Source organism: Cheilinus undulatus, linkage group 3 (assembly GCF_018320785.1).
Source record: "Cheilinus undulatus linkage group 3, ASM1832078v1, whole genome shotgun sequence".
In the NCBI taxonomy this organism is placed as follows: domain Eukaryota; kingdom Metazoa; phylum Chordata; class Actinopteri; order Labriformes; family Labridae; genus Cheilinus; species Cheilinus undulatus.
Genome location: NC_054867.1, coordinates 28,784,275 through 28,848,037, shown reverse-complemented (window position 1 = coordinate 28,848,037; position 63,763 = coordinate 28,784,275). Strand labels below are relative to the sequence as shown.

Here is a 63,763-nt window from a genome sequence, read left to right as displayed (position 1 = left end):
TACATAGCTCATGTTGCTAAAGCTAACTTAGCTGCATTGGTTTACATAGTAATGTTAACTGTGTCGCTAGCACAGCTATGTTAGCTTTGGCTAACAATGCTAAAGTGAGCCACCATTCACAAATCTACTTCTAAAACATATCTTTACATAATTCACCCCAGCTTTAGATGTCTCACTTTTTCTTCTGTTTTATTAATGGAATGTTTCTTAGGCTTTAATGTTTGCAATGTGATAATGCCATGGATGTAGCCAACCAGGCTTTGTTTATTAATAAAGTTGAAATTTAAAAAATGGAAATATGTATACTGGCAAATTATGGCACTTTTGTCCGGACAGAGACGGCTTCTTAGAGCTTCTCAGATTAACGGTCTGTGAGAGGGGATGTATGAGATCAGCGGTCAGGTAAGCTGCATGTGTGAATGCAAACAGACATGCCCCACCCCCTAACTTTAAAGGAATGCTGCATGTTTGGACATGTTACCTTTATTTAATTGACATTGGTGTCTTCTGTGTGTATGTTGTTTTATAAATATACCATAGGTTTCTACAATTTGGAGAAATGTTAAAAAGTAGATTCACCCTTTGGCTGCCGTTGATGTGCATTGTATTCTGGGTAGTGATTCTGTCTGCATTGTTCCTCTTCCCACATCATTTGGTATGCACTCTCCTTAATCATCAATACATTACAGTTACTTCCTCCTAAGAATCCTCTTTACTAAAATTACTGTTAGTTTGAAAATCATAAAGGGCTTAAGGTTAAAGCTCCATAGGAAGAAGAACAATGCAGCCACATGACAACATTAGCCTTCCATCTAGTGAAGAGGGCAATGCATATAATGAAGCTGCTTTGTATTCATTTCTACTTGCCAGTGCATGATTTTCACTATTTACTGTGATAATATCCAATTATATATAGCATTGATGTAAACAAAAGCAAGGAAAAACTTCACAGTGTCAGGGACATCTGGGAACATCTGGATATAACAGCTAAGATGATTTCAGGGGGAAGCTGTCCTAAAATTTGTGAGAAATTTTCATGAAAAATCCTTAAAGGATTGGAACATGTATGTGTGAGTTCAGGCTGGCTGTCTCCTTCTCTCTCTGGACTGGTCAGTGCTGCTGAAGCCATGCTGAGCCCAGGCTTTGACATATGTCTAGGATTTCTAGAGGTTCTGCCGTCTTTGATGCTACAGCGGACAGACATAGACACAACAACCCCGCCCCCGCCCCCCCCACCCCACCCCCACCCCCCCCACTCCTACCCTCTCCACCTCTGCCACCAGGCATGCTGTCAGACAGAACACAGAGAGAGAAGAAGCAATAACCTGCACCACAGAGGCTACAGTAAGTGCATTATCACTCCAATAAACATTTTAATTCAGCATTGATCTGGAAACGTGGAAGCAAAGTGTTTACATTCTCCAGCTGGTGAAGAATATAAAGCCACAGGGAAAAATGGATCTGATGTTTTATTGATGCCTAAAGGGGAAATGTCTCTCCAGGGATGAAACAGGGAGGTCACAGGGGTGCTGTATTTTATTGGCTACAGAATAGACACATCCTTCGACCCTCTTTCGGTTTAGTTTTAACATATTCACAGTACATTTTTACACATTTAAATGCTAAAGGGAGGATAATTATCAGAGGATATTATTATTTTAAAAAGGATAATTGTTAATTATTCTTCTGTGCAAAACTGCTCAAGCTCTGTCAAGTTTCACTGGGATCAGGTGTAGACAATCTTTCTCAGCCACATTCTTTGTTGGATTGAGGTCTGGGCTTTGACTCGACTACTCCAGCACATTCACGTTTCTGTCTTTAAACAATTTCTCTGGCGTTCCCTGTGTGCTTTGGTAAATTGTTTTGCTGGAAAATAAATCTTCTCCCAAGCCATAGTTCTCTTTCAGACTGAATATGATTGTCCTCCAGGATTTTCCTGTTTTTTGCTGCATTCATTTGACCCTCTATCTGTAAAAGCCTTCCAGGGCTGGCTGAAGAGAGAAGCATCCCCACAGCATGATGCTGGCATCACCGGGCTTCACAGTTGAGATGGTATGTTTGTGGTGATGTGCAGTGTTTGGTGTCTGACAAACATAGTGTCTTGTCTGATGGCCGAAAAGCACCATTTTGGTCTCATCCACTTGACCATGGATGCTCAATGTTTTTGAATTTTTTTGTTGTATTCATCCCCTGACTTATACTTCTCAATAATCATTCTGAGTTGCTTGGAGTGTTCTTTTGTCTTAATGGTGTAATAGTAGCCAGGAATACTGATTAACCAGTGACTGGACGTCCAGACACAGGTGTGTTTATACCACAATCGCTTGAAACACATTCATTGCACTCAGGTGATCCTTATTTCACTAATCTTGAGAAAAATAGCATCAATTGGCTTGACCTCTGTTGAATTCGGTCAGTCACTATAAAGGAGATGAATATTAATGCAATCACTTACTTTACATTACATATTTTTTACATTGACATTTTGTAGAAATGTGTTTTCAGTCAAGAAGTTTTGGGGGGGGGGGGGTTTGTCTGAAAAGCCAAGAGATACTGACCATATATATTTACAATTTTATATATTTAATTATATTTATCAGGCAAATCCAGATGTCCTGAGGTATTTCCAGCTTAGCTACATTAAGGCTTAACAGAAAACTTTCCACATCACAGAGGAAACACACAATTTAAGATCACTTGAGGGCTTCTTTTCCAGTCTAGGCACTTTGTCATGACATTTAAAACCATAAAAATATATCCTGCGTAGAGAAGGAGAGATATAAGAGTCTCAGTACTCTGTAACATGTTGCATTTAGAGTTTCTGGACTGGAAAATCTTGTACTCTACAGTGCTGCTGTTGCTCTTTAACCCTCAGCTGGAGCAAGTTCATGTGCCTTGTCTCTGCACTGCTGAAAGGCATCCTGGGAAATATAGGAAATCAGTAAACAGATAGGGTAATGGAGTGCATGAGGCAGATACACTTTCATCAGTGTTTACATGTATATTTCCTTGCACACATGTCTGTTTGGGAGCTTTTCTGTCCACATTATGTGTTTTAATTTGCTTTCTAGGATTGTGAGTGCACATTTGCTGTATTTTTCCTTGGCTGAGTGACACAGGCATATGGTATGTGGGTGTTTGGCAGATGCTGCTAATCACTGGCTAGCTTTGCATTTGTATGTGACTGTTTTCACAAGAGATTCACATTGGTAGCAAGGGCAATTCACCGTGTTTGCCGTGTTGGTCGGTAAAAGAAAAAAGAGGCAGCTGAAGGCGCACAGGGGGGCCCCTGTGTCCTGTAAAGTGTGTGGCGCAGTGAGAGAGAAAAGGTGGGCTGCAGAAAAAAAATCTGGTAATGGAGGGCGGAGGGTGTGAAGTGGTTTAGATGGGAGCGACAACTGTTCAGGAAAAAACTGCTAAAATCTTTAGATCATGAGGTGTTGGGAGCAATCTGTGAAAGATCACACAAGTCATTATGCTCCACTGTTTCTCCTTCAAGAACAAGCATCAGCAGCCTCAAGTTTCTTTGTTCCACACACGAAGCAACAGATCGATGCTCTGCAGTGGGTCAGACTGGGCCAAGTTGGTTAAAGATCACAATATTTAGCTTTGAAATGAATAGTTTGACATTTAGGTGCATTGGAGAGAAGGAGAGACCTGGATTTTTTAGTTAATGTCAAAAAGCATGAAATGTTTCTTGTTGAAAGTTAAATAAACAACAGTCACTTCACCATCTGTTCATTAGCACACATGGAAATACAGGTTAAAAGGTTCTAGGAACATTAGAAAATTAAACAAGTTTCATGTTAAATATTTTATTTCTAGTTTTCATCCCTTTGAGAACACAAATGTGTGAAGTCCTAATTGAGGGTTTTAGCACATCTTCCTCCATGGGGATTACCTGCTCAGTAAACAGCTGACATCAGCTTCCTCCTCAGGGAGCCAAGGTGTTCACACCTTCATCTGAATCTCCCCCTGCACACTTTATCTCACAAATTCATTTTGCACAGTAATTTACACCACTCTCAGGAACAACCCTCTGTGAGCCAGTGTGAGTGCTGCAGTGACAGGGACCTCATATTTATGTGCTCCCAAGGTCACAAATTTAACAGCCAGTGACCTTGATCCCTGCCCACAACTCAAAGTGACAGAGTGCTCGTACAGTAACCACAGCAGGTAGTGGGTAGGATGCACCTCACAAGGAGATGGTTCATCCTGGAGCTAAAATATGGCTACGAGCCTCATGAATCTGCCCTTAAACCAGCAGCGATGAAGTCGACACATTGAAATTTAGAGCCTGGCACTCACTGTGAAGCAGAGACACATGCCTGCTCCTCGGGGGGGGGGGCAGAATTTACCAAGGAAAGCCTGAATCCAGACGTTTTCCTTTGAGTTACATCAGGTGAAGGGTGTAAGAATTTGCTTTCAGGGGAAGGATGAAGTAATTGGGAAATCTCGTTGAATGACTACAGAGGAGGTGTTCACCCTTGAGGAATCCGAGGTCGTCCTTGTGAAAGACTACCCATCCCGCCCCCCACCCAGTCCTCCTCCCGCATCCCTGTCTCCTCCCCCTTCCTACAAAAATCCCTCTCCACCCCCCCCTTCCCCCCCTGCTCCTCCTGCAGATCACCGTATTGGTCGCTGGGATGGAGCGACTGCGCTCCGGCGAGCGGTGAGCGCATAATCATGCGTTTGGTCTTTCCGGGTGTGGGATGCTGTGTAAGTCCTCTGCATACAAGTGGACAGGTGTAACGCGCCGTGTTGAGTGTGGGGATTAAAAACAAGAGAGAAAACGCCCAAACACTGTGATATTATCTCCTGCTTTTTAACCTCTGCTACTGCTGCTGCTCTGGCTCTGCAGCCGTGGAGGGCTTTCCCCCCTCCCGCTGTAATATTTATGACAAAACGGAGGCAAATTATTCTGGTCACGTTTCTGGCTGACAGCCGGCTGTCCTGGAGAGCGCTGGAGTGAATCCGGGTCCAGTGTTGGAGGTATAGCGCAGCGCACCGACACCTGCAGTAGGATGTAAAGGGAATTCCCACTTACTCAACTGGTAAGTTTAACTCTTCAATTAAGCACTTTTCATCTCTTATATCAAGAAATGTTCGTTATCACTGTTGAATGTGTCTTTACAAATGAAACAGTTGTGCGCATCATCCGTTTCCATTGATTTGAAAGCGATCTTGGATCTGAAATGGATGGTCTGGTGCAAAATTATACATATGTTTGGCAGGACTGTCCTAACCTGTTTTGTTACAGCGACAAAACAAATCACCCGCATGTCAGACCAGGACTTATAAGGGTCCAGAAAACATCCTCCGGACTCATGATTTCGCTGCCTTGTTTGCGTTTTTGGAAAGGCTCTATGCGTTTGTGGCAAAATCCTGACCATTTAGAAATCTTAAATCAGTGCCTTTAAACTCAAACAGGGAGGAAAATGACACCCACATACGCTGTTGAGGAGACGCATCTTTATAGTGACTTGTTTTGATGTGTCCAGGCTCATAGTAATCTTCATCCTCCAAGACTCCCATGCATCTCCCAGGGACCCACACTGATTGTTGATGCGCTTCAGTCACATGGATGCGCCACGCTTGACACGCAGGTGGCCCGTCTGGTTGTTTTTAAGCAATACTCCACTCAACAACTCATGTTGAGAAGTCTAATGTTATAATCAGATACAGTTATTCCACGCAGCACGTGAGCAGTCAGACCTGAACTGGCATAACCCCATGAGAGCAGGATTTCAAAGGATTGTTTATCAGGGCTGCTCTGCATTTATTTACCTTCATTAGAAAGACTGGGAAAACAGCCAGGAGTGGAAAATTATGTATTTTTTTAGAGGGTGACAGGACATTTGCATTTTCTCTGCCTGTCTTTTGCAGTTATGTAAATCTCAAATCTGAGATGTGTTTGGTTCATCAGCGTGGTAATGTGTTTACAAAGCTCTCCTTCTCCTTCAGTGCTTAGGTTAAGGGTTTGGATATCCATACGCGGACTTGTTTGTGATCCATTCCTGTCATGACAAGTGTGACAAAACACTTTCGATCCCTGCTTTCTTGTTATTGCAGCTTTTAGGAACATGTTTGGTGGAGGGTGATACGGTGGCACCTATAATGTGCACAACTGTTTTTATCACATTAATGAAAAGACTGAGATTTTTTGTAACCTAGACAAACTGGATGACTAGGATCAGCAAAGCTGTTCTTAAAGTTTTTAAACACTCCTGTAATGCAGACAGTATTCTTTACTTTTCTTACATAACCTTCATCCTCCCTCATCACTGTTTTCATTGCATACTAACTCATATTCAAGTGTATAACCATCTTTTTCCAGTTTCTCACACTGTCTTAATTTTACAGTAATTAGCAATAAGTATGTATTTGTATTGTTATGTAATTTCAGCATATCTTCAATGGACATAATGCATATTCTTCAAAGCTCTTGTGAGAAGTTTTTAGCAGGTTATGAAACAGGCTGATGCCTCTCTATGAACTAAAAATGCAGACATTAGCAAAAAGACGGATTATTTCTGTCTAGTAGAAGTTTTTATGTAAGCCTCCTCATGTGTCTGATAGAGTGGCCAACAGTACTGATGTCGGCTAAAGTCACATTTAAAAGCAAATTGTGACATGGGTGCTGGTTTAGCTCAGCTAGTAGAGAAGGGGCTCACAGACGCTACGGTCTTCAGTACACAGATTGCAGGTTCAAATCCTGATTGCTAGCACTGTTTGCAGCAACCTGCGTAGCTGAAATATGAAGCCACTGCAGAAGTGCAAAAAAACTGCAGTTCCTTGTGTGTCCACTAGAGGCTGGCTGCAGAAGCACTGGAAGTCGCATCAAAAAATCAATTTTAAAATGCTTCCTTTTATATGAGCAACAAACATGTTAACAACCTGGTTCAAACAAGATAACAGTCTGAATAGTTGACACCGTAGTAGGCGCGCACAAAATGGGGGTGAATGGAGCTAGCCATTCTAAAGAGCATAACTGATATAACTACATGTCGACATGTTGTAGGTGTTTGTCAGAAAGCTTAATGAGTATTTTCCAAAAGTGTATGCGACTGATGTTCGTATAAAAATATCGATGATGCCTCCTAGTGTCCAACACAAGTAAAGCAGGGCTGAATCATCTGATTTAGCAAAGAATTTGGATTTGCATGACCCACTTGGAATTTGATATCTTGGTCTACAACTCCAGACCCTCCCACAGTGAGAGCAGAGCTACAAGCAGAATCCTCAACTTTGGTGGATTTCTTTTCCTTTGCATCTTAAATCATCATGACAACAGCAGGAATGACTTTCTAATGCCCCCTAGCCCCGCTTTAAGAAAGGAAATAAACAAACAGGAAATATTCCTATCCACAGACCTCCAGCTAACACGGATGGCATGTGAGACTAGTATGCAAGACAAAGTAAACTCCAGATTTTTGTGACAGTCCTTCCTGACTTGACACTTACAGTGTGAGCACTCAGTTTGTGAGCGACCATCAGAGAAGCGATTTGGTCGCACAGTGTGAGCTGACATTCTGCCACGACTGTCATAGAGTCCCCTTGAAATCACACAGTGGATGCCCTGCTTAGGTGAACATTTTTAAAGATGGATAGAGACCTGTTAAAACAACCTGTAGCCACTGGAAGAGTATAAGTTTGTCAGTTTTTTGTCCATGCACCAACTTGGAATTTCTTTTAGGGTCAGACAAAAGCAGCACTAATATTGCATAACTAGAAATAAGTGAAGGGGCTGGCCTCTCTGGAGCTGTTACTGGCAGAGGTGTTGGAAAAAATATTTTAGTAAAAAGATGTATGAACCCAATGAGCTAATGCTAACTTGTTTAGCCATTCAAATGTTTATATGTACGTTAGCCAACATGTTTATTTAATCCAATCATGCCTTCCAACCTTTCGTTTAAATGTCTAAATATAAACTTCAAACTTTCAAGATGATATGAAAGCACATAATATCGACTGACAAATCATGCTATATTTCATATCAAAGTGTAAGTCTGACAATCTAATGGTGCTTTCACATCAGGGGCCTGATACGGATCTGAGTACACTTAAGCCTGAAGTCTGTTTCATTTGCGTCAGTGTGAGTGCAAATATACCTCCGGTGGTGTTCTCAGGCATGATCCAAGTGTATCCTGGCACAGTACGAATGAGAAGTGAATTCAGTCGCATCCTGATATGGGATAGAGAATTATGATGTTAGCGTGAAGCAAAAGTTTTTTCCCCTGCCGCAGTAATTCACAATTTTTCTTTATTGAGAGAAATGGAAAAATGTTGGAAATCGAAATCACATGAACAAATGGTCTGTTATGTTTCACCTTACGGATGACCACAAGTTGGAGTCAGTGAGTAGAATTGCAAAGGAAATACGTAGCGTGGGCCCATTTAATCCTCTAAACTACACATAAAGTAGATGTGTTAATACAAAGAGGGACATAGCTGGATTCTTTAAAAAGGATTTTAAAAAACATCCACGGTGGCAGAATGGGCAACTTTGCTGCTGGCTTGATGGTGAATATCTTGATTCCCAAAGGAATAAAGGGACTTCTCCACTGACTGACTTGCCTCCATAACCAAACAAGGGAGTATACAGGCCGCAGCTTTACCTCACTGTTGGGCACTGAAAGTCAGGTGTAGTTGGATGTGCTGGGAGAAGTCTTTATTTAGAATAACATCTAAAATCCTGTTAAATTGATATTCTGTCAATTCACTTTAAAATACAGATTTTTTTAATCTTAGAGGGTTTTTTGCAGCAGCTCAAAAGGATTTCAGACTATTAAAATAGACAACAAACTTCACACCAGATGTTCACACAGATATGTCCTATGACCAGTTCATAGTTTATTAAAGAACAGTGAGGACACATTCAATCAGTGATGAGCAGACAAGCATGAAAATGTATGTTGGATCTGCCTTCAGAAGCAGCATCAATCTGTTGACAGAAGCTGCAGTCCTCACTAGTAAACTGAGTGATCAGACCCCTCTGATTCCTTAAAGTTGAAAATAGGGAGTAAAGGTGTGTACTAGCAGTAAACTCACACCTGTTTTGAGGTGTGTTGCTCTGCAGGAAGTCTTGGTAACATGTTACAGCTTACTAAAGTGAACTGATCAAAAAATAAAATGTAGTGATTTTCTAAATCTTAATTTCCCATTAAAAAGGAAGAAAAAACAAAACAAAACAAATATGAGTTTAAATTTTCTAAAGGCTGATGGTCTGAATTGTGCATGATTTTAGGGGTGCTGCAGCACCTTCATCACTCTGACTCCTCATGGCTTTGGTTGTTACCAGGTTGATCTAAAGTTAGTTTGAGGGAGTGTTTTCAATATGGCGGCTGCCTCAGTAATCATTCAGGCTTTGTCCAATATTTTCTACTGTCGTTGGTCTTCCCTCACTATCTCTACCCATGGTTCCCTTCTTCAGTCTTGTCAAAATAAAGGCAAAATGATGTAAAAATAATCAGAAAAAAACCACATCAGTTTTGTGATAACATACGTGATAACCTTTATAGCTCTTTAACATAGTAATAATCTAACACTGAACCAGGCAAAGGCACAATGATATCAATACAAAATGGGCTCTTAAAGTCCCTGTAAAGTGAAATCCAAGCTTTGTGTCTTAACACAATTACATGATATGTTAGAGTAAGGTTGCTGTAAACATGTGAAAACTCTGAGACCTGCGTGTGCCGTAATTTTTGATTTGGACTGTTAGAAAGTTGCTCACCACTCTCCTGGCTTGGTTTTATTTGAGGGAAAATATATGAGCCCATTACATCACCAGTCTTGATTGGTAAACACCCTTCACCCAGAGCGTAAAATCTACAGTATGTTTCATGGCTGATCATGATCTCGACCTTTTTTTTTTGTTTTTGTTTTTTTTTTACAAGTTAGGTGAATTAGCTTTCTACACATGCTTGTTGCCACAACTCTAGGTTTACTTTCTGCTGTTAAATAGCTGCCTGCCCTGAAGTTGGATACAAATGGCAACTGGACATAGGGGGCAATATAAGGCCAACGGGAAAAAGGCAACTGTTTAACAGTAATGGATTATTTCAATGATAAAGTAACTTACAGTGGATTACTTGAATAGCTGAACTGTGACAGTTTCTTTGACAGGGATGTAATGAAGTGAAGCTGTAATTACAGCAGTCATTCATATTGTTTTCAACACGGAGTAATATTTGGCGTCCCAGTCAGTTAATTTCAGCAGTGCGATAGAGCACAACACGATATATCAGTCATCTGTGCTCCTCTGCTGGCTCTGCCGGTCCTGTCTCACCCCTGTAACTGCCTCCAAAGCCAGAGGTACAGAGGAAGTATCACTTTTTCCCCAGCTGCATGCTCATAGAGAAGGCAAGATGTCCCAGGAGTGTAAATATCATGCTCTGAAACTGCACTGTGAAAACGCACACCTCCATGTCAGTCTTTTTGCACCTACTTATTTGCAAAGATTCTCTATGAATGACACGTTTTACCCTTATAAAACAGCAGGTGTTAAAAACCCCTACTTTCAGCTAAGAAATTAGACTGATAATTTTGTCCACAGGGGGTGCCAGAATCATCACAACCCAAAAGATTCTCACAGGAGCTTTAATCAAGAAAAATGTGACTACAATCTGGAAGATGTAACTGAGATGTTGAATCATAAAAACTGAATATGAAATACTTAGAATGTAGCAAAAGAGAATGAAATAATCTCAAGGAAACCAGAAAAATAAAATTTTCTCAAATAGTAAGGCCTCTGTCAAGTTAATGTTTGAAGCTGTGTCGCACCAAGCCAATTAGAAGTGCTTCCTACCTCATGTTGTTTCAGCTTTACTGTGGACTACTCACCTCTGAGTGAACTGTTTTGATCAGAGCATAAACATGCTGATGATTAAAAAGACCGAGTTGAAGCCAGCCTTCCCTGTTATGTTTTTATTCTACTGTGTGTTTAAACACACGTGTGTTTGTTTCCATGTATGCTTCCTGCTGAGAATCCCAAAGGGACAACTGTTTTAACACATTTCCTATTCCCATTCACTCTCATGGAGGCAGTCTGTGTTTGCTTTGCATGTGGTTCTTTGTGTGTTGTGTGCATCTGCGCGCATGTATTTATAGAGAAGCTTTGATGCTGCTGGTGAGGGAAATATTCCACCACGTGTGTCACTCTCAGGCGCAAAGCTGCAGTGTAGTTGAGGTAGGCTGTCATGCTGTTTTCAGGAGTACTGTAGCCTCTGATATGATGAGGTGATTGAGGGTCTCGTCTAGATTTTAGAGGTGCTGAAGAGAAACTGGACGGAATCGTGTTGAAGTTATCACAGGACAATAACAGCGTGGGAGGAGCGCATAGCATTTATGTAAGAACCTCTACATTCTGATAAAGTTGCATTGAAGAAACCTGCCTGTTTTTGAATTGTTTTTAATATCACTGAATGGCTCCAAGACCTTCAACCTGGGGGGAATATTGACACAGCCACTGTGTTGATTGTCTGATTTCTGAAATTGTCAAGGATTGACTATGCATTTTAAAATTTCTGTTATATTGTATTTCTTGCTGACATTTCAGATTCCTCATGCTGTTATGTAAATCAGTTTTTAAAGTGACTTTAAAATGAAAGGATGCCAGCAAAAGGTTGCAAGAAAACTGCAAGAACTGCAGATGCTGAATAAAAATTTCACGGCACTAAGTACATACAATCAGATTTATGCCAAAAGCCTCCAATAATGAGCACTTTATCCATTCTATTTAATTGTTTTAAATAGCTTTGGAGAATTACTCATGTTACAAACAGAAACTGCAATATTTGTTCAATCTGTGGAGCACATTTTCTAACTCTTGGTCAGGTCTCTATATAAAGAGATCTCAGATCTCAGTAGGACTAACCTGCTTAATCAAAGGTTAAATAAATACATAACATATGGCAAGGTAAGCTCAACCAAGTTTAAAAACACAAGCATGAAAATCATTTCCACTATCACGAATAAGATGCAAGTCAGTAAAACATTCATCCAGCAGACACTAGACTCACCACAATGTGAACAAATACAAATAGAAATGCAAAAGCACACATGCACCCCACCACACAAAAGATCGCATACTGCCTATACAGAGCATTTAATTTTACAAGGCTAGTTTGTCTTAATCCTATTGGAACCAGCAGTGTAGGGCTGCCTGCAGAAATGGCTACTCTTAATTTAAGCCCCATATTTATTTTAAAGACCCATCCAGCAAAGGATAAATGGCATACACTGTAAACTGTTCTTTCATATTCATTTAACCTAAAAGCAGATCATATGTATTTGTACAATGACACATCACTTCTTGACTTTATAGTAACAATCACCATAAAATGATGATGAGAGAAGAAAACTGATAGAAAGTAATGCTGTCAATAGTAATCCTAGGGAACCTCAAAGTATGAGCCGCCATAATCTGCCTCTCATTGGCTCATCATATGTTCTTATCGTTAGATAAGAACATATGAAGGCAATGTATGAAGGCAATACTGAGTACCAGCCAATTAGAGGCAGAGTAAGATTGGTCATGCCTTAGCCATCCTAGAAAAAATACAGCATATCACTGATGATGAGTATCAGAGGGGATTTAGAAGTGGGTATACTCCATATTCCTGTGTATACCCTGCACTACACTACTGACTGTAACTATCCAAGCCATATAGACAAGTTGCAAGGTGTTTGGCATTGGACTTGGTGATATGAGGCTTGCATGCAGCTGCTTGGCCATGGAAACCCATTCCATGAAGCTCCCGCCACACAGTTTTTGTGCTTACATCAATACCAGTGAAAGCTCAGAACTCTGAAACTAGTGTCTTTAACACACCAATCGCCTTAGCAGTCATTGACTCCCCTCTATGATTTTACATCTTCCCCTTCCTCTTCATGGTTCAGTTGCTGTTGTTCCTGAATGCTTCCACTTTCTAATAATATCACTTATGCTTGACTGTGGAATATCCAGCAGGGATGATATTTCACAAACTGTCTTATTGCAAACGTGGCATCCATCACTGCCATCATCCGTCACTGAGCTCTTCAGAAAGGCACATAGGTAGATATGATGGGAGCTGATAGCCATCTTACACTTCATCTGACCACATCAAAATGTTTTGAAGACATGAGCATTGTAGACAAGCCTCCATACAAGAGGATGAAATGTTTACTAGTTTACTCTAAATAGTTTTTAATTTTGCAATAAATACAGTTTGTAAAAAGTTAGACGAATCCAGGGATGTATGATGACACTACATCCATGACTCGTATCATCAGGTGCGGGTCATGGATGCTTTTTTACAATTTTCTAATTTTACAAAGACATGAAAGCAGAATTTTACAAAATAACTAGTGCTGTCAGTATTTATGATTCATTTTGAGAAATAAATTACAAGGGTGAAAAACGTGAATAAAAATATATGTTGATAATATATGTTGATTAATCGCACTCTGATGTGATCACAGCTGGCTTAAGTAGCTTTGTAACTTTAATTGGAACACTTAAAAAGTCCCTGTGCTCTTAATTTTTTATAATTGTAGATAAAATCTATATTATACAGATTAACACAGATCTAGATTGATTAGTAAGTTGACAATCTGATCATAATCCCATAATCTTAATTGTAAATGTAAGCCGGTGCATATTTGATTTTCTAGCTAATCACAAATAAAGACTTTCCTTAATGTGTACAGACACATAGAGCTGAAACAGGCAGGACAAAAGCAGGATGATGAGGGTGAAAATGTAAGACACATCAGGTTCAAATCCAGAGAAAACAGGACAATAAATCATTAGAAGAGCAGAGTGGAGTGACCAGGCTGAAATAGGCTATCAGGAGGCAGGAGAGAGAAGAGAAAACCAGTAAACAATGACTATATAGACTCAGTGTGGACAATCATAAATATTTAGCAGCAATACAGCTGCTGTCTTGCATATTTAATATGTGTTTAAATATGTTTCAGTTTAATTACTTGTATATTTTACATGCTGGACACATTTGCTTTATTACTGTACTTGGCAGCTGACTGACATTAGCTGTAGGTGTAAATGAGTCCCATTTACTTAATCCCGTGTGGTGTTCTAATGAAGCCCCTTAAATGTAAGTATTTTAAATGAGTTTCTGAATATTTGGCTGTATTTATGTGTATATGTTGGTCTCCTATCCCTCCAGTTAGACACCTGTCTGTCATTAGCTGTTAAACTACAGATGCCTGCAGTAGTGCCCTCCTCTCTCTAGGCCAATGATGTCCTGTCTGAGGGAGATAAATGGCATTAATTGAGCTCTAATTGCCTTCTGGACTGAAATAGCTTAATCATTTTAACCTGCTGCAGACAACTTAAGTCTTTCTTTTTCTAGTAACCCAATCAGGGCCACTTACTCCTCTCATGTTATTCCATTGCTGGCTAATCTGTTTTTCAAGTTTTCTCACCTCCTCATCACCTCTCGGCTCAGTAATCCATGAACTCAGAGCAGAAACCACATCAGGATGTTCTGTTTATAGGTAGGGAGCTTTTCTCTCAGCTTGCTTTCATCTGCTGAATGAAGATTTGATAAAAATAAGCTCTTGTTAAATATTGTCATCGTTCCCTGATGCCTTGTTAAAGGTATCCTTTGGTAACCTGTGGTCTGTAATCATGGATCCATCTTGCAAAGCTTCAGTGTGAATGTTTCCTGGTCACTGAATGACGAGGAGAACAAGGCAGTTACAAGCATGGTTAAGTTAGTACCGCAAGCCTGTAAACAATGCTGGCTAGAAGAGAAATGAGTATGGATGCACCTATAGCGACAGCTATATGTAAGCTATATGCTATATATTTCATTGCTCTGATTGGCTCATTATAGCTGTTGTAGACAAAACATTCAAAGGCTCAGCTTTTCCCAAACATCATGTATGGGATGTTGCCAAGATGGATGTGATATTTGTCCTATGCCATGGACATATGACACAATCTATCTAGTGTGTCAGGTTACTTAGCAAAGGAAGAGTGGGACTTGAAGTATGTAAACATTTACGCCCGAAGCCCACATGATGCATAATATGCAGAATAATAACACTGTAATATTTTTCCCATAAAAGGATAGTAATTCTAATCAGGCTATCACATTTTTCCCTCACAGTAGAGAAATTTTAGGCAGGTTTTGGCCAAAAATTAAGGGTGAAGTAAGGCATAGATATGATGAGTAAGCCACCTGAGGGCACCATCAGATAGGAAGGATTGACACAACCCAGGTCTGCTCTGAATGTCCTTGCATTTACCAGGGGCATGGGAAAATAATCTATTGAAAAAATAAAGCCTACCCCTGTAGGGAGGAGTAATGTAGTAAGTAAGCATGGCAAGGGTACTCTCTGGACAGGTAGAAGGGTTTCCATGAGCCCCTATATACAAATTTGACACCGACGACAAGAGGGGTGGATTCCTGCGTTGAACATCCCACTCCAAGTGACGATACTCTCTGACAATCAGTGATTGTCAGTGTCTTGACATCACATTTCAGTTTTGGACAAGTTTCAAGCTCACTACCAGGGATCAGGTACAATACCTAATTGAAAACGAACAAACAAAACAACAAAAAAGAACCAACAACAAAAAACCTTCAAGGAAAGTCCAGCTGGTTCCAAATAGTGGAAAAGCACTTACAGTTACAAAGAATTGTGTTAGTCAATATAACAGAATATGCCGAAAAGGGAAACACATTTTTTCTTTTATATTGATGTTGTAAATAGAAAGTGAGAAAAGTACATTCACAACTGCATGCACTTATATGGTTTAATAGATTGTGAGCTTGACATCTAAAATCAAGAGCTATGAGGAAAGGGATGAGAATTGAAACTGATACTGACATGGTACTGGTACCAAAACATCCAATACCTACCGGACCGAATTACAACACAGATATCAATACTGTATTTTAATATTTGTGTGACGATGTGTTAAGTTACACCTGGTTTCCTTTTCTTATTCCATGTTTGGCATCTTATAAAGATATTTCTGCAAATCATTTATGATACCCAGACAGTTTTTATGATCCAGCTGACTTTCAACACCCCCCATCCCCCTCAAAGTATGGATTCAGGGCCAGTTTAGGCACCAGCACTGTATTAAAAGTATCAGTTTAGCACCAGTATCAGAAAAAAACCAAACAATACCCAACCATAATGAGGGAAAAACTGAGGCAAAAAAGTACTGTGAGTTAACATTTTTTTCTTGTTTTTCCTCATTCATATGATGCAGCTTTAGATAGTTAATGCAAAAATAGTCATCCAGACAATCAGACATGAGTGCATACTTGTACAGACAGGGTCTCAGTGATGCACTGCTACTCATGTATATTTATAAGGCAATGTGCACACATTTGCCTCACATTAAGCAATTTAAGCAGTGAGTCCAGTAATCATCAACTGGCAGCCGAGGGTCACATTACATCCCCCAAAGCTTCTCATCTGGCTCCCAGAAATTTATTAAATTCACAAAATGTAGTGATAAAAATATTTTCTGATAATTAATTAAATTCTTTTTTTGGTCCACACAGCTATTAAAGCAACCTTGGAAACAAATGACACCAGAAAAATTTAATCAGGAATAACAGAAATCCATGTATCAACCATTATTAGCAATTATGCTGCATGATTAGCACGTTCTTATTAGTTATTCTTAAACATACACATTCTTGTACACAAGTTGTGTACATTTCAATGAAATAAACTATTTTAACAAGAATTTGTTAATCAGACCAAAAATGTTTATACAAGTTTGTTTGAAAGTGCAGCCCCTAAAGTATCTATCAAGAATAAATCTGGCTCTTGTGCAAACATTGTTAATGACCCCTGTTGTAGTATAATTGTAATAAAAGTATGAAATTTGATTGATATTTGTGGAGTGTATCATACTGTGGCTTTCTAGCAATCATGACAATTGAAATGCTGCAGGGCATAAAAAGGCCAGACTAGGGTTAGGTGTTTTATTTTATCTGGATAGCCAGCTCTATCTAGCTCACTCTGGAGGACATCTACGTCTCAGGCAGTGAAACTAGAATCAATTTGAGTCACAATCAAGAAAAAAGCCCAAATAACAAAGCATAAAACTCAATATTGATTTGGCAGTGCAATCAACAAGCAGCGTTGTCATTATAATCAGCAAATAAGGGAGAATCACCCCTGCAAGCCCTTTAGGCCACTTACTTAGCTGGGCTGTTTAAACGGCATATCAAGTGATCAAAACATTGAGAAAGGGTATTTGACCTCCAATTCTTGGTGCCATAATATGATCTCTGTGAACTTTGTCTGTATATCACTATACGGACGCACCAGGGATTTACCATTGCATTCTTTGCCTTGATCTATACAAAGTCACATGTCAAAAGAAAGAGATACGATTAAATCTTTTTAACTGAGGCCAATATTTTTAGCATTTGGTAATGGTAAAACTCCTAGAAAAAAGGATCCTGCCTTTTTCTTTGACCTTCCTTGTCTGGTAAGTGCCTTTCAAACTCTCCACCCCAATTTCAGATAATCCTTATTACATCATCAGGGCTATTTTTCTCAAGCTTTAGACAGCTTCTCCACAGCAGACATTTAAAAACTTATTTTCCCAGATTGAGTGAAACTCCTCATGACAAGAATACTGATCCTTAAGAGTAAAATTGGAACTGTGCAACTTTAAGAAAAAAAGTGCAATGAAAGAAGAAAAGATAAGAACTTCTATCAATCTGAGCTGCATTTGAGATTTAAGTGTTTGTGGTTTTTTTCACATCAATGCAGGTTGTGTGCATGTGGACACAGGTCAAGGCTTTTCCTCGCTATAAAGTCAGTCAAGCTTGTTATCACACCAACAGCTGGTGGTCTGGTGCTTTGTCACCAGAGAGGCACAGAGTCGGCTGCAGACCTCGCACTGTGACTAGACTATTTATTCACAACACTCCCAACACCACACAAATCAGCCCAGCAACATGTAGGAAAGAAGCTACTTTGGTGTTTGTAATTGGGCGATTCATTACCTTCATGACAAGTATTGTCGAAGTAAAGAGATGGATAGGGAGGCACTGATGATCAAGCCCAATCACTTGGGCTACATACAGAGAAAGTATGAGTTACGAAAATAATGATAGCAATAAAATGAAAGCTGATATGCCTTTCTATTTAATCCTGGTCTTATTTTCATTTTATCACAACCACCAATCATGGCTATTCTTCTCAACTGGGCAGGTTAACATCTTTCATAATCACTGATTTTCCTCAACAACTGCACTTGTTCTAACTCATCCTTACTCCTTTCATCAGCTTTCCCTCTTGAATTTGATTTCTTCTTCTTTTAAAAAGCGATGATTGCACAGCAGCCTTGATTGGTCTTTATTGAGGGGTGGTTCATGTAATAACAAAATTTGAAGCTTGAGACATCGTAGCTTGAAGGAAGATACTGATAATGATGCCTCACACCCTGTTGACCAGATTTGTTGAGAAACCAAGGTCCTTCCTGCACTTTATATAGATGGTATGAAACAGACGAGAGACTGACCTGTTGTTAGATGTTTGATAGCAGTCTGTCAGAACTAAGTCTTTATCTCACCTTCAATATCTCTTATGTAATGACAAGAATCTCTGGAAGGCAACTTGTGCTGTTGCATCATGAAAAGCTTCCATCAAAAACCACATAACACTCCCTTCAGACGATCTGGAGGGACTGCACAAAGATAATTCTCCATGTAAAAGCGAAGAGCCAAGAGTTTGAGATAAGATGGATGGTGAGAAGGGAGGGTGAGGCTGTGCATCTGGGACTGTTCAAAAGAGAGATGGATAGAGGTAGTGAGCAGGGAACAAACATTCCCCTCCAGCGAGCACACGGCTCAGCATCCATCTGCACGCCCCTAAGCCTCCCTCCCATCCATCACTCCCTCACTGCACCTACCTCCCGCTTTCATCTTACCTCCCGTTACCCAGCAGTCCCCATTTTCTCCAGCTTGTCTAGGGCAAAAGTATAGATGGGATTCAGCACTTTCTTAAGCACACAAGATGTCATTCACCTCGGTCAGCAATCCATCTTGTGATGTATCTGTGGAGAGCATATGGGTGGGGAGAGTGTGATGAGACGTGGGCTGGCAGTGGGTGGCTGTGTGGACGGCTGGATGCCAGTTAGAGACACATTGCAGACTGCATGATGTTCTAATGCGTCTTCAGCAGGTTTGGCAAGATATATGGTATACCATGTTAAAATTTTACACTGCCAAGTGTTCTGGCCCTCAAACTAGGGGTAGCAATTATGGTTTCACTTTGACTTGAACTTACATAAGACACCAGTTTGTTGGGTGTGTTTTCATATTAAAAATGAATTTCTCCTGAAGGTTGTTGAACAGAAACATTCACGGGTGTGATGTTGTTGCACTCACTGAACAAGTTGTGTTGTTGGCCAGGCCAGCCGGGTTTTCTGGGAGCCTGCCAGGGATGCTGCTGCCCAGCTGGTGGTTGCTTGCTGTTAGCGCTGCTGAAGGAAGTAAGTGGGAAAATTAAGCCTTTGATCGATTGTCTCACTGCGGACATTAGGAATACCTACGACAGCCATGAGTCAGCGTGCTGCATGCACCATCTCCCCGTTTGCTTTCCCTCACCCCACTCCCTGTCTTTTCTGTCACTCTACAGCGTATCCCTTTCTTCCTCAAATGTCAACTTTGGGTGTCAGCCCCATAGAATCAAAAAGCAAAGGCTTCTTTCTAATCTCAACATGTGACACTGACATTTTACTGTTTAACAAGGAGGAAAACCATCAAAAGAGAAGCAGATAACAATTTCTCCACAGATAGTAACCTTAAATAAACCATTATACAATGCTGCTACACTTTCATCTTTGTGCATCTCTAGTCAGATACAATGCCCTCTTACAGAGGTCTCTTTTGTTATCTGAACAACCAGGCCCTGCTTGCTGTCGCAGCTATTTATTTTTCCAATCTATTTTTTGGGGTAAAATACATACACATCTACTTTCGTTATTGTTATTCTCAAGTAAACAGAAGTGACGGCTCCTGTCCCTGAGGTGGACCCAGGCGGAGAGGCTTGCTGAGTAGCTGGATGATTTCCAAGTGCTAAATTCAAGCCACAGCAGCAGGTTTAATGATTGAAAATAAGTTACCAGCACTTCACTGTGTAGCTCACTCTGTAGGGCAGTGTGCTCTTTTTAACAAGACTTCAACAAACAGTATATGGCTGAAACATCTTTTCAAAAAAATGAAAGCAATCATTCTGAAAGCAATGATTCAGCTGTCTGTTTCTTTCCTGGAAAGTTGTTGCACATTCAAAAATATGCAATCTAAGCACTGAAAGTTTTATTAAAGGCTCAGGTGATGCTTACATTTAAATAATAAGAAAACTGGAGAAGTCTCACGTGTACGGACCACATTAAGATCACTGAGGACTGAGGCTAAAGCTAGAGAGTACCCTTGGGCCCTCTGCAGGATCAGCACTTTGAGCATGCAGCAGCAGCAGCAGGATGGACAGCAGTCATGACACAAAAGGGCCAGATTTCATAAACCATTTCTGCTTTGGTACAGACATGCTGGGAAGCTGGTGCGTGCCATTTATTGGACAGGTGCACTGGCCTGAAAATGGACTTGTCATCTTAGGTGCATCTTGTGTGAAATAACTCAAGTGTGCCTCAAACCATCCAGGCAGGATTACAGGAATAGCATGTTGTAGTTAAAGAGTTTGTGTGGCCTGTGAGTATGTTATGTGGTGCCTGTTGTCTGGCCCTGAAAAACAGGTGTACACCGCTTTCCACATTATTAAGAAAATGACATTTTTCTCTTATTTTCCAAAAAATTAATGCAAATGACATAGTATTTTTCAAGTCATCAGCCATTAAAGCATAATTCAAATGTTTCTGAACAAAGTTCATAATGATAACTGTTATTTCTTTTTTAAAATAAAAACCTCAAAATGCACTTTTCCACATATTCCATATTATTAATCAGGCCACAGGTTTCAAGCAATATAGGAAAGAAAAAGGATTTCTCTGCTGCCGAAAAGTGTCAAATAGTGTTATGCCTTGGACAAGGAATGAAAACATTAGATATTTCATGAAAAATTGATCATGATCATCGTACTGTGAAGAAATTTGTGGCTGATTCAGAGCACAGACGGGTTCCTGCAGATAAAGGCATAATGAGGAAGGTTTCTGGCAGACAAATTCATCAAATTAAGAGAGCAGCTGCTAAAATGCCATTACAAAGCAGCAAACAGGTATGTGAAGCTGCTGGTGCCTCTGGAGTCCCACCAACCTCAAGGTGTAGAATCCTCCAGAGGCTTGCTACTATTCGACCGCCCGATCCAATGCTCACAAGCAAAAGCAGTTGCAGTGGGCCCAGAAACACATGAAGACTCATTTTCAAACAGTCTTGTTGACTGATGAGTGCTGTGCAACCCTGGATGGTCCAGATGGAGGAGTAGTGGATGGTTGGTGGATGGCCATCATGTTGCAACAAGGCTGAGAAGTCAGCAAGGAGGTGGCAGAGTCATGTTTTGGGCGGGATTCATGAGGCGAGAGCTGGTAGGCCCCTTTAGGGCCCCTAAAGGTGTGAAAATGACCTTGGCAAGGTATATAGAGTTTCTGACTGACCACTTTCTTCCATGGTAAAAAAAAAAAGTGACTGACCACTTTCTTACATGGTAAAAAAAAGAAGAGCAGCTCCTTCTGTAGCAAAATTTTCTTCATGCATGACAATGCTCCATCTCATGCTGCAAAGAATACCTCTGTGTCATTGGCTGCTATGGGCATAAAAGGAGAAAAACTCATGGTGTGGCCCCATCCTCCCCTGACTTCAACCCTATTGAGAACCTTTGGAGCATCCTCAAGCTAAATATCTATGAGGGTGGGAGGCAGTTCACATCAAAACAGCAGCTCTGGGAGGATATTCTGACATCCTGCAAAGAAATTCAAGCAGAAACTCTCCAAGAACTCACAAGTTCAATGGATACAAGAATAGTCAAGGTGATATCAAAGAAGGGCTCCTATGTTAACAGGTAACTTGGCCTGTTAAGATGTTTTTGATTGAAATAGCTTTTGATTTCAGTGAATATGACCTAATGCTGCAAATTCAACAAATAACCATTTTCAATTCTTTACAACCAATAAAATGTTTTAAAACTCTGTCATGCTTAATAATGTTGAAAAGTGCATTTTGAGGTTTTTATTTTTTTTTTAAATAATGGTTATCATTATGAACTTTGTTCAAAAACATCTGAATTATGCTCTAACAGCTGATGACTTGAAAAATTTTCTGTCATTTGCATTAATATTTAGGAAAATAAGAGAAAAATGTCATTTGCTTAATAATGTGGAAAGCAGTGTAATTTTAACTGCAGGAGTTTGTTAATCAAGATGATATGGAGTGGAAATTATGTAAAAATTTGAATAAATGAAAGCAGTTATAATACTTAGCCATCCTTAATGTTCCTGTAAAGTGAAATCTAAAATTAGTGTTTGAACACCCTAGATATGTTGGAATAAAGTTGCTGTAAACATGTGAAAACACTGAGATCCATGTGTGACATATTTTTGGAATTGGACTGTTACAAATTTGTTCATCTCTTTCCTGGCTTGGTATAATTTAAGCAGAGCAAATATAGCAGCCCACGACATCACTGGCTGTTGTGGGTAATACCCCACCTCCTTAACGCTACAACAATATAAAATCTCGGATCAGTTCATCTCAGTACAGTCTGTTGCTAGCTGATGTCACTGCCTTCATTGAAAGTGAACAGCCATTTACATGCTGTGTGTTTGATCCTTGTGTGGTAAATTTCCCAAATCTATCAGCCACAGTGGCCCATGGGTCATTAAAAGTATCGTAACAGAGAGATTTGTGCCAGAAAACAGTAAATTTAATCCCCAACTTCTGTCCCTCTGCTCTGGCACTAAGCCAGGCAGCTGTGCTTTAACCAGAGTTCACCCTTAGGTCAAGGTAGTCTAATTGCTGGAATGCTTGTCTATTTTTCACTTGAACCAGATGCAGCAGGATCAAAAATCCAACCTGCTGAGGGTGTGGATCGCATTTCTTGTTTGTGGAAGTGGCTTTAGCTCATTCAACCGACATGCTCAAGCCTTCTTAGAGCAGACATTGCTGCCTCATTTTTCAAGATTTTGCAGCTTAATATTTCATAAACATAGACATGGTTTTAAAGACTGAAATTTAGCCTGGTGGTTCATAACTCAGTGGCCTGTAATACAACAAACCTAAAATAAATATTCTTTTGATCACTTTTCAGGGACTTTAATGTATGACATAACAGAGGCTGAAGAGCTTACGTTAGATTCATTATGCTGATGCACACCATGTTGATTGCACTCTGGTGATAAAACTCACTGTTCTTTGGAGCAATTATCTTGTGAGACCAGGGAGACATCAGACATTTTTTGTGCCACCTTGTTGTCAGTGCACCTTTTCTATATTTCCTCAGAAGAGCGGCTCGTAATCCTGTTATTCAAACACCTCACTTTTAGCTTGAGCCTTTGATCCGTTCTCCTCTTCCTCTGATGTATCCTCTTATTGTTGTTATTTTTCATATGATTTCACCAAGACATGCCTAAATAGACCAAGATAATGAAATCCCTAACAGTGTGTTTTTTTCATACACAGTTTGGGGCTGGGAACATGTCTCCTGTTCATCTTTGTGATGGGCAGAAGCAATTTAGCCTCTGGCAGGAATCCTTCCATCAGGAAAAAACAAAACACATGGATAACTCCAAGAGTGTGTGCAAAGTGAAGCAAGAGTGCACGAGAAATACACAAAATTAGAAAAGAGGGAGAGAGACTGAACTTTTCACACTGACAACAGGATGTAGCAGAGCATTTACCCTCTGATACTGTGAGACGGTGCTTGACAACCCTTCATCTTCTACCAGACACCTATAATAACCCTGACAGCCAGGTTCAGGAAGTTTTGCCTTCTTGGACACTGTGAGTTTGTTCTTGTTGTTTCATAGGTGAGCACAGCAGGCACAGCAAAAGAGGTAGCAGAATGGATGAAAACATCTGTAAAGCCAAAGTAAAAGAAAGTCATTTGATTCCCTATTGAACAAACATGTCACATCATTTAGTTTACGCAGTGTCATGCTATCCTGAGGAGGGCCCCAGTTCAAGATTATGTCACTGAAATGAAGCAACAACCCTTACTTGAATGACCTGCTGCTTCAAAAAGTTTGCCTCCAAGCATACATCATCAGGGTAAACAGACAAGGGGAAACTGTCCAGAAAATTAACTGTTACTGAAATGCTAAGACATTGTTGCCTTGATGTCTGGGTTATTATGAAATAAATTAGTAAATAAATGTCAAATAAATGATTCTCAAACCCCCAATCAGTGGTAAAGGTTAGTTTTTACCATGCCAATTTATGTCCAAGTGTTAATTATTCTAAGATGTTTACTTAAGAAGTTTATAAAAGCCTATAAACCACCTTGGTTGTTTTTTCCTGTTATTGATTTTATAAAACAGTGATAGTCACAGTAATTTAGATTTTTTTTTTTTAACCAACAAACCATCCTTAATGTCAAAGTGAAAACAGTTCACTACAAAGTAATGTCAATTAAACAAAAATATGTAAGGTAAAATAAGTGACTGCATAAATATTCACCCTTTTTGAAGTGACTGACCTAACACATCAGAGGTCCAGCCCATTAATGCCTGTAGTTTCACAGGTAATGACATGAGAATCACCTGAGTGCAGTGGCTGTGTCTGAAGAGATTGTAGCATAAAGACACCTGTATCTGAAAGGTCTAGTCACTGGTTAATCAGTATTCCTGGCTACCATTACACTGTGTAGACAAAGGAACACTCCAAGCAACTAAGAGAAAAGGTTTTTGAAAAGTATAGGTGAGGGGATGGATACAAAAAAATATTGCATATTTGTAAATCTGCCTAGATCAGGCTGTCTTCAAAAACTGAGTTACTGCGTAAGGAGACTAGTGAGGGAGGCCACCAAGACACCTATGACTACTCTGAAGGAGTTACAAGCTTCAGCAGCTGAGATGGGAGAGACTCTGCATACAACAACTGTTGCCCGGATTCTTTACCACTCAGAGCTTTTTGGGACACTTGCAAAAAGAAAGCCACTGTTGAAGAAAACTCAGGCTGAATCTTGATTAGAGTTTTCCTAATGACATGTGGGAGACTCTGTGGTGAAGTGAAAGAAAGTTCTTTAGTGATGATGCTTTTTAGTCATCAGAAAAGACATTATGTTTCACAGACACCAAACACTGCACATCACCACGAACACACCATCCCCTCTGTGAAGCATGGTGGTGGCAGCATCACGCTGTTGGGATGCTTCTCAGCTGACGGCCCTGGAAGGCCTGTATAGGTAGAGGGTAGAATGAATGCAGCAAAAAATAGGAAAATCCTGGAGGAATTTCTTATTCAGTCTGCATGAGAACTATGGCTTGGGAGAAAATTTATTTTCCAGCAAGACAATTTATCAAAGTATAGAGCAAAAGCTACACAGTAATGGTTTAAAGACAACAAGGTGAATGTTCTGGAGTGGCCAAGTCAAAGCCCAGACCTCAGTCCAATAGAGAATTTGTGGCTGGACTTGAAAGGGGCTGTTTATTCCTGATCCCTGTGCAACCTGGCAGAGCTAAAGCAGTTTTACAAAGAAGAATGGAGAACAATTGTAGTGTCCAGCCTGATTGAGACCTATCCACACAGGCTCAGAGCTGTGATTGCAGCCAAAGGTGTATCTACTAATACGGACTTGAAGAGGGTGAATATTTATGCAGTAATATTTTTTACATCAAATTTATTTATTTAATTGACACTACTTTGTAGAAATCTGTTTTTACTTTGACATTAAAGAGGGTTTCGGTACATTTTAATTTCACTCTGAAATAAATGGATGCAGATGGCGATACAACTCATACAATCTACTAATATTCAAAATTATCCAATGTGCATTCCCTCTTCCTTTTACTCATCCAGGTACCTCTCAGTGGCCCAGCTGTTACAGCAGCCATACTTTCAGTATCCTTTGATGTCCCTCTTTTGTTCTTTGCAATATCTGTAGTATAATTAACTGCTGCTCAATATTTATCAGCTCAAACTCCAACATAATATGTTCAGTTTTAATTGCCATAGTTTCCTGTTAACAATTAAGCAGGACACACAGCAGAGGGACAGGGACTCAGCAGTGCATAAGTATGTGTTGTGCACAACAAGCCACAATGGCATAGCTAGGCCAAAGACTCGATGCAAAAGCATAAATCAGGCTTTAAAAGATGGTTTATTGTACGGCATCTCATGTGGCTTAAAAATACCTACCTACTGATGAGTGTTTTTTACAGCCCCACTTCAAAATAACTACCCTTTTTGCAGCTGAAGTTTAACTTACTGCCCCCCACCTCCACCATCTGACTTCAACTGAAACCAGGGCTGGGTATAATTTATGATGCTGAAGTCTCACCCTGTCCCCAGCTGTTTTCTGTTGCAACATGTTACTTAGAAGTGCATCAACATGCACACTCAGACACTGGTTGGTTCTGGCAAGCATGCCATAATATGATACTGCACGTTACATGTGTGTGGGAGCCTAATGGAATTTGAGCGGACTGCATAGCACTGACATGGACTTCTCTGCAGCCTTATTTCCAGTTACCTACACCAGAAATTATATAAGACTGAGCTGCAAATTTAAATGAACAATTCCCACTGAGAGACACCAGTGCTGGTGATCATTAAAAATAGACCCACAGTTCACCACCCTGCCTACACATTTTAATTTTCTCACTCCCTCTGGCACTATGAAAGCTAAAATATTGTGACTTCTCCCGGCCGCAGGTCAGAAACTCAGCAGTTCATATAAAGGGAATGTGACATTTTGTCTTGCCTCCAACCCACGGTAGCACAGACTTTTCTAGTGTTTTGTCTTTTGCCCTTCATATCCCTTACCAATTCATCATGCTGTACTGAGTATCAATTATTACACCACTGATTGAGGCTCATTGTTTCTCTCAGTCATAGGATAACACAAATTAGTCTTGTTGAAAGCTTTACAACCTGCTCGTTTCACCAACCCGTTTACAATCATTGATGGGAAACAGATGATGGTCTGTTGTTTGATGAGACTGATATGATCAGATACAAGAAAACACCATGGGTAATTTAACTCTTGTCAAAGAAGAAATTAACATATCTCTCTTTTGAATTCATGTTATCTCTGAAAAATAGATCAGTTGAATGTTTTTGTCAGTCATAGTTTGCTTACGTTGCCAGCATTATTCATACGTTTTTAACATGGCACATGATTTATTCAGGAGTTTCAACATAAGATGGAAGACAATATTTTTGATGAAGTGCTGACATGCTCATTGCCTTTGTGATTAGTAGAAGTGATTGACTTGAATATTGAGTGTTATTTGTGAATGCCCTGATTCTCTGAAGCACCATATTGTATTGAACAAAACATGTGAAAACAATTGATTTGAATGACTATAAAAGGTCCACTGAATATTCTTGTTTTGAGTATGAATGTTCTTAAACACAGGATGGCTTTGAGTGTGTTGACTCGCAACATGTCTATGTAATTAGCTGATTGCGCTGTAAATTGCATCTTAAAGCAAAATGTCCATTGTGTTCCTGGGTTATTTTTTCCGAACATTTTAGAGATGGGAATGCTACATCTATCATACTACATACTATCTCTGTTTATTAAAGTCACATACTTCCTATAACTGTGACCTTTACTGAAGTGAACAATACAGTCATTTTTGTAACTGCATTTGTTCATTATAAAACGGAATGAATTTAATTTGCTTGTAATCATTTTATGCAGTGCTCAAAATAAGACCACAGGTACCTGTGAGAGGATGAGATAGGGAGTGTCTTTCTGTGCTCCCTTGCCTCAGGCTTGTTAAACTGGCAGATCAATGATGCTTTAAATCAATGTTCCAGCAACACCACAAACCCCATGGAACCCATTAGTGGATTAAGATAGACCACTGGTCCTCGCTTAGTCCTGCTCTACCCGGAGGTCTTTTCTGTATGACAAATGGGAGGGAAAAACTGTGAAATAACAAAAAGGGAAAAGGGCAAATGAAAAGGTGCGAACAAGAGTAGTGGTGGCGGACAGGTTGACAGCACAGGCTGGGGTCAGTGCTGTCAGTGAGGACACACCTGTAGCTCTTTGTTTAGAGGCTCTGGGTACAGATTTTTCTTACTGTATTCCAACCAATGGCCTTACATCATCAACAAACACTTTGAATATTCCCCTCCTAAGCACAACCACCCATGAGTAACATGCTCTACATGCAAAGTAGCCTGTCTCAGCCAGTAAGCTGAGAAGGGAAAAGAGCAAGAATGGATGTAGGAGAGCAGATGAAAAAGAGGGGGTGCTGGGAGAAGATGCCAGGGGAGCCGGTCTTCCTCTGATAGCTTTGTTTATGTGCCACTGTCTGTGGATCATTGATCCATTCGTCTTCATTACGTCTCCCTGTGAGAACTATTAACTGCTGCCACCCTCAGTTGGGTGCCTGCTATGTTGACATGCAGTGCACGGTCTCCCTACCAGCCCACAAGTGTCCCTGCCACCTCTCCTCTCTCAGGTAGAGGCTGACAGTTTAATACTGCCGTTGGAAAAAGATGAAGCAAGGATTTAATGGGAGGACTTCTCAAGTGGCATTTACTGGATTTGTATGGGCATTAATCATATTCACAAAGTGGGTTGCAAATCATGGAGGTACAGTTAAGTAGGCTGATAATGGTCTTGGTTTCAGCTTCTCATTCTTTCTGAAATGCTGTATTTTGAATCTGCAAGTGTGCCAGTCAGTGCATCAATTCGATTTTATCATTTATCATTTTCCAAAACATTCATTTAGGTAAAGATAACAACAGTGTGATGCTAACAAATAGTCCAAACTAGCAAAACACTAGAATCACAGGATACTTTTAATTGCACTGGTATCATGAGAGTATCAACCAGTATTGTGGTCTGGTAATCAGAAAGGGAAAGCTGTTGTTGGAACATCTCTGTGTATATCATATGGAAAAACATGTACTATGTTGCACATAGTACCCTATACTTCATCCTGCAAGCTCATGGTTTGTAATAAAGAATCAAATATCCATCCTCTCCTGCTCTTAAGATGCCTTGTTAAATCTTCGTAAGAGAATTCAGTGTAGTGCATGAACTGCAAGCTCCGTCAGGAAATAAATCCCCAGTGGTTTGTTAAAGTGTGTTGACTGCTCAGGTTCCTGCTGAGTCCCTGCTTAATGCACTCATACCTGCAAATGTCCCCCAAGAGACACTGCTCCAATTTCTCTCTGAGCTGTTGCCATTGTCTATGCGAGGTATGTTGTTATCTAACAGCTTGAGCTCAGGGAGACATCATGGGTCATCAGCAGCAGCTTGAACTGCACCCCATGACTCCAACTGACTGCCAAGATCCCTTTCACCTCGCTGCGATAACTCATGGCATTCTTTCGCTTGTGAAAATTGACAAGTTTAACTTGTACGTGTTGTACAGTGTTATTTTTTATTTAATATGAGGTAAAGTGGACTGATAACTGCTTGATCAATCTCTTTCCTCTTTCTATTTTTCTGATTCTCTGTTCTTTATATGTCTTGTTTCTGTTTCCACTGCAGTATCAATACCAATCTGGCCACCATCTCCACTACTGTTGAGCCAGAGGAGAAGAAAAGGCAGAGCATGGTCTGGTGTGGCAGCAACTGTTGCTATGTGTGAAGGAGTGCTGTGGCGTCAATGGAGACCGAAGGCTATCGTGACCTCCTGGAGACCAGCGATGGTCAGGGGGTAGGCCTACTGGATGGAGGGGGTGAGGCAGGAGCAGAGGAGGGCTGGAGCACTCCCTACCCTCTAGGCTTCCAGGTATCTTTAACCACCGTATTGATACTGGAGCTGGTGTTGGGCTTCAGCAGCAACCTGACTGTGCTTGTTCTTTACTGTGCCCAGTCCAATCTGGTGGATTCAGTCAGCAACCTGGTCACAGTCAACCTCCATGTGCTGGACATACTGGTCTGTGTGCTGTGTCTGCCACTAACTGTGGCTGTGATCCTGCTACCAGCCAATGGGAGTGGAGTCAGCAGTCTGGCAACACTGTGTTGCTTTCATGAGGCCTGTGTCACGTTCACTAGTGTGGCCACAGCAGTCAATGTGTTGGTGATCAGTTTGGACAGATATGACATCTCAGTACGTCCAGCCAGTCGCCTGCTGACCCCGAGGCGTGCAGCACTGCTCCTGGCTGCCGTGTGGGCAGTGTCTCTGGCTGTTTTCTTCCTGCCTTTCCTCGAGGGGGACTTCTTTTCTTCCGGGGTTGAGGGCAGTGAGGACGAGGACTCAGAAAGGCAGAAAAATGACTCAGAACTCACAACTGGAGTGATCCCAATATTTTCCTCCTTCTCGCCCTCATCTTTGCCCTCAAGTGATCCTTCGCCCCCTTCACACCACCTGCCTCCAGTATGGCAGAACAGGACATTGCTATGTGTAGGAGGGCAGGGGTATTACACAGGCCTGGCTATGTATTACCACTTGTTGCTCCAAGTGCCATGCTTTTTTGTCGCTGTGGTTGTCATGTTGTTCACCTACTCTAGGATCCTACAGGCCCTTAACATTCGCATTGGCTCCCATATGATGAGAGGTACACGTACCAAGGACTCCACCTGCAGGATACGTTGCAGGAGGCGGAAGAGGAAGGACCTGAGCCTGCCAACAGAGGTAGTGTCGTCAAACCAGAACCAGAACCTCAGCCACCCTCCTCTTATCCCATCACCCACCCCTACACCAACATCGCCCCCAGCTATCTCCTCCATGCCCCAGGGCATGTCTGACAGTGGAGCGACAGTCACTACTGTCAGTACTGCTGCCACCACCCCCATCGCCACCACACCAGCCACCCCTGCTTCTCCAACCCCAGCTTCAGCCTCAACCCATACCCAAGCCAACACCCCATTGCCAGCCTCCTCAATGGGAGTACAGGCCTCAGTTTCTGCAATCATCGCCTTGAGGAGGGCAGTGCGCAGGCACAGAGACCGTCGAGAACGTCAACGGCGTGTCCTTAAAATGTCCCTCATTATAATATCCACCTTCCTGGGCTGCTGGGCCCCTCTGTCTGCAGTCAACGTTCTGATCCTGTGTCTGGGTCCAAGTGATGGCCTGGTGCGGCTGCGCCTCTGCTTCTTGGCAATGGCTTATGGAACCACTATTTTTCATCCTCTGCTCTACGCTTTCACCCGGCAAAAGCTGCGCCGTGCACTCAAAACACGTGTAAAGAAAAGGGTAGTGTCGCTTCTTCAGGTGGACCCAGCTCCAAGTGGGGGAACGGTTATTCATAACTCCTGGGTGGAAGGTGGAGGTCAAAGGAAGACTCGCAAGCCCCGGGTGGAGGCCAGCGATGGCACTGATCGATGCCTCACTGAGGCAGTGAGGGAATGAGGCTGTTCCTAGTTTGCATGTGTGGGTGTGTTGGTGTGAATATAGGGGAGTGAAAGCATCTTACAGATTTATAAGAGAAGGATTTTGTGTGTTTATGAGAGAAAATGAGACCAAGGCAGTTTACAAAGGTCAGGACAAATTCCATGACCTGTGGCTTATGTGGAGACAGGTGAGTCTGAGCTTTAATTAGAGCCCTCTTTCAGCTCTCCTTTCACATGCCCTCATTAGTGCACGTCTGACTGACAAGGTGGCCACTGTGTCTCCATGGCAACACTAGCCAAGCATCATGAACAACACCTTAGCTGTGGCCTCTGAAATACTAGTGTACACCCCACTTGCAGGGTAAGGGTTAGATAACAGCAAATGCATACATTATTGCTCTAGTGTGCACTTTGAACCTGCATGTACATGTAAATATGCACAGATAGACAGACCCACACACATTAGCACACACATGCACATACACACTTACTGGACACTGGCCTATATTTAGTCATTATCTGTGAAGCACACCAATATCTACCTACACAGATATTCTCAGTGAGAATGATTTTAATGGAGGGTTTTCTCTTTCTTTCATTTATTCGTATTCATGCCTTGATAGAGTTATTTATATGATCTCATGGTGCTGAATGTCCTGCTGTATGTTTACAACAACGTGTCAGAGTAACAGTGTTTATGCATACTGTATGGTATGGGAAATTAATAGTGAGTAAATGCAAGTATTCAGATTCAAAGTTTACAGGCTCAACTTCCAGGAAAATGCAAAAAACAGGTTTAGATTTTATTTCAGCACCATATTTTGGCAGAATGTGTGGAGATAAACAATTAAAGGCATGAATTTCTTTTGTTTTTTTTCCAAAATCAGCTTTAAGAATATCAGTTACTATGATTTTGGGGAGGGTGTGTGACTTTCTTGGTATGTTGGATGTTTGCATGTGTGCATGTATGCATAAATGGATAAATGAGTGGAGTGTATGAGTGCCAATGACCATGTGCAATAAATCATGAGCAAAGCAATGAACCCTAGGATGTGAACAAAAAAAGAATGTGAACACAGAATTGTAGGTTTTCTCTGAATGGTTTTCATATAAAAGAGAAAAGGAGAAGAAAAGGGACTTAACATTCTTATTCAAAGCGATAGCAAATTACCAGGAATAATTGTAACAACACAGTTCACTGTAATACTACTGATACTGTATCACTTCAGTTTTTTAAAGTGGAAATCAAAGGGCAACATTTTGTAAAAACTTCATCAAAGTTGTCTCATTGAAGATAAACAAGCATCTTTAACCAGAGAAATCCCTAATTCTGACTCTGGGCATTTCTTTGAGTACGCTGTTTGAGCTCTGGAGGGCAGAGTCATTGCTTTTGGCAGCACTCTGGATTACTGCGGAGGCAGACAGACCACTGTCAGCCTCTGGACTGAGTCCTGGACATATTACAATATATCTGTGTCTCTCTTTCTCCTCAGGGCTTTGTGTCTCATATCCAAACTTGCTGGAAATGAAACAATAAACCAGCCCTTAATCAATTGTTGTATAATGGGTGTTACAGTAGGTAAAGATTTATGTCAGTAAGTAGATACAGTACACTTTAAACTTTGTATGGGAGAGCTTCTTGGGCTATAGCTAACTCCTTCATTCTCACCTCTTTTACACTTTGTGTGAGCCGGACAGAAAACAATAATTCTTGTGTATTCATGTATATTTTTCAGGGATGTAAATATTTAAGTGTCTGTTATGGGTTTTAGTAAGAAAAGAAAATCATCACAATCATCTGCCGGACAGAAAATCAGCCATTGTGATAAACTCTGAGCGAGTTGGAAAGTTAATGTAAAGAGAAATAACTGTATTTGTGTTAATACTGTATGTGTGTACACTGTACTGTATAATAATGATCATGTGTATAGAGAAATATTAGTATTGTATAAGATTTATATTACGTGTTATTATATAGAACAGAAGAGAATCTGTATTAAAAAGTGATCTAAGAGTTTATCTATCTCTGTTCACTGTGTCAGTTCATACATATTCATGTTCAATGCCTGATCAAATATTGATTTTTTTTTTCCTATCACCTGCCATCTCCCCTTTCCAGGCTGATAGTTTTATACCACCTTTGAAAATAAAAGCAGAGGACTTGATGGGAGGACTTTTCAAGAGACTGGATTTGTACAGGTATTTATCATATTCATAAAATGGGTGGAGGTACAGTTAGGTAGACTGATGAGTGTTATTAATCTTCAAAAATGAACTATACTGTTTTCCAGACTATTAAGCATTTTTTATTTTCATTCATTTTTTCCCTAAATAGTCTATATAATTAAGATAAGATATTCCACTTATTAGTCCCACAAGGAGAAATTCCAATTTATAGCAGCTAAAAGTAGACAGTCAATATGATTTTTCATTCCTAAACAATTCTATTGTAATCTGGATTTTATTTGACAAAATTACTAATGACAGTGGCTTTTTGGGCAAAATAACCTAAAATGCAGTGTTCCAAATTCTTATGTAAAACATAGTTTCAGAACACTCAATAGTTTATAAACAATTGAAAACAGAAATCTGTTGTCATTTTTGCATTTGTAGGTTTTCTTTTTTTTTTAATCAAAGCTATTTCAATCAAAAACATCATTAGGGATCAAGTTCCATATATAAACTTAAAACAAAAAGTAAGGCAATTTGTGTTTGGTACATTATTTCTTTGTTGTAACAGTGCTTCTTGGTAATAAATCTCATACAGTTGGAAAGCCTATTTATTACCCTTTCTAACTGATGCCACATTTGTAAGGATCATGCATTTGCGGGATGAGCAGCAGAGCTGAGTATGTGGGTTGCGCCCATGAAAAATGTGCCAAATCTTCTCTACCAATGCCTCACAGCTGATTGTGCCATTAAATATTGTTTGGTGGATTGGATTATTGAAGTTTGAAGAAACAAGACATATTAACAACTTATTCATTTAACAAACACCAGCCTCAATAGTGTGTGGAAGAACCATACATAGCCACAACAGCCTGGCCACACACTGCTGTGGGATGGCATCCCATTCTTCAACCAGCATTTGTCACAAGTCAGCCAACATGGTTGTGTTGGTCACTCTGGCACCAACAGCACACCCAATCTGATCCCACAAGTGTTCAATGGGGTTAAGGTCAGGACTGCTGGCAGACCATTCCATCCTCTCCAGTCCCAAATTCTGGAGGTTGTCTCTGATAAACCCTGCTCTGTGGGGGCAGGTGTTGTCATCTTGGAGGATAGAGTTCTTGCTGACAGGGTGAAAAAAACAGTATTCTTGGGGTGTTGTCTTCTTGGGACACCCACTTTGTGGCCTGTCTCTGACAGTCCCTGTTATATGGAACTTGGCCTTCAGTTTGGTGATGGTACACTCCAAACAATGCCACAACTTGGTTTTGCGGAACACCAGCTTGAAGTTGCCCAACCGACGGGCCCTATCCAGATCAGTCAAATATGGCATGCCAATTCTTGAAGCAGACATCTGCAGACCACTGTAGCAGGGCCCATGCTCACAGGTGCTGACCTGGGAGTACCAGAAGCTCAAAACAGTAGTCAATAGAAACAGCAAAATAACCTGTTTGGCATTGGCAGAGAAGATTTGGCACATTTTTCATTGGTGCAACCCACATACTCAGCTCTGCTGCTCATCCCACAAAGACATGATCCTTACAAATGTGGCATCATTTAAAAGGGTAATAAACAGGCTTTCCAACGGTATAAGATTTATTACCAAGAAGCACTGTTACAACAAAGAAATAATGTACCAAACACAAATTACCTTACTTTTTGCTTTAAGTTTAGATCAAGCAGCTCCTCCATAAAGCAAAAATTGTCGTCAACTTCTTGTAAAAAGATTAAGAGCTTTGCAGTGTCCGTGGCATCGGTGCTCTCGTCACATGCGATGGAGTAAACATCAAAAGCACTAACCTTGCAAAGCAGATGGATATGCCCGTTTCCTTGTTTTTCACTGGCGAATCCATCTTGCAAAGCTCCCATCTGAACCGTTTGGGCCCAGTTAGAAAATGACAGGACCAATCAGCAATGAGGTGCAGTACTTTCAGGCAGAGTTGTGACGTCAACAAGCAGCAGCAAGAGGCCGGTGCAATTATGGCAGAAGTGATTAGCATGGATGCTGCTAAAGGGCCAGTTTTATCAGAACTTGACATTTCTTCATTAAAGGAAGAACAAAAAACAGCAGTGAGTTGTTTTCTTTAAAAAAACAAAAGTCGAGTACTTACATGTCTACAGTCACCATGTTTCGCGTTACCCTTGGTAGCTGCGCACGCACAGCTCGATAGCGGCTACGTCACGTGTTTTGTTGCTCTGATTGGCCCATAGAGATTTAACAGAATTTTAATCCAATCACACTCTGAGTTTTTTTTTTTTTCAAATCCTCTGCCTATTTCCAAACGTTTCTTATTGAAGCTTTCCCAGATGGATGTGTGATACTACTCCTTCTAGCGTGTCAGGTTACAAAAGCACAGGCTTTGTCTGAAACTTGTTGTTTTAAGTTAGCTGACAAGTCTTCGATTTGCAGGGCAACTGTGTTCCTGGACATACTAACATTGTTGAATTCCTGCATTTTCTCAGGACGTATTATCCAGTGACTTCAGTGAGGCACTGTTTTATGAAGTCTCCCTCAGAGAAAGGCTTTCCATGACGGGCAATAAGATGAGCTATCTCGTAACTGGTGGTTGTGGCTTTTGCTGAGCTAGGAAGCTGGTGGTCATCTGCTTAACTTTCTGCTCTCACTTTGCACCGGTATGTGAGGTGTAAGACTGATGCTTAGTTTCATAGTGTCATTGAGTGTTATAATTTTTTATCACTGCAACAGTTTCGTTACAGATTAAACAAACACACCTTCCCTTGACTTCAGTGAAGAAATATTTGTTTTCCCACAGCGCCTGAAACTTTCTGCACTCACTTTCTATCTTGCGTTTCTTTGCTTCTGCCATGTTTCATCACCCATCAACTCTTCTCTGAGTAATGACACCTGTCTTTTATCATGAATAAGCTGCCTCTTCGAAAAAGCTGCACCACCTAATGTCGAAACTAAGAAGTACTATACAGTCAGGCACAAGCTTCATGTTCTCATCTGGGCCATATTTTGTTTTATTTTAAGATTGTGTTGCAGGCCAATAAAAAATGGGCCGCAGGCTGCAGTTGGCCTGCGGGCCGTATTTTGGACACCCCTGGTTTATACATTTAAAACACTGGAAATTACAAAGACAAAAACAAGCTCGAAAATAACTGCAGCATATTTGTTGGTTCAATAACAAAAAAGATGTTTGCAACCAGTACTATTAAATAAAAATTACAGACTATACAAATCAGAGACAGAAAAGCCAAAAAATCCTGCAACAGTTGGGTCTGATCATTATACTGTTAAAGAATTAGTAAGACTGGGATCACTAAATGAACAGTTAAATTAACAATTTTCCCCTTTTCATTATGAGGTAAAGCCTTTTCAACAAAATACTTTATCACTGGGCTTCCATCACAAATGCAGCAGTGTTTCTACTGTCTTCATTCCTACAGGATACTGCTTGAATCTATCCTGCTCGGTGTAACACCAAATTTCCTCCATCCCTGTTCCTTTGACCCCTACGGTCCAAGTCTGTCTTTTTTCAGCTGTGTCTTCATTTCTACATCTCTTATATCCACTCCCCAATTTCTGATCCCTAAATTAGAAACTCTGTCCTAGATAGTTGAAGTATTAAGTGATGACTGAGCTGAACCTTCACTATAGGCACCCTACTGTGCTAATCACCAGTACAAATGAAGAAGCAAATTGTTTGTCAGGTATGCATCAGTCGAGATTGCTACGCATATGATGTTGACACAAATGTCAAATCTGTCTGCCATGTGGTGTGTTTATGTGTGTGTTTGTTGCCTTACTGATTTGTGCAGTGAATCAACACTTCAGATTCCTTCCATCCTGCTTGATAATCTCACAAGTCCCCTCCTCTTTCACACCCTCATTTCCTCCCTTGGTTCTCCCTCTCTCTTTATTCCACCGGTCTGCATCTCCTTTCTCATCGCTTATCCACACTCGGGCCCTCCAGAACAAAGCGAGGAACAGCTGCAGTGTATGTGAACGAAGGAATGTCACCTTGGGGGATGATGCTGGAATAAAAATGTGAGAGAGAGGGGGAGAGAGAATTAGATGCAGAAAAGAGGGGGGATTAGGGGGAAAAGGCAGAAAAGACAGGAGGCATAGACACAAGCATTGGGACATCATATGACTAATATAGGGCCAACGCTGCATCACTGCAGAGCACCATTTGATGAATTAAAGAAAAAAACAAACACCAAGTGCAGGATAAGATTATCTACATGCTACTGCTTTCTGCCCCTGTCGGCCCACTGGGGTCTTACAGTGTTGTTCCTGCCTTTTGTACTGTGAAAATGTCCTCCCCTTTGGCTGTCACTCAAAAACCACACAAGTCATAAGTCAGAATAGCCCTTGAGTAAACATATAGGTCTTTACTCAGTTTTACGATCTATGGCAACTAATGGTGACTTTGACAAATGTCTAGGCCAAGGTCTGAGCTCAGTAACGGATGGGGTAAAGCTGCATTTCGACAAGACAAACTTTAGATGCTGGTTCCAGTTCTTGCACAGGCTTTCTTATTTGTCATATATTTAAATGCTGAGGAATATAAAGAATACAGTAGAGCTTTTACAAGGTGAAATGTAGACTGCGAAAGAGCTCACAAACACACGGTACATAAAAAACTGGGAATGATTCTGGTTAGCGACAGGCAAATTTTCTCTGATGTAGGGTAAGTTCAACTTCATTTTGCATAGAGCAAAATTTGGAAAGGGTCCCAAAAAACCGACCCCTACCGTCCCACTTTTCAGCACCCTTCAGTAGGGGTACCAATCTTATCTATTTGTACAAAAAAGGTGGAGCTACACACACAACAATAGAGGGTTGTACTGACATCATGTCAGCGCGCAACACAGCTGCTCGGCTCTGGGCTGCAAAATACGGAAGTCTGCGCTGTGAGGAGTGGGCAAAAAAGGGGAGAAAAACCGACTACTATCTGCTTAAATCGGGGATATTTGGACTCAACAGAGATTCAAACTGTTTCCTAGTCTGTGGATAGAGGTATCTGGCCACAAATCAAGTTTCCTGACGTTTACCTGGACCTGATTTTAAGTACACAAAGCAGAACCTGAAGGCTCAAATCAGTCTGGTCTATCCGCGATGGATGTGAAACTAAATTAATGCTTAAGTTTTGTGAATATGAAGCCTTGGAACAGTTCATTCTATGTACTGTAACTGAAATTTAAAAAATGTAAAATTAATCTACTTCTTACTTTAGGGAATCTATGAAAACATCGCTGTGGTTGTTGGATGTGTTTGTAAAACTTCGGGCTGCAACCTACAGTGCTTAACAAATTTATTCGACCACCACCCAAAGTAAGGTTTATGCCACAGCTGCCCTAAATTAACAGCATTGGTAATTACCAAATCATTTTTTATGTTTCTGCAATGGTTAATACACCAATATGTAGAAGCTCTTTAACCAAAATGATATTTTTAATGCTAAAACATAATTATTATTGTTATCCATGAATTTTCAAATTAGCTGATTTACAAAAAAACTGAAAAAATAGTAAAGCACATTCATATTTCTTGATTAATATGTCAAATTATAGTTATTTACTTGCATTCCTGAAGAGAAAAGTGAGTTTTAGTGGTTGAATGTTATGCTTGATTCATTTCTGACTTCTCAGAGAAGCCCAGTGAGCCGGCTCAAATTTGGGTATAAAAAGGTGAATTCAGTTTGAAATTCCTCATTCTTGTTCTAAATGGTAAAACGTTTTTAGTTTTAAACAAGTTTTTGAAAGATTTCTAAAATATTTGTTTTCTCATTTTTATGACAGGTGGTCTAATAAATTTGTTAAGCACTGTATTTTAAAACGAGATCAGCGCACCCAGGATTTCTGACTTAATCTAGTTTGATTTTAACACCAGCTAAACTTTTACCTTATTTTTAATAGGCGAATTTTCACAGTACAGCTCTAAACTTTAATATTTTGTCATATAAACTGTTATAGACCAAATATATTCACATATTAACGTACAGTTACAATGCAGAACGTCTCTACATGTATTCCAGCAGCTGAGGAGCTGTGCTGACAGTAGTAAACATAATGAAGATGTAGTTATTTTTTTAAAGCACTTTCAGCTGAAATAAAGCTGTTTAATGCTTATTCCCAGTGATTATTCTGTCACTCATCCTTCCTATAACTCTGCGGCTGGACCAGCTGACTCGTGCCGCATGGGACTTCACATTCATCGCCTTTACAGCCCACCCACCAAATGAGGGCATGGGTGTCTGTGGAAACGCAAACTATTTTGGGGTTTAGCGTATCAAACCATACCAAACCGTACTGAATCAAACCGGACTCCCTGATAAAAACACGACTAAAGGTTACCTGAACAGGTTGAGATGGAAGCATCAACACTAATAGTATATTTGCAGAAAAAAATAAGCATTAATGCAAATTAAAAGATATAAATTGCATTTGGAATTTCAGTCTCACACAAACTTTTACAGAGCGGTTTTCTTTTAGTTGCTACTGTTTGAGAAGGCTTGTCTCGTTAGAGAATTCCTTACGTTTAACAACGGCGCCATCTTGTGTTCGAATGTTAGCCAGCAAAGTGAAGCTCAATACAACCAGAGTTTGCCCAACGCTAGCAAATGTTACCCACTCCCCCGTCGATTTTACTCTTTAATTGCGTTTCTCTCCTTTTTGTGGCACTCTTTCACTGAAGACCGAGATCCTGGCGTTACTGGAAAACAACTCGTCACCTGGTTTCATCGTTTAAGGAGATATGAGAGAGAGCGTCTTTGCTAGCTAAACATCGAAACGAAGTGTCGGTTTCTCGTTTTATCTAGCAAGGAAAAGAGCACATGTAACAATGGTTTTTTACAACATATTTACCATGGATTTATATTGTTACTGTGATTACAATTGTGTGCGCGAGCCGAAATAGCTCAGTTGGGAGAGCGTTAGACTGAAGATCTAAAGGTCCCTGGTTCGATCCCGGGTTTCGGCAGCATGGGTGGGTCCCCTTTTTCCGTTCGTCGACGCGAATATGGAACATACAGATCCACGTACTATAGAACAGAGCTGTGACTGATTTAAGTCACCAGCTCAGTCTTTTCAAAGCCAATCCGGTGGCCAGCTCCATCTTTCATGAACCAATCACACGCCACAGTCCATCTTTTGACAACCAATCTCGCCCCGAGCTTCATCTTTATGAAAGCTAATCAAAAGCCCCTCTCAATTTTTCGAAACCCCGGCCCGTTTTCTGAAAACCAATCACACACCAGAGTCTATCTTTTGATAGCCATTTGTGATACGTTCTCCATCTTTTCATACTGGAACACTTACAGATTGTTTTTTAACAAAGCATAAACTAGCTTTGAATAACTCTCAAAAGCATGACTGGAGGTTGCAACCTTTATTTTAGAGAAAAAAAAGTTGAGGAGAGCTACTTTCCTGAACTGAAGCTTAGTTGTCTGTACTGCCAGTTGTCGCTGGGGATTTTCCTCAGGTTAGTCATATCAGCTCATTTCATCATTGTTTGTGTTCTAAATTTAACACTTCTGATTAAATGTAATGAACATCCATAAAAATATAACTTTTAAAATGCTATACAGAATTTTCTGACTTTTGATGGAAACTATAGCTCTTGGGTATAAGATTAGGGTTCTCTCAACAGTGGAGTGGAAATATTCTGGGAAGACTGCAGACTTTTGGGACTGTATGCATGGGTTTGACTCCAAACTGGATCTCTTGTTTGGCCATCAAGGCAACAGGTCTGCTCCTCAGCTGTGGAAATGACATTACTTTAATCATGATGTAGAATGTTTAATAATGGGTCAAACAAGCAAACAAATGTAAACTGGTGGTGTAAATTTGTACAAAACTGCTGGATGCACAATATATGCTCTGATGTAAATACAACTTGCATTGAAATGATTGTCATATACTGTAGTGTTAGTATATTAGTAATAAACTATAACTGCTCCTAAAGTTTTTCTTTCAGTACAGATGAGCCACTCTCCAACTGATGTTTGACAGGTGTTTGTTCCTATCTTGCCACAGCAAACTCTTCCATTCACCATCAAGCATTGTGAAAAACTAAATAAGAAAAAACAGACATAAGAAATACGTATACAAAATAAACCCTTAACAAAATGTTCATATACAAACACAAAAACAGTCACATACTGTGTGCACCTTCTGACCAGAAATTTTGGAGTTGTCATATCTTCCAAAATCTTCAAAAACAAACATCTTCTCTGCATCTGACTGTTGATGTGGATAGCTTCTGGCAGCCCATGCACTCCTCTTAGTCATGTGAACACTGCATGCTGACTTTTTATCTCAATACCCAGTTTCACCAGTAGGTGTCAGTGACAGACAAAATAAGGTGCATACATCTAAAAACAAAACATCACAGAAAAGGAATTAAAGATGTGTACAGAACCCATTTCTCTGCGACAGCTACACTAACTACACATATAATTTTACTGAGTTACATGTACATGCACCCTGCAGGTTTCGATTATTGTCTAATAACTCGGGAGGTTACTACCCTGCTTTCTTGTTTAGTGAGCCTTGTCCCCTTTGTTTTTGTTTTGTTTTTATTATTGAACAAATCAGGGTATTATACAACAATATAGACCATTGCATAATTTGAGTATATTAAACATAAACATACTTATATGTAACTACTGACATTTGTGTATGAAATATTTTGTAAAGATTATCAGATTATTAACTATGAATTGAGATTTCTTTTCCTTCAAGATTACACCAACTTGAATATTTCAATATGACCAGAAGTCCATGTTCATGGAATCAGATGAAATTAAGTTATAGAGAGATTTTCATAGATTTTGAACAAGTTCACATTCAACCTTATCCCCTTTGTTTCATGTCTAGTTTTACTTCCTGGTGTTTTCCCTCCACTGTGATTGTGCCATTAGTCTCACCTGTGTTTGATTGTTTGAGTCTCACCTGCATCCAATTACCCACAGGTCCAGCTGCTGGCAGGCAGGCAGTTCTCCAGCAGCTGGACCTGTGCACCGCTCTGAATTCCGCATCATTATTGCATTCAGGTACCTCACACATCACAGCATTTGTATTCAAATATGCTATGTGTTTGAGCAATGTTGGGAAATAAAAACAAAACCATTTATTTAGTTTTTACAGAAATGCTTGTGTCATAGGGGTTACCAGCTTCTGCGCGAGCGTGACCCAGGGAACAGTCCAGCCAGCATCATCAGCTAGCTGAAGGAGAACCACAGTGAGGAGAAGCCCCATAGGTTCAATCAGTACCTAGCAGCATGTGCCAAACTACAAGTGGTTAATTGTAGTTTACAGCAAAGGCATCCCTGAGAGGCTGGAGAATATCAAAGCCAACATAACATCAACATATGAGCCAAGGTCAGAAAACTATTTGTATAAATAGACCATCATATATTGTTAGTCTTTTTTGATTTTTCATGTTTATAGATCACAAAGAAACTGAGCGGCACTGCCAAAGTCACTGCACAATGGCTCACTCCAGTTGGAAAGTAAGTGGGTCAGGTGCTCATCAGTGTCCTCACTGTGAGTGAGAGTCCAGCACTGGATCTCATGGCTGAAGGCTTTGTGTGCATGTATTATTAAGAGTAAAGCTAAATTCTTTTACTTAAATTACAAAGTTCATATTTCTTAATGAAAAAATAATTTCTTAATATACTTTTTGGTCAAGTTTAATTTGAAGAATGGACTTTTTGTGCTGAATTACAGGTGCAAGGCAGCTGGTGTGAAACCTTCAAGTCTTTTGTGTGGACTGTGGCTGCTGCAAGGAGGTGGGAGAGACAAAGCTGAAGTCCAGATCTAGCAGTGGATCTTGGTGTCCATCTAGCATTTCATGCATCACTTTGCAGCTGGATGCACCACCAATGCACATTATTTTTCCCCACTTTTATGGCCTGTACGTCTGCATGCATTTTTGAGTTGGATGTAGGTGATGTTGCTGAACGGAGGAGCACCAGGCACATCACAAAAGATGAGCTGGCCCTACACTGCAGGAGAAGAACCCGAGGCAAAGAAAAAAACATCCCGCTCCTTAATGAGCTCATGAGCCGCAGGAGGAATGATGCCCATGAGTTCCTCTCCTTGACACTGTAAGGATGCAGCACATCTGGCATGTACAAAAGCAGTACATGAAGTGAATTCAAGACCCCCTGGTGTGGCTTTGTACACAGAGACCAGAAGCCTCACCAAAGGACGGGTTCTGCTGAAAACGTTCCAGTGTGCCAGGGGATCAACTTCACTGAAGTTGTTCCACTGCCAATCGATTCATCCCAGGTTTCAGGCAAATGTAAATGCTGTTTTTTTTTTTTTTTTTTTTTGTTTCAAAACTAAGAGTACTATTTTATGTGTCCATTGTAAACACAGGGGCCAGAAGAGCCCACAGAGACTTTGGCCTTGTAATTAAAACATTGACTTTGTTCATTTTTACACATTTTTTGCTTTTGTGAGAAAAACTACTTATAGTTAACATCCTGTCCTGTTTGTTTTTAGGGAACAGCGCTAATGACCTTAATTTGCAGATTTACTTTCTGAAAGGGTTAAATCGCTGGAACCAGGAACGGGCTGCTGCAGCTCTCAGAGATTTGAACCACTGGGAAGTTGGTTCATGAAGTGAACAACAACTTTGAAAATGTGTTTGGTAGGAAGTTGATCCCTGCATTCAGACCACCTGCAAAGTACACAGGTAAAGTTGAACTTATGCAATATATTTGTTTATTTAACTTTGATTTTTTTCTCCAAAAGTGTTATTTTGGAGGGGATTTCATTAGGATCCAGTACTTGCTGGGGCAAAACAAGCCCTTACAGTCAATGCAGCCAATGAGGAAACGGCTCTGTTGCTTGACCAGCTGGATGTGGATGAGATGTTGGAGGAAGATGAGGGATTTGGGGAAATCCTACAGAGGCTACAGTTGCAGATCTGGTGGTTCTGACAAAGCTGCAAATGTGCTGTGCTCCAAGACAGCAGCCTTTTCACTAAATGCTCCATCACCCTTGCCTCCACAAGATGCATCGCCACTCCTGTCTCCACCGGCTGTGTCTCCATTTCTGACTTCTTCTGTCTCTTTACCACAGTCTATACAATCTATGTCTTCAGCCCAGACTCCACCAACAGTGCCTCCTCTTCTGCCTGCATCCAGCTGGCCTTCTCCTCTGCCCACATCCAGCCTGCCTTCAACACTGCCCCAACTTTTACCAGAACCCACTGTTACTCTTTCTGACCATCCACTACCAGGATTTAAGTTATTCTTTTCAAACTTGGAAGTTAAATACGCTTGAAATAAAAGCGTTTCTTTTTTCTTGAACTAAATCTTCAGTAGAATTCAAGCATGTGATATTGCAAAGCCCTAAAATAAATGGCTTCATCTTTCCAGGCTGTGGATGAGTACAACATTCCTGGATCATGTGGTTGAGTGTGCAGAGTACGTGGTCGAGCTTTGCACAGTGACAGGCCTGATACTCACCGACCAGCAGGCCAGCACAATTGTGGGTCTCGGGCAGAACCTTGCGCAGTTTGACAAAGACAGGATCTTGTGCGCTGCTCATGACAGGGTCGTCTGCTAACAAGGGGTTTTAGGTCCCATAAGAACAAGGCAGATTTCACTCCTGAGGTCAACAGCACAAAGCGATGTGTCCTTGGCTACAGTAGATCACCTGCCTGGTGGCCTGGCCCGGTGTCATATTATGGAGCAGATCTTTGTCAGGCTTTGCAACATTCACATGAGCCCCCCAAAAAATGGGAAAGCACAGCCTGTAAAAATGGTCCTTGATCCTGGAGGACTACCAAAAAATTAGGTAGCTCATCCTAACAACATTGTGATACAGCAAACAACCCATCAGCTTGTTGAGGTAAACCAGAACAGTCATACAGTGGCACAACCGATGGCTGAAGGGTCAGGAGGTATCGGTGCTGCCTGATGCACGGATGTTGGCAAGTGTATCTCTGTAGCCAGCACAGATATGCACTTGCACCGCAAGACCAGCAGCAATAGCTGCATGTCTATCACAAGCCAGCAAACACAGCTGGGCTGGCAAAGACAAAGTTTCAGCAAATCTAGCCTGCTATTGCAGCCACAGCTCTGTTACCATCCCTGCAGCACCCTTTTGTCACAGAGCCAGCAATGCCGGCTGTATCACTTCAAGGCACCTCAGTTGTGTATAGAGGACGATCCAGGCTGGCACTTATCCATCCAATGCCAACATCAGTGAAAGCATTGTGTGTTGGGTCTAGTCCTCTCTGCCAGCAGTGCAACTGGGAGTTCTGCCAGTGAAGAAGGGACAAAAAAATAAAACAACACAGCTACAGTCGGTCTGTCACATCAAATTCATGCAGAAGTTGCAGGCAGTTTTGTACAAAAGAGACAGGCCACAGACACTAACGGGGTAAAAATCATAGCCCCAATACAGAAAAAACAGCAAAGAATAATAGCTAAAGAAAATACCAAAACAATGGTCAAAATTTTAAGTCTGTATGTATAGTCTAAGAATTCTATCTTAATATAGTTTACAGGACTGTGCTAGAACAGGATTGGTCAAGACCACCACAGATACTCATTATGGTCATAACTGCACTTGGAAAAACAACAAAAGGCTACAATTCATTAGTAGTTTGATTCCCCCTCTTGGTTAACTACCCAGTAGAGATCAAAGGATATCAAAGTTTAATCTCAAGAAAAAAGTGATCAAAATAATCACAGTTACTAGTAATATCATGGTTTTTGAATTTACCTTGCATTTATAGTAACTTGCAAATGTGAATCACCATCTCTCCTTGTACCTCTCTCTTCACTTGCGGTAATCACCGGAAACTCGTTAGGAAAAATCGTCCCTCTGTACAACAAAAGTTTTGCCTTTAGTGCGTGATTTGCTAGAGCAGGATCAGGTAGGAACAATGACAGGAGGTACTCAACATTCAGACACATTTCTTTCGTGTTTTTACTTATCTTTGGTTGGTATTCAAGCCTGTTAATTGCTTATTTTTCATCTTAAGCTTCACAGATATAAAAAGATTAATCCCGCAATGTGCAATGAGTTAATATATAAGCTATAGTCCCTTACAAGTATTCAAAACTGAAACAAAGCATTTTTGCAAAATAAAAACCCAGCAGTAAAAAGAAAGACTAAGTGAAATCAAACTTAAATTTAGAGCAATAAGAGAAAAACTAAATTAAAATGAAAAGTAATGAAAAATGCCAAACTATTCTAACCTCGACTTGGACAATAAAAACTTTCAACATCTTTCTGAAAAGCATTGTTAAGGTTAAGGCAGTGTCATACTCTAGTCTCCAGCAGGACAGAAACTACTATAAGTTTTTCTTGCAAAAAATCACCAGGGGGCGATATTATCCAATAAATCAATGAACTTAGACTGTTTAGAAAAACAAGCCTGCAGTTCATCTCAGGGCACTTAACTTTGTTAGTTCAGGTAGTTCAAATAGCCTAGATACCTCACATTCAAATGCAAATGTAGCCTAGTTTTTAGTTGTAACTGCATATTTTTCCAGTGGTTACATGTTTTTAATGTGGTTCAGTTGACATAACAAGCAAACCTGTATCAATGTTTTTAAATCAGAGAACCACAGAAAAAAATTCAAAAGGTCAAACAACATGGCTGTTTGAAATAGATGTACAAATGGATTAGTTCCTACATTACTCTAGATTTGTCTCACAATAACATGTATGCACACAAACAAAGCTTGTCTTGAGATAGTGTGCGTGGGTGTTCAAACATACACTTTAAAGCTACTAAATAAAGAAGGAGTTGAGATGTGAGATTGGTTCCTTGAGCTAGATTTATTTCAGTGTTACAGTAAATATACTTCCTATCATATGTTTGACATTCAAGACTGCACTTTGTGCTGTTTTGGTTATTCAAAGGCTATTCTGGGCCAAGATCACAAAGTAGCTCGGAGAACACTGGTGCTCAAAAAACAAGGACAAAGATGTAAAGCAATTCAAATTGCATGCATGGCATGTAAAAGACTGCTTTTCATTGCAATATGAATTGCTTTACATCTCATCAGTTCTGAGACTCAGAGAGACAAAGAGATGTACACGAGATAATACATGCTGGGGTTTCAGGAACTGAATCCAATACTCACAAGGTGACATTTACAAACAGACTTGCAAGAAAAATGCTCACTAATTGACCAGAATTTATTGTTAGAAATAAACAAAGACGAGTCAATTCCTGCTTGGACATGGTTGCTCCAAAGCCTCTCTCTAATTTCAAAATGAACCATCAGCTACACAGATTGATGTTGACTCTGGTTAGTGAATTAAGTGCTGTTTTGGTAAGTGGCCGAGCACACGCTGTGCTAGAAAGGAAATAAAGGTGTGTTCCATTTAGTGTACATGACAGATCTATGGGCAAATGCAATAAGGCATGTGGAATAGCAATTGTTTTATCTCAGATATCATGTTTTCATGATAGTGGGTGGCCAAAATGGTAATTGCAAGTGAAACAAAACTACCAGCACTTTCTCTGGTCATCAGTTTCATCTTGTTTGCATTTATCGCTAAATATTATGTTGATGTACAAAAGCTCATCAATACAGTTCAGATGTGATGCAACAGTTCGATGCAATGTCTGACGCAAGCAAAGCAAATTCCACACGTCTCACATGAGTACAAACAAACCACACTCACTTGGCAAACAGACTTATTTGTTCTCTTTGAACCAAACAGGTTAGGTGTGAAAATGCCCTAATTATTTCAGATCAACACTGTACAATACAAGCTCTTGATGATATTGTATGGGAGCAGTATAGAAAGTTGCACACTTTTAGTACAGTGAGATGAAAGTGACCACAGCATATGCAGTGGCAAGAAAAAGTATGTGAATCCTTTGAAATTATTTACTTTTCTGCATTAATTGTTCATTAAATGTGATCTGATCCACACCTAAGTCACAAGTATAGACAAACACAGTGTGCTTACCCTAATACCACACAAATATTTATAATATTTCCCGTCTTTACTGAACACAGAGATTAAACATTCAAAGTGCTGGAAAAAGCAAGTGAACCATTATCCTGGACCTCCACTGGGTCCATCTACGGTCCATCATGGCTGCACTGCAGTTTGACTGCCATCCGTCAACACCCACCAACTCCACTTTCATTGCACAGCACCACCAGACTGCTTGACCCGCGGGACCAAGGAGTTTGTGTGCTGATTACAAAATCAAGCCTAACTGTGAGAGTAGAAACCACTGAAGTTAAATACTGCAGGAGTTGGAGAATGGTGGACTTCCTTGGATATGTCTCTGTTTCATCTTTTTATGTAGATGTTTGTGCCTCCATCATGGGTTAAATAAATGCGCTTCCTCATACCCCTCTGACCTGTTGACCATGGGCTCCGCTACACCCAATCATGACGATTTGTTGATGTAGTGAAGCGAAATACAATCTGGCATTTGTCTGGCGTCAACACAGATAATTTTATTCTGAAATTTAACCAGATATTCTACTTTGGTTACAGACGGAGAAGAAGAAAAGGCGTACCATAGCAGAGCTGGTGGAAGCACTCTCATCAATTAAAACCAAAACTTATCTGCTCTGTTGCCGTAATGGAGCGGAGATGGACTGAACATGTACCTGGTGGAGTTTAGGGGTGAGGCTATCGACTCAGAAAAGAGCTAATGTGAATCAGGAGTAAGCACGCTTGAAGTCCAATCAATCAAACGAGATTTGAGCCAGGTGTTGAGCTATTGTGACTTCTTAAAACTCAAGAAACATCTGCTGATGTGAACCATGTCTCGCAAAAAAGATTTCTAACTGACACTAAAACAATGCCAATGTGTTTGTGTCCTCTAAATACTGTGCTGTATTTTGTTGGTTTATGTTTGAAAACTAGAAATGTACCAAAAAAGTTGCATTAAACTTCAACTTTTCAGTTGCACTGGTTTCTAAACAGGAATAGACATAATTAACACGTTTTTACTACCAATGTGTCAAATTTCAGAATTCTAGTATAATGAAAACCCAGGACAAAGCAGATGTCTGTTTATGAAACACCCTAGATTCTGACTCTGGGGTTTGTATTTAATCTTTTTCTCCCTGATGAGTTGCTAAAGCCAGTGCAGCCCGTTTGTTTAGCTAAGCCGTCAACTTGATTGAGAGGCATTCTCAGTTTTATGCAACTTCACTCACATGACAGTCATGTGACTTCAGCGTCTCTTGTGATGTAATAGTGTGAGTAGGCCACATGGGCTAAATGCTTCACATTCACCACTACTCACTACTACTTGAGAAATCCCTTAGGATTCATGGCAAGATGTTCTAATCTCTGAGTACAAGTCAAGACAGTTTTTGAGTTTTCTATTTTCTAATAAGGGAATTTATATGAACCATGCATTTTCAAACTAAAATTTCCCATGATGAAACCTGTTCTCATTTCTCTTCATTCACACATAATGAGGAGATCTGAGACAACACAAAGCCGTATTGGAATTTCTCAGTTTATTCTTTGGACATGATTTTCAGTGACCTGTGAATTACAAGGCTTCACTATGCCCTAAAAATATTAACATTTGCACATCAGGCTTAGTGAAAATTTATGTTTGATATGAGTTCCAAAGGAAGATGGCTCCATAGTGCCCCTTTGAAATAGCTGAAGGGATCCCCATTGAGGATATTTCAGGTACAGGTATTAAATTTGGTAGGCTTACATGGCTTGATAAAAATGAACCAAAGGCCTTTTGAATCCACACCTTAACCCCAACATGTCCGCTACCATTTAAAAATTCACAGCAAAAACAAGTGTTTTTGAGCTATTTCCAGGGGTAGAATTTATTTCTCATTGGACGTTCATTTTACTAAGCTAAAGTCTGTTTTGCAGCTAAAGGATGACAAAAACTTCCAAGACCTAGTCCTTCAGACTGGCACAATTAAAATATCAGACCAATTCTACAAAGCTGACCAGATATCACTCTAAATGTGTGTGTTATATCCTAAAATTGTCCTACCTTACAAAGCTGACAGGTCTGGCACTACAGCTGTTGTTATGGTGCCACATTATTCGCCATGAAACAGGATTTTGTCTTTTTAAGGGCTTGAAAAAAAATATTGTTAATACGAGAAGAAATAAATCCGGCAAAGAATTTAGAAGTTTCTTAAGGGTTTCTTGTTAGGTGTCACTAAATGGCTCAGTGGAGACCACTTCGAGATTTCATAAATTCAGCCCCTAAAGAGACTTAAGCGTATGTTTACAAAATTAGGCTGGCAAATGAATCACATCCAAACCTACAGAAAAGTCTCTTGAGCCTTAAACCTCCTATTTCAGAAATTTCACCAATTAAAATTTTTCGAATATATTTTTTAAGTAATTAGAAATAAATAAGAAATAAATGTAAGAATTTCAAGGGCTCCTTTTGGAGGATTTTTTCTTCCTCAGGGGGATCCATTCTACTGCAGATCTGGTGGTGAGCTAGGAGAGATTTATTTTTGTCCTTACAAAATGTAGCAGCTGTAGCTGTGGTGGCACTTCAGAATTAAATGTCATTTTTTTCCCAGGCATGCTTCTTGGATTAAAATTTCTCAGGAAAATGATCTGAACCAATAAAGTCGTACAACAGTTTATACAGATCCAGTAAAAGAAAAGTTCTTTTGCGCATATACAAAACATAAAGGCCCAGGCTCAAGTGAGTTGTCAGTTTGAAGATATGTAATGAATGAGGAAGCTACTATTTAACATACAGGGTAGAATCTCTGAAATCAATATGGCAATATATTGTCACGTATTGATACTACTTCTGCAGATTCTGAAAAAACACAAGATACTTGTGCCCTACAACAACAGTGTTAATATCAGCAACTAAAACGATGACTTGACGGCCTTTTTTCCATAAATAAAACTAGACTAAGATAGATCTGTGATGACTAAAACTGGCTTAAGTCAGTTTAGTTTTCGTCAACATGACTAAAACGAGACTAAAATGTAATTTAGTTTTTGTCCAACATAAAAAAAAAAAATCCATGGTATTTCTCCGCCTCGGGTTAATCTGTCAAAAAAAATCCGTCTGTATCTATTCTGCCTCTCAGCTGTAGAAAGCAGGGACCCCAGGTTTGGCAGGGTGCAAAGAACACACTACCATGACTTGGTACCAGATTTAGACAAGAATAAATGCTTGGACTAAACGTAAAGACTAAAATGTGAGAACTTTCTATGGACTAAAACTAGACAAAAATTATTTGGAGTTTTTGTTGACTAAAACTAGACTAAAACATAAAAGGGTTAACCTGACACACTACCATGAAGCTTCAATAGGAAACGTTTGAGAAAAGGCAGAGGCTATGAAAAAAACTCGGAGTGTGACTGAATGAACGTTCTGTCACATCTCTACGGGCCAATAAGAGCAACAAAACACGTGATGTAGCAGCTATCGAGCTGCGCATGCACAGCTACAGGGAATAATGCGAAACATGGCAACTGTAGACATGCAAGTACTCGACCTTTGTCATTTTTGAAAAGAAAACAACTCACTGCTGTTTTTTTGTGTTTCTTTTAATGAAGAATCGTTGTCAAGTTCTGATAAAACTTACGCTTTAGCAGCATCTCTTCCGCCATAATTGCACCGGCCTCTTGCTGCTGCTTGTTTATGTCACGACCCTGTCGTTCCTAAAAGTACTGCCCCTCGTCGCTGATTGGTCCTTTCACTTTCTAACCGTGCCCAAACAGTTCAGATGGGAGCTTAAAAAGATGTATTTTCACCAGTGAAAAACAAGGAAATAGGCGTATCCATCTGCTTTGCAAGGTTATAAAAGGGTAGAAATGTCTCAAAAGTGACCAAAAATAAAGAGACATGATAAAAATCTAAGAGTAAAATTAAAAGTAGCAGTCAAAATTAACACTGCTACAAAAGGGATCAGCACTCAGTGAAGAAATCCCTAATCAATTACTGTTTTCCCCCGCAAGACTGCAGACGCTGTTTAAAATACACATCACCAGATCCAAACAAACTACATGTGATATGGATGAGAAAGTGTAAAGACCGACAGTAAAAATAAGATCAGGTCAGGTCAGGTCCCTTCAAACACTAGAAAGTTAGGAGTTGAGGCCTTTGTAGGAGTCTGTTTTCTTACGAATTTTTCACTGATGCTAAACTTTCATCCATCATTATTTAGATCTGGGGAAGGCTACAGTGTTTTTCTTGCACTCAAGATTCCCAAGAGCAGTGACCCTTCTTCACTCTTAACTGGAAGACATTTGGCAAAAACAGGACTCTTCCAAGAGCTGTTCATCCAGTCAAAGTGAGGAAGTGAAGAGCCTTAGTAGAGAGGTGACTAAGAACCTGACGGTCACTCTGAGTTCCTGTGTGGATATTAGGCAATATACATATGCCGCATCTATGTATTGTCAGCTGTGAGGCCTTTAACAGAGAGGTGTGCGCCTTTCCAAATCATGAAACCACTGTCTTCAATCTTCAGCATTCATTGTAAAGCTGTGGGAAATACCAGCCCAAGTGCAAACTGCCTTAAACTATACTGGATTTAGAAGAGATCATTTCTAAATGTGAAAGCCAACCATGCAGATTTATTATGGCACCATCTTTTGGCGAGACGTCGTGAGCCTTGTATTACATCCTTAGGGTAGCTGATGCAATATTTTTTACTCTGTGTTCTTACCTCAAGAGACACAAAAGTTCACAATTGTCTGACTCACTGCAGCAGCACACTTAACAGCTGTACCACAACCCTGATAGGAGTTAGGGAGTTTTAAGACTCCTTTAGCGACGTTTTCAAAAGTGACTGGCGACAAATCTAGCGACTTTTCCTTGTGTTATTGGAGACCTTTGGAGACTCTGACGTGAAAGCACGTATCGTTATTGCTCCTCTCAGTGAGCAGCAGTTGCTGCCATGGGCGCCTCCCCGTCCCAAAGCACTCAAAGGCAGCCCAGTTCACACACAGCAGTCCCTCTCAGCTGCAGTCAGAGCAGGACAGGTTCAACCCTCCACATCCAGACTGCAAAATAACCACGCTGTGAAGGCGCCTTGACAGTTTTTCCATTGTTTCTTTTTGGTTCATTTAGATTGTTAATGTAGGTTGTATACAAAAAAAAAGGGAAAACACACTTCTGGCAACTTTTAGGACAGCCAATAGCTACTTTCCTTACTGAGGAGTTGGCAACACTGCCCTGACGGCACCAAACCCTGGCTTGCTGGCTTTGCTTTTGGGCAGGCAAAGGGCTAAGATATGTAGCTTTGTCCATAGGAGGCACCAAAATAAACACATTACCTTTAAGATTCTCACACGAGCTTTTAAGGTTGTCTGAACAATCTTTTGAACCTACAAAACAAATGGTAATTTAATTATAATGGTAGTAACAATAAAATGTCACTGCATTAAACCTATCATGCTGTTAAAAGGGAAAATACATGCTCTTTAAAGTGGAAACAAGACAGGTACAAGGATGATATAAATGCATTACATAAGATGGAAAGTGAAACTCACCCTTTAACCACAAACTAAACATTAGATTCAAAGAAATGCTCTCTCAGGGCCACCACGCTGTCTGACCACCTGCCCACCATCCAACACGTGTGTTTGTGTATTCTGACCTTTGAACGCTGTAAATTTCATCTCTTTCTGTCTCTTCGTCACTTCTCTTTTAGTATTTCATTACTTTCCTGACCTTTTTTTCTTTGATGGTGACAACCTGCGGGTTTATTTATACACACCTTTGCGAGGGAGGCATGAACCCAGTGCACCCTGAACACGTGACTCATTTATTCTGCTTGGTGGGTGTGGGCAGGTTTATGAAGATTGCTGACAGTGGTTTTGGCAGTGGCTTCATCTGTCTAGAAATTATTGAAATATCTTCAGTCTTTAACCCTGAGTTCAGAGTTTAAGCATTAAAAATGAAGGAGCATTTAAGAAGTGACCATGACTAAAACAACCATTCAGTGTCAGGTAGCATGTTGAAGGTAAATTGTAAAGAGTGTTATGTTCATTCTGTCATGTTAACTATATTTGTCCCAACCTGGCTCAGAGACAATGACAAAAAATGAGAAAAAATATTTCTTTCATTCTTCATTATTTTCTAACAAGCAGATGTTGAGCAGAATAAAAGCTAAAAGGCAACAATATTTGTGTTGAACATTTTTGCTGACAGTGAGAGAATAACTTTTCACATATTACTGTAAGGTCATTATGTAACAGACCATGAGCTGGTGCCAGCAGTGGTTGCGAAAGTCTGACTGTAATCACAAACTGTGATGATCTTAAACAAACCAGTAAGACTTAAAATAATACGTGTTTTACGGTACTGTAACCCCCAATCATTTTCATTTTGTATAGAAGACTGGATAAAGTCAATGATCTGGTCTTTAGTCTCTGCGTCACCTGGATTTCTTTTACAAATCCATAGAGTTAAGCAAAAGTGGCAGGATGATGATTCATTACAAGTCACCAGTTTCACACCATGCTGACACACTGTGGTCAGAGATTTTAAGGCCCATTTGCAAGAATAAACAAAAGCAAATGGACTTTTGACCATGTGCGTTTACATTTGACTTTTAACACCACATCTTTACCCCAAATGCAGAGAGTTTATGTAAAGTGCCCAACTACCAACTAGTATTACTCCAATGCATCAACAGCAAATTTGGGATGAGTGTCTTGCCCATGTATAGGCCTATTCTGACGTGACTGCAGGAGCTTGAATCGCACCACCAACCATCCAATTACAAGATGATCAATTCCATCACTGACCTATAATTACCTCATACTACGACTGCGCCGCGCACCGAAGCATCGCGGGTTTGCCAAAGGTGAGCAACTTTGCTTACTGAAGCGTGTCTAGAGCACTGCACTATGGCGCGCAGCCCTGATTGGCAGAGATCGTGGTAGAACTGTGAGTTCACACAGGAATAGTATGCCAACAGCAGACGATTTTACCTTTTGGGGTTAATTTATCATCCATTCTGGTTTAAGTCCATGGTATCAATGCTTCCACCATTAGGTGACTACACTAGGAAGTTAAAAGGTTAATGTTTGCATAAAGAATGTGTGGTTTTATGTAAAATTCTTCGACGAAATGTTCTCAAAAGTTATTTTTTCCTTGTCAATAGTGCCATTATGGCTCGGTGACCCTTTGCCCTCACTGCAGGATGAGATGTAGTGTTGACATAGTGATGATTTACGATCGGGAGTCCGTGCATTGTTGTATTTTGAAAGACCTAGATATTCTAAGCTTGTGACTTCCTGATCGAATTGAATTAATGTGATTTGGCAGCAGCCAGAGCCAAAAATAGACCTGCAGTGTATCCCCAGCAAAGTGCATAGGCGTTGCGATTCAGGGACGCGCTGGTGCCAGACTACAGCTCGGGCTGTGGAACTGCTCTGATTGACTAGAGAGGGAGCGATTTACTCCGCAGTACGATTCACCAGCGCATCATGGCGCAGCCACTGTATGTGGAAATTGCAGGTGAGTTTTAGCTGCTCAAAATGCTTGCTTCTTGAAATGTTGACTTAATTTTTATGTACAATGAGAGTATAGAAGAGATTTTATTTTATGCCTAAAAGAATCTTAAAAATGGGGGGATACTGGGTTTTACTTTTTCCCTAGAAATACTGAGTTTTAGTTAAACAACGTTCTACCAACGTACGCGATTCACAACCATACCAACAATTTGTTAGGGGTGAATATCACGATACAATGTGATGACGATATTTTGGACAACAATACGATATTTTTTTGCTAAGACAAAATCTGCCACGATGTTAGGGCCTGTGATTGATTGCAGACAACTAAATGCACAAATCTCACAGTCACAGAAAAAAAATGTTTTGGCAGTTTAATTACTAAAATGTTTCTTTATTTGATTAAAAAAAAGTCCTGCAACATTCTGCAGCAACATTTTGCTATGCTGCAAGTATTTCAAGTACGAATATTTGTATTTCTTCAAGTAGTCAGAGCACTAAATACCAATACGTACTTTTTCTGTAACCTCTCATTATCGTGATCAAGTCGTTTGGCCTCTGTTTTTCTATTTTAGATTTTTCTTTTTTTTTTTTACTCATTTACACAGGTGGACTAAAGTCGTTATTTCTGTCCCATATCAGCCCTTTACACTTTGAACAGGGCTCTATTAATGTGGCACATAGTTCATTTGTAGTTTTGTAAGATTATGGTTTTAATGAGATTAAATCTGTGGCACGAAATGTTACAGTGATTAATTTATTTTTGATTTACTGCAATCTGTATTTTGATAAATGGAGAGGTTAGGACAGTTTTATTTTAATGGTTCTTTGTTATGAGCAGTCTTGTAATGAGGGAAAGGGGAGTGATAAAGGGAGTAGCTGTTCTGCTTGAAACAGAATTTGAACAGCTAATATTTTTATTATAATTCTAATATGAAAAGGTGGACATTGATCAGTGTACCAAAGGAAGAATTAAACCGTGGGCTTTTCTCTGAACTTTACAATCAACATTTGATTTATTAAAATGAAAGCACCTCAAGTTTAGTATAGTTTTCAATGAAATTCCTCACGTAGTTGTGTGACAGCATAAATTTTTGTTTTTTTTTTACTCAACAGCTCACTATACAGAGAGTGAGAGTAAGGAATGAGTGTGTGATTTAGGACACAGCCAGTCTTTCTCACTGCAGACATTTTGAACAAGTCTCAGCGAGTATAGCCCAGGTGCAACTAATTAAATTAACGGTGGCTCAGCTGCCTTTAAGTGCCTCAGTAAACAAAACTTATGAGCCTGCATTTAAAGTACTGGGAGTTTGGTAATGGGAAAACCAAATATGAGTGCAGCCAGTTGTTAATGTAGGTTATTAATAGCATCTGTTTGTTTCCTGAGGATAAATAGTTAACATTTGTTGTGCAAACAGGAGACTTCGTGAAGTGATGTCTTCTGTTTGTACTGTGTTGTAATTAAGACATGAGGAGTTTTTAAAGGCCCCAGACTCAGCAGTTATGAAGAGTTTGTACATCAGCACAACAGAAACTGAACAGGATGAGAGCTCACTTCCTGTATTCTTGCAGCCCACTCCCAAGTGCACTTCCTCTTTTAGAGACCCCAGATTACACTTCTGTAATTCTTAGTAAACAGGCCTTAAGATGTCTACAGAGCTGGACTTTTTTGTTGTCTGTCATTTTGACGGAAAGGGTCGTAAAAATTCTGTCATACCATTTTACAATATGTCATTATAATTTTCTCTTTAATACCTGTAATGTAATATAATTCAATATGACTGTATTAGTGGTGTTTAAACAATGAAGCACCTTTCCCCAACTTACATTTAAAGAACAATCTTTGAGGTTATGCATTTTAAAGTGTAGGTGAACCCCCGGCTCAGAGCTAATGCCGCCCACCTCCGTAATTCAAAAAATGCACAGAAAGTGAGCAGTTTGGTTCTGAGGGGAGGGAGGGGAAAAGGACGGGGCTTTCCAGATGAGGTGGCAGTGACAGTGATGTCTCCTTGTCAGAGAGAGACACAGAGTCCCACAGCACTGCTGCCTCATAGCAATCTTTTAAAGTTGAGGAGTTTTCCCCTCTAGAGTCCCCCTGACGCAGGATATAGAGTCGTGGTGGACTGTGGTGCTTCTGAGCCCTACCTGTTCAGTTCATGGCTCCTGCAGCGGCGTTACTAAAGCCGAGGCTCTCAGAGCCGAGACAGTGCAGGTGAAGGCAATAAAGGATGGGGGTGGTCTCTGAATGGTAAAGTCAGTTAGCGGTGGTAACGCTCTACCTTTTAATATAGAGTTTGTGATGTAGAAACCAAGTGACAACCTCCGGTCCTGAAAAATGAAGCCAATGCGGAAGTGCAAAAAATTGCTATACCGGGACTGTCCCCTTGAAGCTGGCTGCAGGAACACCGGAAGTCCCGTCTGCACATATGTTAAACAGCCGGTTTTGACACACAAAATAAAGTGGTTTACAGCCTGGGTCAAAACACCAAATGTCTCATTAGCTAGTGTCTTACTGTGCTCCCACTGTACAGGGGGGTGAATTTTTTTTGTACCACAATCGTTTGGATTATATTTAGGATGAAAGCTGATTGGCATGTCTCATTTGATTGACAGATAGCTCGGCAGGCAGAGGCTCCGTTTCTGTCAACCGGAATGCTAGCTAGTAGGCTGACAGGAAATCGCGCTTATTGGGCGGGCTGTTAGGTTGATCCAAAGTTCGGTTGAGACCGCGATTTCAATATGAAAGCCTCCACGGATTTGCTTCAAGAGTCGTTTGAGTCTACCTATTGTAAGCAGACAACTGACGCCACACGGGGTTTGTCAAATTTTTTCTACAGTCTATGGTAGTCTATGGTCTATGTGTTTTATCATAGGTCAGTCAGATACCTCAGTGTTCAGCTGAAAAAAAAATATTAGTGTTCACAACCTCTTTAATGACTTTGAGAGAAAGATGAACACGGCAGCACAGCATTTACTCCTTGTCATTATGCAGTGACGGCGGAGCCACAATCTGTCTTCAAGCAAGCAACTATGAACTGCACCATTTAAGATATCACGTTCAGTTTTAAAGATATTTTTAATGTCAAGATGTTGTAGTTTAACGGCCAAGGGCGATAAAAAGTTGTTAAAAGGCTGCACTGTGGAACCGTGCGCATTTGTGTCTGCTCAACAGGAGTCGTAATCTGAAAAAACGTCATGCACTCGGATCTTGCACACTGAGTCAGGTGTGTTTGAATTTACCCTCACTGTGAAAATTCGTAGAATGCGGCAAATTTTTTCGTACTGCGAGCCTGTGTCTCTGTCACTTCTTTAAAATCCCGCTGGATCCATCCTGACAAGGAGGTTCATACAGCACACGCTCATATGTTAGCGCTGAGACAAGTTGGAGAGTTAGAGGACAACTTTTTAATTCTATTTTATGACCTGTGAGTTGGCTAAAAACATATGCCTTTATCTGTTACATTTTCATGGTTGATATCGACGTAATAAATTAGCAAACTTTGGTGTTTAAGGTCAGGCTTCGGTGCGAGAAGGGGGGGGGTGGGGAGTGATGGGGGGGGTGAGCAAGATAGAATTAAGCAGCGGGTGCTGATCTGAATCAATAACCCATTTCTCAGTTACATTTCCATGGTTGATATCAACATAATAAATGAGCAAACTTTGGTGTTTAAAGTGATGTTTTGGTGCTTGCGAGAGAGAGAGGGCAGGGTCAGGCGATGGTGAGCAAGCGAGCTGGAAACAGCAGGCACTGATCTGAATCATCAATCACCCATTTAGACATGGACTGATATGAAATTTTGCATAAAATTGAACTTGTTCTGAAAAAAATGGAACAACAATTTCACCATCAGCGTGCAGACATGATTAGAACAACATGAAATGGACTCATTGTGCAAAGGCCTTAACACACTGCATGCTGACCTGTATTCTTCTGACGTATGAGACGCCTGCAGTAGCCCCTCAGTGCACTGTCAGCATGGAGACGACGCGGTTTCATTAATCTACGGTGTCAAGGTCAGTGATAGAGCCCACTGGCTACAAGATTATTAATAGATTTAATAACCTCCTTGATAGTCCATGTGTGCAAAATGGAAAAGGTCTATGTGGGTGTCTCTGTGTGTGTGCTGAAACACAGGCTCATCCTCATCATTCCAGTCCATCAAAATGACGGACAGCCTTCAAAATTCTTCGTCATTCTTCAAAAAAAATCCATCAATGATGAAGAATATCGGGTTAACGCAACCTCTGCTACAGAGGGCCAGTGAACTCTGGGAGGAAACAGGGTAAATGGCGCCCCTGAGTAACCCATGAACTGAAGTCAGAGAAAGAAGGGGACAAGAGAAGCAGAGACAGGTAGTGTTGCATTCAGGTGTGCTGTCATCAAATGCTCACTGTGGTCTTTGTGTTGGTTACAGGCCTCATGCCAAAAACCCAAAGACCAGGCTGATTCCCAAAAGTCAGGAGAGAATATCAGTTCCAGTCCCACCTGACCCAAAAGGTTTTGGGTTGACTATCATGTTCAAAAGACAGTGACGCTCAAGGTCTGGCTATTGGGTTATCTGACCTGGTTAGTAATACAAGCGTACACATTTTTAAACTGTGAAGGAGTTTCACTAGAGGCACTTCTGACATTTTTCCACTTCTTGTTCTCCCTAGTTAAGCCATTTACAAAATATTCTGATGAAATATTGTAGTTTTATTTGTATAAAGTATAAAGTTAGGCTCTGAATAACCCTAAAACAGTGTTAAGATCGTCTGCATTAGTACAAACTTCATATACAGTGCTTATAAACAGTAATAACCCCCTTGGATGTTTAACCTTTTATTTATTTTACAAATCAATTATGGACAATATAATTTGCCTTTTTTGACCAAAAGAAATCATTAAAGACCTTGTAAAAAAAAATCCAAAGTTTGTGTCCCAGTACTCTAAATATGTTGGAATATGGTTGATGTAAACATGTGAAAACTCTGATCTACATGTGACTGAATTTTGGATTTAGACTGTTGGAAAGTTTTTCACCTCTTTCCTGGCTGGGTTTGATTTGGGCGGGGCTAATATGTGGGCTCATGATGTCATGAGCCCACCATGGGGAATGACCCCGCCCCTCTAACACTACAATATAAAATCACAGAGCAGTTCATCTCAGGACAGTCCGTTGTTAGCTGATGTCACTGCCTTTATTGAAAGTTAAATGCTGTTTTTTTGTTCATTGTGAGTTAAAATCAGCCACAGTGGTCTGTGGATCATTTAAAGCATCATAACAGAGATTTGAGCCAGAAAACAGGCTTTGTCTCGTCTAGGGTCAGAAAAAAAGTCAAGAGGCAGGAAAATGTTGTGAGTGCTGTGCTCCAGTCAGACTGTAAAATTTGTAAAACCTGAGAGGATCGTATTTCTCCTGAGTGGGCGTGGCTTCAGCTCATTCATCAGGCACGCCCACACCATCCTGGAGCAGATTTTACTGCCTCATTATTCATGATTTTGAAGCTTAATTTTATAAACTTAGAAATATTTTATTTGACTGAAATTTGACCTGGGGTTTCATAACACAGGGACCTGTCATACAATAAACCTAAATACAGATTTATTTTTCTCATGGTGTAATAAAATCACTGTTACTTAACCATTGTGACCCAAATGTTCTTGTCTGACACTTTATTTGTCAGGGCCTCTAGCTGTAAAATGTAACAGCGGGCACATTTGGTCCATTGCTAAAAGACTTGATTATTTCTCACATACTGTAGTTGTTTGATATGAAGGCACAAGGGATTCTGGTGTTCCTCCAAATATTCTTTAGTGTTATATTCTTGCCATAAAGGACAGTAAGATTCAGGAAAAGAAATGGAAGTCTGTTTTGTTTTATACAAATCTACACCAGGTGTATCAGGTCAAAACAATCTGAGTTGGGTTTTCCTTTCCTTTTTCATTTTGCTTTCCCTTTCATTTTCCATAAAGGACCTAATGTTAGCTCTCTTTTCAGTGGAGTTCAGTTCTTTCCATTGCTTCAGCATTTGAACTGTTTCCAAAAATATCTAACAATGTGTCATTAATGTGGAAAACTCCAGGAAGTTCAGTCTTTCAGGATTAGAGATTAGAAATTGGCTCAGTGTTTCCTTTAAGCAAATAACAAAGGCATGAAAGGTTTAGTTAAGCAGTGTTTTCCATACAGCTGGACACCCACTCTCCTATTCTATCAACTTTAATAGAAAGCATAAAGTTTAGGTCCAAGAGAGAGAAAGAGCTGCCAGTTTCATTACATTACAAGCTGATTTTGTGGTTGATTTTTCCAATGAACAGATTAACATAGGAACACTGGGAAAATAAAAAGGGATTTACACATTTTTTCCTTTTTGTTGGTCCTTTTTCAGAATTTTCTGATAAAGGTTTAAGAGCCAAGAATATTACCTCAGCAACTTCATGTACAAACCACACACTGTTAAAGGCAGCACAGCTCATCCAGACACCTCAGGGAAGCTAGGATAACACCATGAAATTTGGTCTGATCCTTTTCTTGTATATTAGCCAGCCAATCTAACAGCTGATCTACTGTTCGCGCCTGTCCCTGACTTGAAAATGTGACTGTAGAAACACCAGCATGTCCTTTAGTAGAGAGCACTTGTCACTTTGTCTGTGCCCTCTCCCTCTTTTTAAGTTGTTGATGGACAGAAGTGTAATGTGATCCTGGGTGACACATGCCGCAGTGCCACAGACTCTCTACAAATAGAGACTTTCAGTACTAGGCCTTCTATGTGAGGAGAGGAATTTCCATTGACCAGTGCCTTGAGGGTCTTTATTTTTAGCATGGAATGGCCCTTGAAGTGTGCTGGCGTGAGGTGCTGTTGCAATGTGTCAGGGGTTACTGTTGCTGTGACCCCTGGATCAACATTTTCCCCTTGTTGCCATTTCCCGTTGTTTGAGCCGACACAACAAGGGTGTTGTCAGTTTGCGTGCGCTCTTCTATGTGAGCCAGTCAGACGAAGAGTCTTACTCAGCACTGACTCCAGCAAAAAGAAAATTATGCTTAAAGCCCTCACAGCGCAACAGAGAAGAGATAAACAGTTTATGATTGCTCTAAGTCCTCTGATGATAGACATCTGGGTCCAGCTAAAGCCCAGTGATAGTCCACTTCTGATGTTTCAGGGATTCACAGAGAGAAGGGTGTCATCTGCATAACACCTGTGGCCAGCAGGGAGCCACTGGCATTTGGGCCTTACCTTTGCCAGGTAGTATTAAGTGTGGTAGTCCTGTCTGCTCAGCAGAGACGAGATTTTTCTAGACACCAGCTGAAGCAAGCACGTCTTTACAGACCAACCAATCGTCCACCACCATGTGAGTGTTTATGTAGACCTAATGTTGTGTACTGCTTGATGTCTACACAGATCAGACCTTAGCCAGGTAGAGATGGTAAAAGGGGGATGAGTTGGTTGTGCTGGGTTTGCCAGTGAGGTCTTCAAACACTTGTTCTGCTGCAGGCAGCACAGTACTGTTCAATGAAACACGGCTAAAGGAACTAGTTTACAAGGCAATACTCTGTCCTCTGATTTAATCATATTCAGTGTTTCAGGATCACACTCTGCAGAAGCATCCATGAATCTTGATGAGTCTATGACTCAGTCTCTCCAGGGAAACACTGTTGTCGTAAATAGACATATTCAAACAGGGTGCTTGTTAACCAAAAATTTTTAATGGAAGTTTTTTGAAAAGTATCTTTTTTGGAAAGTTGTCCATTATCACGACAAACTGGAATACTGAGGGCAATCCTGTTTGATGCCATTG

The 63,763-nt window shown here is 40.4% G+C and overlaps 1 protein-coding gene and 1 non-coding gene across 2 annotated transcripts; both read left to right on the top strand.

Moving 5' to 3' along the window:
- Positions 1-4,921: 4,921 nt before the first annotated feature.
- Positions 4,922-33,205, top strand: LOC121507224 (G-protein coupled receptor 22-like). The gene is made up of 2 exons (XM_041783437.1): positions 4,922-5,054; positions 29,620-33,205. The coding sequence occupies exon 2, from the start codon at positions 29,738-29,740 to the stop codon at positions 31,424-31,426; it is 1,689 nt and encodes a 562-aa protein (XP_041639371.1). The 5' UTR covers positions 4,922-5,054; positions 29,620-29,737; the 3' UTR covers positions 31,427-33,205.
- Positions 33,206-40,452: 7,247 nt separating this feature from the next.
- On the top strand, positions 40,453-40,525 carry trnaf-gaa. The gene has a single exon. It is a non-coding gene; the product is annotated as a tRNA-Phe (tRNA).
- Positions 40,526-63,763: the final 23,238 nt, after the last annotated feature.

Coding starts and splice junctions, on each gene's coding strand:
- LOC121507224 (XM_041783437.1), top strand. CDS start 29,738: ATGGAGACCGAAGGCTATCGTGACCTCCTGGAGACCAGCGATGGTCAG.